Source organism: Scomber scombrus, chromosome 7 (assembly GCF_963691925.1).
Source record: "Scomber scombrus chromosome 7, fScoSco1.1, whole genome shotgun sequence".
Taxonomy (NCBI): Eukaryota; Metazoa; Chordata; class Actinopteri; order Scombriformes; family Scombridae; genus Scomber; species Scomber scombrus.
The window spans coordinates 18,328,454-18,389,401 of NC_084976.1; the positions used below are offsets into that span (position 1 = coordinate 18,328,454).

Sequence of the window (60,948 nt, forward strand, 5' to 3'; positions counted from 1 at the left end):
GGGCTGTGACTCATGATGGTCAGCTGATATCAGATGTATTATGCTGAATTCCACCTCCAGTATTAGGAGTAATGTTGCTGAATGTCTTTTTCTGTCTCTAGCAAATCAACTTTCCCAGTCGAGACTTATCATGGGGTGATGGATTTCTGCCAGGACTGGGACAGTAAGGCTCCAGAGTACACTCGTAAGTGGCCAACAATTCTTGAAATGAGAAGAACTTCATTAGCTTTGATTTATAAATCCAGTAGGGGAGAAGATGATGATTATTGGATAATTGACCCCAGGCTCCCCATCATTGCACTTACTGTTACTGCTTAACTGACATTGGTCTCCATCAGTGTCCTTGCTGTAATTGCCCTCCCCCTCTTCTGCACCATCTCTGTCTTCCTCCTCTTGGATCATAGTTGCTCCAGTTCTCATGCACCCACAGAGTCTAATTAGAAGCATTTGTTATGATAGCGATGCACAACCAAAGGTACATTCACTTTGCAGTAACCCACATTAGCATTTTTTTGGCAGGTGACTGTTGACTGCAACTTGACTGGCAGGATAGTTGTACTGACTGGCAGCCATATGTAAAGTCAGATGGGCTAGCTCACACGCAACCAAACCTCGCTGTACACAACCACAGATTCCTGCACAGGTGGAACCAGTGTGAGAGCCAAAACACACACACACAGACACACACACACACAAACACACACAGACACACACAGACACAGACACATACACATACACATACACACACACACACACACACACACACACACACACACACACACACAACACACACACACACACACACACACACACACACACACATACACCAGTCTGTTTCACACCAATGGGAGTTATGCAGGAGCCCATTAGCGTCAGGCATAAAATCAAACTCCTCAGAGTCAAGCTGTCAAGCAGCACAACTTAAATCAATGTAGAGTAGATAACATATAGCTTTTGCAAACCACTGCTGCACAATAGAGTGAATATTAAATACAGGTGAACAGCATACTTTATGCTCTGGGTTTCCACTGAGGAATTTAACATTGACAAGCTATTTAAGAGCTGCTGTGATGTTTTCTATATTTTCTTGGTAAAAAAATAAGCTAAACAGACTATAACAACTGGGAAATACAACACCATAAATGTTCTAAACTGCATGTGAGCTATGTCAGCAGCATAAATCGGACTTTGAATTGACGTCTCTTTCTCCGTGTGCCCACCTTTTTTCCTTTCAAGGCAAATGCACATTTTAGGATGAGGAGCAAATGGAATGTCCGCTGGGCGTACAACATTAGCTGGCACGTCCGTGGGATATTTTGCCTGTTGGATGGTCAATAAATCAACGTCAGACATGGAACTTGGCAGTGTAGATGGATAGACGGAAAGAAGTAAGAAACCATAGCAGCGTAGTGTTACATATTATCAGGGTAGTACAGTAACTGTGATTTGTGCATAAGTTAGGTAGTGACATTGAAGTGTTAGTAGACGAGCCTGTTTTCTATCTGTCACCAGGTGAGACGTCACTCCTTATGGATTTGGCAGGAGCTGCTCTGCATTGTAGTTTCCAGAGAAAACAGTCTCTCATGCAAACAGCAACTTGTGGCTAGTAGATTTGGATTTCCTTTCTTGCACACACATGTTGCATTGTGTGTGTGTGTGTGTGTGTGTGTGTGTGTGTGTGTGTGTGTGTGTGTGTGTGTGTGTGTGTGTGTGTGTGTGTGTGTGTGTGTGTGTGTGTGTGTGTGTGTGTGAGAAGGTGCATACCAGCCTGGAGGGCCAGTGCGAGCCACTAGGTTTCTTTTTACAAGGTGTGCTTCCTCCACCACTGTTTCCCAAATCACAGTCCTCTGCAACCAATCAAACAACACCACAGCGCACCTCCGTTATGTGTCCAGCTATGACATGCTGGTCTCTGGTATGCTTTGGCTTGGCCACCGTCTGGAGCTGGTCAAAAGAGGAAAGAGGAGGAGGGAAGGAGAGGAGAAAGGAGGGAAAGAGATGGGTGATAGGCTGAACCTCATGTATGCGGTAATCAAACGCAGGCTCTTTCTAAGTACCATTGGTGTAACTCCAGCTATTATTTTTCCTTTAAACGTTTTATTAATCTTCTGTCCCTGTAGACCTCCTTTTTGATTCCCGTGATTGGGCTTAATGGATTGAATGCACTCTTCTCCTGTTTTTTCTGTGTGATTAACTTGTTGATCGATAACAAAAGCACAATAGCAGTGGAGGATATATTTATCTTAGCAAAACAAATCATGGGTGAAATGGGCATATGTCTGTGTGTGGTTGCCTCTGTGTGTGTGAGAGCGTACAGTGAGTTGATCTTTAAAAAAAGGGATGAGTCATGCTGCGCTGACAGTTGATCACCCTGTAATGCCTGGTGCTCCTCCCTTCACACCCCCTCTATCTCACCTTCTCCTTCTATGCAGATATAATTCTTATGTCTGTGCCTACATGTGTACATACACTATAATGACCAAAGTGTGTGCACACACATTGATTTGTGCATTGTGCAATTTTATTTGCTTGCATGCTTACAACTTTTCAGCAAAGGTTTAGGCTGGTGTGTAAAAAACAAATCCTATGAAGACATGGTTTTGCGTAGTTGGGTGTGGGAGAACTTGACTGGCCTGCCCAGAGCCCTGGCCTCAACCCCATCCATTAGTTCCAAAGAACTGGAACACTAATTGTGATCCAGGCCCCAACGCCTGACAGCAAACTTCCAAACTCTTGGTTTGCCCATGGTTTTGAAATGAGATATTCAATAATGACATACTGTATGAGTATAACATTTCTTTCTTTGCTCTTGGCTATACTTCAATCTCTTCAACCACTACATTCCTGTATCCCTTGCAGATACAATGCACCTTAATACATCCTATCATATCATATCATATCATCAGTGTTGCGTCATTCTGGTGTTTGTGAACGGCGCTCTCTCACAGTTTAACTTCGTTCAAGAGAGTGCCAGATTTCCATAGAGCCTTCCAGGCGAAAACCCGGCTAAAACACACCGTAAACAGGCCTTAATATGTAGCGGAAAAAACCCAATCTGGCAACACCAGCCACCACAGAGTCGCACCGCCGCATATGCCATCAAAATGCAAAGCATGGAGGCAAAAACAAATGAAGGCAGCAGCACCGAGCAGCACTACCTCAGACTCTGCCTCCACCATTAATACGGCATCTTCTTACTTAAAACAATTTTGAAATCTGACGTATAGTTTCAGTGTTAAAACTGATAAAATAATTGCTGTCGATATGGGCTGTGGCAATCATTTTGAAAAATAATATCTTGCAGCAATATATTGAAAAAAAAAAGAACTATGAACTAGTTCATTTTTGGAGCTGTGAACTCAACTTTGAACTAGTTTATGTAGAAAGTGAACTTTCCCAACACTGCATATCATATCATATCATATCATGTCATGTCATGTCATTTCATATCATGTCCCATCATATCCCATCATTTACATATTCCTTAGATGTAGCCTTTTTTGTTTGTGTCTTGTTCAGTTCATCTTAAAAATGGTAGTATTGTGTTTGCAATTTAAATTTCCACAGTTTTGTATTGTATCTTGTGACGTTTGTATATAGTGTGTCATGGCGTAACTCTCATAATTGTTCATTCTCAGCCTGAAGGGGGTGCAAAGGAAACATTTCAACTGCAATTTCAACTGTGTTCTCTTTGAGTATGACAAAGATTTTAATTGAATTAACTGTAATCAAACTCATAAAAAGCATCACATGTAGATGCCAGGCCATTGGAAAACAGCATCAATGAAACACCTGCACATTTACTCTAATGCACTAAAAGTTGTAACTTCTTACACTTATTATAATAATAATAATAATAATAATAATAATAATAATAATAATAATAATATTAATAATAATAATAATAATAATAATAATAATACATTTTATTTAAGGCGCCTTTCAGGGTACTCAAGGTCAGCTTACAATACACATAAACAACGATTAGAAGAGCAAAAAGGACACAACAATATAAATGCAATAAAATCAGAAACAAAATCAGAAATCTGCAGTAGTGGATGACAAATTATAGTGAGTAGAGAAGTTTGAAAAGGTGGGTTTTTAGTCGGGATTTGACGATGGATAATGAGTTAATGTTCCTTATGTCGAGGGGGGGGGGAGTTGCAGAGGCGGGGGGCAGAGCGGCTGAAGGCTCTGGACCCCATGGTGGACAGACGGGCAGAGGGCACAGTGAGTCTGATGGAGGAGGCTGATCTGAGTGTCCGGGAGGGAGTGTTGATGTGGAGGAGGTCAGAGAGGGATGGGGGGCAAGGTTGTGGATGGCCTGAAAGTGTGGAGCAGGATTTTAAAGTGTATGCGAAATTTGACAGGAAGCCAGTGGAGTTGTTGGAGAACAGGAGTGATATGATTGATGGATGGAGATGGAGATTATAAATGAACACTACTATGTACTATGTATGTACTGTATATCTGACAGCACCAGCTCCTTGTGTGAGAATGTACTTGATCTCTGAAACTCTTTCTCTCTTTAACTTGTATCTATATTTTGGGCATTTTATGCACTAATTAGAGAGGGACAGTAGAGATAGACAGGAGATAAGGACAGAGAAGTGGGTGTGTGACATGCAACAAAGGTCCTCTGCTGGAATAGAACTGCGAACTTGAGGTTACGTGGCATGTGTCTTAACCGGTAGGCTACTGGGGTGCGCCTCTCTTTTTAATTTTACCTGCACACTGAACTTCTGTCTTCAAACTTTATCTTCCATCTTTCCTGCCTCCCTCTGTTCATCTAGAGGTCAGTGTTAGAGTCTGTAATCAGATTTATTATTACATTCTTAATCTCTACAAAGACTTCATTCAACTCACCTCTGGTACACTGTAAGACCATTGTCCCACACAGAGAGGAGGAGGAGGAGGAGGAAGATGCTAATGCCAGGGCAGTGATATCAGTTTGGGGATTCTCCCCACTGAGCTGACATCTGTAGATCTCTGGGATAAGTACATGAATAAACTTTTGGCTGGTTTTTGTGTGTAAGTAGGTGAATCATCTTCTGTAAAATAGTCTTTACTTCACCACTCCTTCAGTCTGTGACTCAACCTTTCCATGTCTCTCTACTCTTGATTTTCTTTTCCCTAATGGAAGATTCTCATTTTTGAGGGTTGTTTTTTGGCCCACTGAGCCACACAAGTGTCTTGTGTGGCTCAGTGGGCCAAGGTGCAGATCATCTACTCAGTGCTTTCCAGACTTCTTCCTCTTGACCTTTGCTGCATGCTTTCCTCAGTCTCTCATGTTTTTTTCCTTTGGCCTATTTACTTTGCATCTTGGCAGAAAAAAAACTGCTTTTTAAGATAATTCAAGGTAATATGTAAAAATGATTTGATTTATGGGACTATGCATGTGTCAGTGTGGTTTCAGTTGACTTTTCTCTACTTTTTTCTCACATGAACATGCAAACTGTAACAACATAAGAACAGCGTGTGTGTGTGTGTGTGTGTGTGTGTGTGTGCGTGCGTGCGTGCGTGCGTGCGTGCGTGCGTGCGTGGTATGCTCTTATGTGTGCTATTCTTGACCAGTGTTTTACAAGAGGCCTCAGAGGTTCCTGGGTGGTCTAATTGTGCCAGAGGAGATTGGTGCAGTGGGTGTGAATGTTAGATATGCGTATCTAACATGTGTGTGAGTGTAAATCAATATCCTGGACAGAGACTGTACAGTATGTGAGGGTGCTTAATGACACTCACCTGTCATCGCACTGTCACAGACTTTCATGTTTATGTTGCATTGTGAGGGAATGGGCCTCTTTTTTACCCATCATGCCGTTCCACTTTGCCGCCTGCAGGGCATTTTTTCCATGAGCCCTCCCACTTCTTTACTATCTAACCCAGAATACACTTGACCTGTATAGCGATAATTGCCTGAACCAGATCGCAAATCACCCATCTCACCTTTTGTGACATATGCACAAGTATGCAGACACTCCATTCTTCCCTGCACATAAGTCATCTATGAAACTGCAGCCTAACTCAGCCGTGGCCCTGGGGCACCTAAATGAACCTGCTCTCACACAAAAGTCAATAGCACCAACGTTGGCTTTTATTCATATACATACTGATTGCATGTGGTTGTCTTATTAGACATGTGAAAGGATATCAGATTTCCACGTACTTATGATGGATGAAGTGTTAAGTGTAGGCATATTCATTCATCGCTCAGGTGTTATTTTGTAGGTTTTCTACAGCATGTCCCTGTTTATTTCTTGACTTTCTGAGAGTATGTGAGTGAGGTAGGTTTGTCCCAATGCTGCAAAACTGTTCAGATGCCTTATGTTCCTTGTTACGTTTTCTGGAAAGGTAGCAACCTTCAGGAATAATGATGCAGTCAGGATGTGAGTGGCAGAGACGGTGTGCTCAGTTTGTTCTTGTTTTTTCAGACCTTCTCGTGTCTTTTAGAAGTTTTCACAGGTTTTTGCAGTTTGTCTGTTCACCTTTTGGGTAAGCCACAACAGTGTTTTATGAGCTGCGTGTACAGTGTGAGTGTTTGATGGTATGTGTGAAGGGTTCCCAGAATGTGTGTTTTTAGTTTGGTATTTGAATGTGTGTGTGTGTGTGTGTGTTTGTGTAGATGTGTTTTTACGGGGGTCCGGTGTAGGTCGGGTGTTTTGAAGGGGGGCCAGACAGCTGCCTTTTACTGCCCCAGGGGGTAATAAACAGAGAGGGAGGGGTAGTTATTTACCCCTTTTATTAGGGCAGGAGGCAGAGGAGGGCACTTTATTGGGGTCACACTGTAACTACACACAGCTGCAGGGCAAGAAGAGAAATGAAGAAGAGATACTCTGTAAAAAACAAAAAAAAAACAAAAACAGTTTTAGCATCACTAATTTCCTTTCTCAGGAATCCCTCCTATCTAGTTTTTTCTTGTTGTATAACTATGTACACGTGTGTGTGTGCATGCGTGTGTGTCCGTGTGTGAGAACCCCAGGTCATCGATCTTTCTCCCCAGCCCCTTTTCCATTTCCAGGTCCTTTTAACAGCCTTCTCCTTGTTAAGCACATCTGCTGTCAATCAACTGTACCCTGTAATCCAATTGGCATTTCCTGCCATCAGAGACACACCCACTGACCCTGACTCAATGACCATTTCATGATTGGTCAAGTACCTCACTGTCCATGCAAATAAAAGATCCCAAACCTTTGTTTGTCTCATCTCGTCCCTTGGTTACCATAACAACAGATGCTCATAAATGAGGTTTGATAGTCTGGGAAATATGCTAAGCTAAGCAAATTGTCTCCTGCTTGTAGTTTCATATTTATCGTTCAGACATGAGAATAGTATCAATCTTCTCATCCAACTCTTGTTGCCACAGTTAATAAGCACATTTCCCAAAATGTTGAATTATCCCTCTAAGTCAAGCAGCTTTTTTAACACTTTCCTGAGAAACATGAACCAAATTTAGCCTGTTGGTAAATGAAATGGAAATAAAACCTTTTCAGCAGAATCTCAAGATTTGTTTCAGTGCTCTCTCTCTCTCTCTCTCTCTCTCTCTCTCTCTCTCTCTCTCTCTCTCTCTCTCTCTCTCTCTCTCTCTCTCTCTCTCTCTCTTTCTCTCTCTCTCTCTCTCTCTCTCTCTCTCTCTCTCTCTCTCTTTCTCTCTCTCTCTTCACATCCCTGTGAATATCGCAGGATCAGCAGATCCATGTGATATAAGTGATACTACTGTGTAGACAGAAAAAAAAGTCAGATGGAAATATTTGCAGCCTTGAAACATGGCGAGCGAGGAAAAACGAGGGCATGTGGCACAGAGAGATGATTGACGGAGAAGGAAGGGAGGGATGGGAAGACAGAAAAACAGAGTGAGCGAGAGAGACTTCAAGGGAGGGGACAGACAAGTTATTCTAGTTGCAGACAGCTGACAGAAAGCCTAAAATAAGATCCAGCCATCTAATGGGCACATATTCTGCAGCTACACTCACAAACCGTAAAACATATGCGCTGTTAAATTCTTTTATGCTCCTAATGGTTTTGAGTACAGGACAGCCAAGAGTCGACATCAAGCTGAGTTAAGATCGTGCTTTATTGTTTTCCCATAGAAAGTTGTTGTTTCCTATGATCACATTTCATATAAAAGAGACATAAAGTAAAAACCTTAGCAGTACTGTATCGGGACTCTAGTGTAGTAATAAATATAAAATGTCATGAAATAGAAAAGGTTTAAGTTGTGGGGTAGGGCTAAAGAAACAGAAAGGAGGGACACATCAAAACTGACCTGAAACTGGAAGAGCTCATAGATTGGTTTACACATCTACAAATATAGTCTCACTCACACACACACACACACACACTCACACAAACACATACACACACACAGACACACACACACCTAACACACACACACAAACACACACACACACACACATACACACACACATTGCCAAATAAATGAGCTGCAAATCAAACATACAAAGCAACACAGTTTTTTTATGTTTAAAACTCTGGCTGGTCATGTTTGATGGGGCTGGAAAGATAGACAAAAAACTCAGGAGCTATAAGACCAAGGTGTAAATATGTGACAAGATACATTTACCACACTTATTACATAGTGGAGCTAACAGAGATATTGGAATAAAACTATAAGCTGCTCTCTCCTCAGCGCTGTCTTGACAACGGGAGACGTGACACAAGTGGTGATGCAGGAAAGGGGGGCCTGGAAGGACGTAAAAGTAAGAAGTGCTCTTGTTCATTGTCGTTCGTACACTCGGGTGCATATCACATCATCTGCTCCCATGGTCTGAAAAGAGAGGAGAAAGTGGAGGTTTAATGTGGGCACTCAAAAACACACTGGCACAGTAGTCCAGAGCATAATGTGAATTCATATTAAAAGTTTAATAGAAAAAGCTATTGTGTGTTGATTCTCTTTAAACCTCCAAATTGAGGTGTTTTTTTAAATGTGTCCTGCAGTTAATCTCACTGTGCCAGACTGTTTTGGACAAACATTATAAATGGAAAGTTGTTGAGGCAAACTGTTGCTCTGTTCAGCAATTGCGTGCAAAACACCCACACAGTTATACTTCTGCTGGCTTCTACAAAAGCAGCTGTGGGTTTGGTGCTTAAGAGCATATCAGGAGTGTTAGATTTGAATTTAACGCCAATCCTGAAACAACCATCACTGCACACATTCTCACTCTAGTTACAGTTTGTTTAAAAATTGAAAATAAATTTACTCCAGAGAAGACTATGGCGGATTTGTGTCATCTATGGTTAGACTGGTTTACTGGTAGACCAGGGTCAAATAATTATTTGAATACTTCTCAAAGTTATTTTAAGTCAACCTGAAGTGCCGGTTGGGTGGGTGTTCCCAATAAATACAGTTCAGTGTGTGGAAAGACTCATTATTACTCACGCAGGAGCCGATCAAACCTTTATTAGCCTTCACTACACATGTCACTCACATCATGATTATTTGTTAACCCCAGTTGCATTTTGACTTTTGATCATATGCTACTTGCACACTTGATTTCATGATTTCAAGCTGATGCCTGTTCTTGCATTTGTTATCTCGACAGAAACTCTTTCATTCTCTGCCAGGAGAATAATTAGATTGACCTTATGGTACTTTGAGCACAGTTATATAATTATAAAATCTAAAGGCGGCACATATTATAGCCTAAAAACTACTTGTAATTTTGTTGTATGAATGGGGTACAGTTAAGATATAACGGCTGCTACTCGCACAACAGTGGTGGAGGCCTCTTGTTGGTACAAGGGAGAAAAATGGCCAAAAATAGTCATAATAATGGTTTTGCATCCAAAAGTGCAGTTACAGTTTTTATTAATTCACTTCCAAAACCTAGCACCTATTTTACCCACAATGCATCTCAGCCACGAATAGTTCAGATTCAAGTGTGTTATACTAGTAGCAGCCAATGTAGCCTCAAACTATAGTCTCAAGCAGAGATGAGGGGCAGGCAACAGAGACCCAGTAACGTCACAACTCCACAACCCCAGATTTGTTTCATTTTCAAACTTGTAGCATTAAGTGATCACCTGATGCAACTGATCAAATTTCACGCTGTTCCCTCTGGAACTACATGAGGCTTTATACAGCTTTGCATATGCAGTAGTAATACAGGAGCGTTGTGGAAACAGACTTTATAAAAATTGGAGGAGTTCCTCTTTAATACAAATAGGAAATAAATGTCTCCCAACTGCTTTACTGCAGATATTATGTTACCAACAGTCAGATGTGAGGTTCGTAACATTTTCCAATAGTAACATGCTAACTTTTAAACTAAACCAAATTTCATCTGGCTTTTTGGATCTCTGTAGTGATTGTATTTAGGATCTGGAATTTCACAAGCATGCTGTGGGAAATAAAGTTGGTCATTTCATGGTGTTGAAGTTATATAGCTCTTACGAAGCTTAAAGCAAAAATCTAAAACATTTTATTACTCAAATTCAAAATATTTTGGTGCTCTGGTTAAAATGTTATTTCAACACATGTAGCCCCGAAAGACCACTCACCCAGCAACAATATTTCACAGCAGGAATAACATCCTCAGAAAATGAGGATGTTTTGAGGATGAAGATGAATTCACTTCAAACGCACTGTTTTGGAAAAATATGTAGTTTTATCCAGAGGTCATTTTAGAGTCTGTAGTTTACAGATCCTCCATTACTACAAGCAAGTTTAGTTTCACAAAAAAAAATGAAAAAAGCTTTTTTCCAGACCTTTCAACCACATCTCACAGTTTTTATTAGAGTTTGGTCAATTATTATATATACTATATTACTGTCACATGACTTAAGTGAGGTTTGTTAAAAAACTGGAAAACTGTTTCAAAGGTTGAAAATAGACATTTCAAAAACATTTCAAGCTATTTCAAGTCAAATACAGGATTAAAGTCAATTTAAATCACTGGTGTTTAAGTCAATATCAAGTTCAAGTCATGTGACTTGACTATTGGCTCCCCATAAGTACAACAAAATTACAGTTAACTTTGAGCTGTGTAATCTTATTGATTCTGAACCTAAACTCTGATTTCATTAATGGTTTGTGACGTTTACCAGGATCAGCTTGCCGTCATTGGTTATCTCTCGGGTCCAGGAGGTTTTAGGCCCCTCTCCTTTCTGCAGAGTCTGCTCACAGCTGATCTTGCTGTCTGTCTCCCAACGTGGAAAACTCTGAGCAGAGAGAGAGCCAAAGGGAGAAAAACCTTTAGAAACAGAAAATGCTGAGTCGATAGATGGATTGATTGATGTATGGATGAATCAATGCTATCCAAAAGGACAGAGAGATAATAATGGAGTGGCTGATGGATAGACGAAGCAGAAACAAGAGCAGTGGAGCAGTGCAATCGCTGAGAGATGATAACTTGTGATGCGCTCATCGTTAGTAGAGCAAAAGCGCTGGCCGGTTGCATGTGTTTGCTTTGGAGACGGCCAAATAGAGGCCATCTATGGGAAAATGGGGAGTGCAGCAGAGGGAATTAGGGAGGGATGCAGGGCAAGAAAGGGCAAGAGGGGGAACTAGTGGAAGACGGGAAGTTGAGAGGGGTCGTAAAGAGTGTGAAGCATGATAGGCCTTTAGAGACCAAGGGAGGGGTATAGATATGCTACCAGTCCAAATATGATGAAAAGCCAAATCAAACAGATTGATGTAATCTGGCAGGCTCCCTCCATACACCCACTTGTGTGTGAATATATGCAGAGAGTAGAAACAAGAGAGCATTTAAGAATATATTCATGTCCGTGTGTTGTGTACCGTGCAGGGACGTCCATCAACCGTGGTCTCATTGAACTCCTGCCCCACAGTGAAGGTGATGTTGGTGGTCCGCACTGTTGTTGAGGTTTTAATGGACAGTGTCTCTCCGTCCTGTGTGATCTCGACCAGCGGCTTGGAGGCTGCTTTCACAGCGATCTTACGCAGCATCACATTTACACCTAAAAAACACACATCCACACATATGAAACAGTGACAAAGACTTGAAAGAACAAGTGAGAAGAAATGTGACAGTTCAAATAAGGAACAATTCACACAATGTTGCTCCTACACAAACACTACTAGCTTCTTTGAATATTCCCATGTGAGCAGTACATACCCACAAGGGGTAAACTCATTTTTGTGTTACGTAGTATAAGTTTATAGAATACAGGAACAGGCCAACTAAACTTGTTTTGACCAAATTATGCAAACTCTCACATTTGTGTGTGTGTGTGTGTGTGTGTGTGTGTGTGTGTGTGTGTGTGTGTGTGTGTGTGTGTGTGTGTGTGTGTGTGTGTGTGTGTGTGTGTGTGTGTGTGTGTGTGCGTGTGTGTGCGTTTGAGTGGTGTGGTGTTGCTGCTTGTACACTGTGTTCTTGTGCACACTCAGGGTAAAAGGAGCAGCCTAGTGTTACACTACTCTGTCCAATAATGATGACAGAGGAAACAATGAGGTCATATGACAAAGCATGCCCAGCACATCTGCATTCCCCCTTACTCCTTTTTGCACCCACACACATTAACAGACTCAAACACTTAGACTTATACAATGGTTTATCGTTTATGCCATGTAATCGGCATTATTCTTCTCATGAACTTCTACCTGGGACACATACTGTAAATTATAGTTGGCTGACATTTTCAAGACATAGCACACTTCAGGGTGTTGCAGTAGTTTGACAGCTGGGACACGTAACACAAATGAACACAACCTCACACATCCCAATATAATGATCACATGTGTATGTTTATGTGTGTCCAGGAGGGAAAACAAGGGCAGCACAAGCAGCAGAATGAAAAGAGGGAAGTTGGTGCAGTTATGAATGTGTGGAGAGCAGGGACTCAGAGGATGCATCTTTTTATTTGCCAAATCCACCCATGCTTATAAACTCACATGATTTGATTACAATTCAAATATTGTCGTAGTATAAACAGAGTAATGTGACATAGTTTATATAAATATGGGGTGTTTTCCTTATAGGAAAATGCAAAAATTTTTAAAATGGTGACATCTCCTTTTTTTAATCTTTTTTATAGTCAGTTTATGATAAATTCAGCCAACCTTTATTTAAAAGAAAAACATAAAGGATGAAAATCGGTTATGATAGAAAATAGGAAAAGGCTTGTAAGAAAAAGGGAATGAGGGGAAAATGATGATGCAGCGTGTGAAAAGAGAGGAAACGCGGGGCAGACTGGTGTGGAAAGAGGGAGGAGGGGGGGAGTCAGACAGACGAGGAGCAGTGGTCTGTGTGTGGTGTGTGAAGATCTCTGTCCAAGTGTGAGGGGAAGTTTGTGTACGTCGTCGTGTGTGTGTGTGTGTGTGTGTGTGTGTGTGTGTGTGTGTGTGTGTGTTTGTGTGTGTCTGCCGTAGAGTTGGGTTTCACACTTCTCACCTCTCACACATTCCCACCTGTCACCAAGGGTAAATATATACACACTCAGAAATGCACAGTCATTCAGGATACACCAGGATGTCCAGGCTGCACACTGTACGTACTGTATGTAACACACACACACACACACACACACACACACACACACACACACACACACACACACACACACACACACACACACACACACACAATGTATGTGCATTGTCAGAGTCTCATTGTGAGTCAGCGAATGTGAGAATATCACTTTGCAGAAAACGTCTTTATCCATTAGCAGCAAGAGCTTTCATTCCTGTTTCTTTAATTTGAAAGATTGTTTTACTAACAGCTTTATCATAATTGAAACTCTAGTAACTGACTGCACATAGTTCCTGTGTCAACGTCTTTTTTATTATCAAATATGTGGTGCAGGTTTCACAGATATGAAGAAAGTGGTGGAAATGACATTTCCTCAAGTACTGTACTTAGGTGCAATTTTGAGTTACTTTACTTGAGTATTTTAATCTTATACTACTTTATACTTCTAATCCACATTCTAGATGGAAATGTTGTGTTTTCTACTGCACTACATTTATGTGACAGTTTCTGTTATTAGTTAAAGTGATCAATTACAACATTCATATGCTGCTACCATTTTGACTTATATTGGGACATTGCAATTATATATGTATATATGCACATATATATATACACACATGGAGATTTGCTTCTCTGTTTTGGGAAATTGCCATTTTCTAAAATTTTAGACATTTCTAGAAAAAAATAATTAATTGATTTAGGCTGAATTAATTCAGCCTAAAATACTAAATGTTCATATAATTTAGATTAGGTTACCATTTACCATTATGTATGTATAAATGTATACTATATAAAGAATATTTCAACTTCAAAGGTGGGTAAACTGATCGTATAGGTTTTAAACTGTACATAGATATAAATATAACTTTGCTGGGAAAAAAATGTCTCCTTCCTAAAAGGCAACACACTGACCCGCAGACACTGACTGACCTCTGTGTCTCTTCAGTGTTGGCTCAGACTCAGGAGTCAAATGCTGGCCTCTGGGCCATTTGGGAGCCACGGAGGGGGCTGAAGCTTCTCAAGTAACTGCCAGTTGTTGGAGGTTAGAAATTACCTGAGCAGACATTTACAAACCTGTGACCAAAATGCTTAAATTCACACACATCTGAGCACATGAGGGGAGAAACACAGATACACAGACGGTCAGGGTCAGAGGTCAAGGAGCAGAGGGCAGAGGAAGCATTTGGGACGAGGGGAAACGAGGGAAGAGAAGAGGAGTGAGGAAGGGAAGAGAGGATGGAGGGAAGCAGGAGGGTGGTGGGTGCTGACAGGCTGCATCCAGCTGCGCTTTGCCCCCTGATGGAACCAGAGTTCAGGGGTCATTCCTCTCTGTCAGTCATGTCACTACAGAGCGACATAGGAGCACATGCGGTGATACATGTCTGCATCTGTCCCGTTGTTCGTGTGTGTAAGGTAGAGGGAGAGAGAGTTGGCTCAGGTACAGCAGTGTCACTTAGTGGTATTTAACCTGCATTCTTCTAACAGTTCGCCTCCATGAATTCTTGTCATACACCTTTCTCTTTGGCACTCCTGCACACATTTCACAAGCGCCTCATGAAAAAAACACACAAGCATTTACAGGTGCACATGCATGCAAAAATATGCACAAAAACAACCCTGTCCTCGCATTATGGCCCGCCGTGCCATCTAATTTTGTTTCCTTTGTTAAAGCCCCCCCCACCCCTGCCTTACACTACAATGCACACACACATTCACTCACACAGTTTACTTGATATATCCAGACATCACACAAACAGTAAGTAACAGAAAAGAGATGGGAACAGATAGACAGGTTTTGTGAGACATTAAACACTAATTGGTACCTTAGTCAGTAAGGGAAACATTAATTCCAGCTCCACTTGACAGTAAGGGTGTGTGTGTGAGTGTATTTGTGTGTACTTGTGTGTATGTGTTTGCATGAGAAGATAAAGGGCGTCGTTGTTTGCTACAGTCATATCTCTCCATATGCGCTTATGTGATGACATGAATTCCAGGTGTGTACTGGCGGGGCATCTAATGGGAATTGCCTACTAACGACAGACGGCTCTGAATGCGTACGTGTACGTGCACAAGCACACGCACCCACTAACCCACCCTAACGCCTGTCCAGACTGCACCAGTGCCATGACGCAAAGGCAGACAAAACAGCGTGAATCTCAGCAGCAGGTGTTTGTCCCGACTGCTGACTGTCACTTCAGATAATGATGCAACTGTCCTGCACTGTTTAGTGTCATAACGGTCCTATTCAACACACGCACACACAGAGACACAGACAAGCATAAACACACGATCAGAGGCTGTGACACAGACAGATGTGCCGCCGTTTGTCTCTATTGTGTTAGCAGGGCAGGCCAAAGGGGAGGGGGGGACAGAAAGAGGGATAAGGCTGGCTGGGGGCCAAGCACTGAGTTTTGGGTTTTGCAGAATGACAAAGACCCCCCACCCATGCTGCTCAGAGAGGGTGATCCTCGCTGGTGCAAGATTTGACCTATAATGTGCTGAGAAAGCTACAGTTAGAGCTGACACGTCTGATCTGTGTCATCACCCTGAGAAATAAAAGGCTCATAAGAAACCACTCTTGCGCAAAGAATTAGTCCAGCTGCCACATTAGTCCACGGTGAGTTTATTAATATTTTTCCCATCACTTACCCAACGCCTTCAAGAGCTCCTCAAAGTTTTCAGAACTCTTCATCTCCCAGGTGCCGCCGAATTCAGGAATTTTGCGCTCCATGTTAGGTTGCAGGTAGTTTGTGGTTTAATGTAGGTGAACTGTCAGGTCCAAGTCTGGACCGTGTGCTGCTGTCCGTGCGCGTATGTGCGTCAAAAATGCTCCAATTGTGCTGAGAGCCGTACTCTTAACTGGGTGTGTGCGCCTGCTGATGGTTTGATTTTGACCGCCCAGTTAATTCTGCCTAGGGATGAGTGACCGACTGTCAGAGCTCGTATCTCATCTATGTGCCGGTGCACGTTATAAGCGGCTGCGCTTCAAATGAATGGCACGGAAAGCAAAGATACTTGTCTAGGGATGCACACGCCCCTTTCTATGCCGACACGCCTCGCAGGCCACCAGATTACATGCAAAGTTCCACAGTGCCTCAACCTAACCACTCCCCTGTAGGCAACGTGCACTTCAGAGCTGCCCTGCCTCTTATCCACGCGCTACCTTGCTCCAGCCAAAGTGACCGCGCCCTGATGGTCCTGCGAGCTCTGGAGAAGTATCTGCACGACTAATATAATGTTATGCAAAATATTTAGGCATTCTTTGCCTCGTGATACACCGAGTAATGTCATAGTGGAATGAATGGCACAAATGCGGTACATTATTAGTGCAAAACAGGGAGGATGTCAGCCGGGCCAGTGTGTTGACAGAATGTGTCGTCTTGGCAGGGCTGTGCGAAGGAAGAACCAGGCAACTGCCAGACTGGCAGACTGAATGGGTGGCGCGCGCGCGTGTGTGTGACAGAGAAGGAGGGGGCAAGTTCACCCCCAGCCTCCTGAGCGCCGTGGCGCTGTGTCATAAAAATAAAAGCGGTGGTAATGGGATACAGCTTCTGGCCTCGACCGGTGGGCTATCCATTTAACGGGGCCTGCGTCAGAGGAAAAAACTCCCTGAACCAGTGAGGGGGAGACTGAGAGAGAGAAGGAGATTAAAATAAGAGGTGAGGTAGGCACAGGTCGGCATTCGCCCCCCGCTGCTAGGACGGAAGAAAGGCGAGAGAGGAGGAGGAGAGGAAGCATTTGGAACAGTGCGTCAGACGGGCCAGTGGGGCAGAGTCAGGGGCCCCCGGGGTCGGATGTAGTCCTATGAAGAAACACACACACACACACACACACACACACACACACACACACACACACACACACACACACACACACACACACGCACGCACTGATGATGGATGGCAACGGGACAAAGCCGACGTTAACTATTGACTCTTGATGGATGATCCCATCCGCTACACTGCACGGCGAATTAGAGCAAGGTAACCCGGGCGATTTGGAGGAAAAGGGGGTGCATCAAGGTCTTACAACAAACCATAGGCTACATACACACCCCACTAATACACTGGCTCCGTGTCAGACTTATAACAAAGAAACACTGACTAAACAAAGGTGAATAACAGCCTCAGATTGATATTTGGTAACGCGTTATGCGCTTTTACGCACAGACCTGCGTCAAAATCCAGCGCTTTGGACCAGGCCCTGCAGCTCTGTTTGATGTGAACAAAGCTTTCTCACATTGTTTCCTCCTTCAGCACACACACACACACACACACACACACACACACACACACACACACACCCACCACGTTGGCCACACACCATGCGACAATCAGAGCATGTCCGCACAAATTCCTCCTGGTCCAAACAACAGAGGTGAGCCATCAGACAGTCAAATCAGAGCCATGATTTCCACTCCCATCCACTTTCCTCTTCTCTCTTTCCTGCACAATTCACTCTTTTCAGCTGTTAACTTTTGAAGGGATTGCTCTGACAATGTTGAAATAAAGAAACAACCTGTCAGAGTAAAGTAGAAAAGTAGAATATAAGAGTGCAATGGGTCCACATCCACGTAGACTATATATTAAAACACTAAAATGCAGCATTATTGTGTCTTTCTGCTGCTGTCATGGTGGTCTGTCGAACATGGTCTGTTCAGAAAGAGAGAATTGATCATGCCCCCTCTTCAAAAGTGACTGATGCAAACACAAAGGTTACAATAGAGAACTGTCTAGTGTTTGGAAAATTCATCTTCGGCCTCACCACAGGCCATTAGCATATTACCATGACTTAACAACAAATGCATCAAAGGCCACTGAATCAAACAGGCAGCCGTGCAGTACAGCGCAGTGACAGCCTCACCCATCTTGTGTGCGTGCTGTTCAGCGGGGGCTTGATAAAGAGCTCTGTAATGTGTGTGATGCTGCATGTCAGCACGTAATGACAAAGCACCGCTCAGCATTCAAATGCACTCAACCGTGCTCTGGTCCTCTCAACCTTTCTCTCTTCCCTCTATTCCCCCTCTCCTCTCTGCCTCTCCTTTACCTCAAAACTTTCCCTCTGCCCCCCCCCCCCCCCCCCCCCCCCCATCTCCTTTTCTTCCTCCTCCTCCTCCTGTCAAGCTTTTGTTCTCTTGTGCTGCCCTGACACATTCCTCAAGCACGTTGAAGAGAGGGAGAAGGGGAAGAGGATCGAAAGGAGAAGAAATAAAGAGGGGAAAGAGTGAGAAAGTTTGGGGCTAGAGTGCAGGTCATTTTTTATCTCATTGTTGTGGAGAAAAGGATAGGGAGAGTGAGTCAGCAAAGAGAGACAGAGACAGAGAGGGCAGGAGATCAAAGGCAAACAGAGAGTGACAGAGATGGAGAGGTTGAGAAACAGAGAAAGAAAGAAGGCGACAGATATGTAAAGAGAGACTCCTCTGTCCTTGGAGGCGTAAGAAGTATTAGTTTGCTCCACCGGTGCCAACTTTATTTCACTCATCTTTGCTTCCTTATGTTTCCCTTCCAACTATTATTCTCCCATATGCTATTTTGTCCTTTTGTTCTCTCGTCTTCATCTTTCTGCGCTCTCTCTCTCTCTCTCTCTCACACACATCAAGAACATTGTCTGTAACTGATATCACCAATTGCCAACTCAAAGATTCACAACCTTTAGCATGTGCAAGCAGAAACAAGTGTATTGTGACTTGTTTATGCTAATATTTGAAGTCTTATAAGTTCAGCTCAAAGCAAGAAGCACAAGTGAAATAAACAGCTATAATTGAGGAGGAGAGGAGGATACTGACAATTTTCAGTTTTCCCTTTTAGAAATCCTGATATTTGAATAATTTATTGTATATTTTATGTTGCTGAAGCTATATTTGGATAATCTATTAATGGTCATAAAAGTCATAAAAATGCCAAACATTTGCACTTTGTAGTTTTTCCAGTGAGGGAGTTGCAGCTTTACTCGTAAATTAAAGTCCCCCTCCACTCAAAAATATGTTTTCTTTCGTTTTCCTACATTTGGATGTTTGACCTACACTGTGCAGAATGATGTATATGCAGAGTTTGACACAAGAAGGCTGTTTTGACATTAATCTGCTGAAAGTGGAAAAGTTTCTCTGTGTGCTCACAGTACATTTGATTTTGAAGGGTGGTCCTATGAGCAGAATTTGTGGTGTCACAACGAATGTGGAAGGTAATCCTGGTGTGATGTGGAAACCTGAAACCTCCAGTGCAAAAACTGTGAATGGACTTTACAGTGAAGGAGGCATCTTGTTTCCAGTAGTTAAACTTCTGAAATTAAAAAAAACTTTTGCATATTTATAAATTCTGAGAGCATCTTCAGGTGTTTTAATTGTTGGTTGGACAAAACCTACCACTTTAATTTTAAGATATCAACTTGGACAGGAAAATTGAGATGGATGTTTCATTGACTAAATAATCAGTTTTGGAAAAATCAACAGATTTATTTACAAAATAATTGCAGTCCTTTTTATATCCATCTTTTTAATGTAATTTTTGCTCAACAGAAATCTCCAACTATTATGATACAGGTGAGTGTATCAGTAGCAAGATAAGGACCATTATCAGCTATACTGTAATTTCTCTCTCTGTTGCTCTTTGGGTTTGTGTGGCCTATTGAAATCAGGCTAGCGCGTATATCAACACTCACCGGGGTGAACTGCTCCATATCTCCACTCTCACTTCCTCCTGTATTGCTTATTGTTTCCTATTTCCTCTCCTCATTCAAATGACACAGATTTGAACCATATCTGTGGAACATCCAGAGGCTGTTTACCATGCCAGAGAGCCCTTCCTTATCTGGGTGTGGAATGAGAAACAGCTCGAACCATGTACACTTCATTCAACATTTACAGTGTATTAGTGTCCTACTACCAATGTGGTCTGTTATTATCACATTCAGTTTGCAATCTGATTTTTTCAAAAGAAGCATCTTGTCTTCACAGGTTGGAGCCTGTTCATGTAAACACAGTGTAATCAGCCCGCAGTAAAGTCACACTTCAGTGACATTCTCCACTTTATCATCCAGATGACCTCCAGTAAAAATCGCTCACCCCAGTAACCCTGGTAATCCCAGATGTGAACTTGACCCTGGCCTTCCATGCCACTAACTCCTGGAAGTCATTATCACTGGCCTTTAGCCTCACAGGAAGCCACTGGGCAATATGCAGTCAGACAAAAGTACCAGGAATTACTTAATCTTTCTCTTATGATTTACCCCTGTCAGCAGGGGGTCAAGAACTCCACGAGGGGTCGTAAGATGATTCTGAGGGGCTGCAAGATGACTAACTGGACAGGAAAGAGGAAAAACCATTTCAGTGACACAAAGTGGTGTCCTTTTCTTTAATCTAGGCTCTGTTCTTGTGTAAATTGGACAGTTTCACCTCTAAAAGTTACAGTCAATTCAGTGGTGAATTGCTCACAGCTTTAAAAGACTAAAACCATGTGGGATGAGGTGGTTGCAAGAGGAAGTTTAATTTTAATGAGTCACAAGTGTGTGACGTTCCCAACAGTTGCACAACAAACAACCACAGTGACAGACACACACTCACAGCTAAACGTGTGTGTGTGACACTGTAGGCTGCTGACACAGTGACCCTCCAAACCATGTGGGTTTGATTAGAGTAAAGGAGGTGGTAGCATTTAACTACACGAGTGATAAGAAAAGCTGAACCGAGAGAGAGAACGGAGACTGAAATTGGAGAGAATGATGTGTGTAAGGAAACCTTGCCAGTATCATCTCTTTTTTTCATTTTGTAAGTCAAAAACTGGGAGCAGAAGTTCAAGGCAAGACGAGGCCAGCCTTGCGTGAAAACTGTAAATATGGGACGCCTCTGTTTTGTCTGGATAAATGTGTGTGTGCGTGCTCATGCAAGCCCCCGTTTGCACATGGGTGTTGAAATCTTCCTTTACCACAGTTATTGTGCTTCTCTGATAAAATCCCTTCTTACAGGAAACAAAAAGAGAGCATCAGAGACAAATAGTGACTGAATTGTTAGACCACACACATCACATCACATTACTTAGAATTTCATGTTTTTGGATGAAAAATATATCTGTGTGTGTGTGTGTGTGTGTGTGTGTGTGTGTGTGTGTGTGTGTGTGTGTGTGTGTGTGTGTGTGTGTGTGTGTGTGTGTGTGTGTGTGTGTGTGTGTGTGTGTGTGTGTGTGAGTGCATGTACATGACTCAAGCTGAGTCTCCTTGTGTACATGAGACTAAACCTCCAGATGCCTGGGCAGTTGCGCCCAGACGCCTGTATTACTCACACTCTATTCCTTTTGTCCTTAACCCCCCACCCTCCTCCTCCTAGACTCCTAAAATCCTTTTTCCCTCCCCCTCAAGTCTTTGTGGTTTTAATTATCGCGCTCATTTATTATGAGTCGGTCTGGACAGAGGGTGAGTGAGAGCTGAGAGAGGTTAGATTAGGATGGACAAGAGCTAAAGATGTTCTGAATCAAAAGAAATCAACATTTGTCAAAGTAATTTTTTTGGTCCTGTTCATGTGTCCTGCTACTCTGAGTGTCCCCCGTTTTTGCAGTTTGTCCACCGTTTCAGTGGGACAAACAGTTTAATGATCCAACGGTCCCCTGTGAGGTGCTACGTCACAACAGCACTGTAATCGTATATGGCTGAATGATGCTGAATTGCTTTACACTCCACAGGAAAACAACAGAAAGTGGGAAGGATCAGGAAGAAGAGCAGATGTCAAATATGTAAAGAAAGTGCTGTGAAGGAGATGGGAGGTGGTGTGAAGCACGGAGAGATTGTTGGAAAGCTGAGAAGAAAAACAAGTCTTGGTTCCCATACTTTAACAGCTTTTTCACCTTATTTTAAGTCCATGTGTTTTGTTTTGTCTGAAGAAAAAAAGTTCAATAAAAGTGCAACCCTGTTTTTTTTTTATCAGCCCCTCCTTCTTCTTGCATCCTCCTGCTCTGCCCCTCCACCCTTCCACTGCCTCTCACTCCGCACTCATTCTTTTATTCTCCCATTTGCCTTTCCTCTTTACCCCGAGTCAACGATTGTTGTCCACTTTTGCTTTTTCCTCAGCCGTGTGTGTATGCATGCAGTGTGTGTGTGTGTGTGTGTGTGTGTGTGTGTGTGTGTGTGTGTGTGTGTGTGTGTGTGTGTGTGTGTGTGTGTGTGTGTGTGTGTGTGTGTGTGTGTGTGTGTGCACATGTGACTTTGTATACTGTATGTGCGTGTGTGTCCCTATGATGTCATGGATTAGGTATGGCCATAGTTAACTTCACTTTTCTTGAAGACTCCACTGGAGGTCATCCTCTGGTCACTGTTACTGTACTGTATGTGACCTGCATGTGTCCCTAAAGTCTCCAAATTTACCAGGCGTAAGGGATGTGTATTTATGTGTTTTATTGTTTTTTTCTCCAATTGTCATGAATAGCACTCGGCTGACATGTTTTTCCATGGTGCCTCTGGGCAGAAAACAGAAAAACAGCATTAAGTTCAAGTGCATCCTGTGATCTCTTCTCAATCTTATGACATTGCCTCAGGCATGTTAGGGAAGGATGGACCAAGACAACTGAGAGTACAATCAAGCTAATCAGAAAGTAGAAATAACTTGTGTTACTCTGCCTCTGCAGCAGAATCACGAGGCATAAGATGGTAGAAGTTGAATACTTGAAGAACAGAAAGTAGAGGTTAAAGTTATACACTGTGGCAGGAAGGAAAGTGGTGGAAGTTTTACAAGATTAGGGCTGCAATTCTTTCCAAAAGAATCATCTGTAAGCACTACCACCAGCTCAGGCACATGTGCTGTTACAGTATGTGATGCTTTGAGCTTCACTGTTCACCAAAAACAGTTAAACAGCATGACAGGATTGTGCTGCACCTGCACTCCTTATCCTGCAGCAAAACTGACAGCTTGTTGGTGCCCTTAAATACTTGAGTTTCAGCTTTCATCTTCTTGAGTAAGACTAACTTTTTGTTTAAGTTGTGTTTAGACATAATTTCACTGGTATATGCACAGTTTTAGAAGCAGTCAGGCAGCTTCATTGTCTCGGAAAAGTACTTCAGTATCTTTCTGGATGCTTTATTGAGTGTTAAAAAGTAATCATAAATTGTTGTTTTTAATGTTCATAGAACAAATACAAAATATACACACTTTAAACAAAAAGATGCTGCAGTTACTTTTGACTGGGGTTGTGAAACTGAAGCTGAGTAATAAAGGACTCTCCTGCCATCTGGTGCTGACAAGCAGGCAGTGTTTTGTGTACTGACTCAGCCATGGAAGTTTTTGGCTTGACATTCAGGAGATGTCTGGGCATGTGCAGTGACACTGGCCCACTGTAACTAATCAAACTATTGTAGTTAGTGTTTATTTCTGTTTGGTGTGCGCAACTTCGCATGACTGCAAAAACAGACCCACTCACAATTCCCGTCGGCACAGGCGCAGCTAGAAGATATGCAGGTTTGTCCAGAAAACTGTTGCAAAACTGTGTGTGTGAATCTGTCTTCGTGAGAGCTGATTTTTACTGGGAGACCTGCAGAGTGATGTAATCCATACAGGCTTTTAGTTGTTCAAGGGGATTGGGAAAAGGTAAACATGAGGTTAAGAGAATATGTTAAGAGTTGAAGCTGGATTACCAACCAGGCAAAGTTTGCACTGGGACTTCATACATTTTATTGGGCCCAAAGGCTTCACTTTCCCTGTGTGGCTCAATTTGTAGTAATCTGATAATTGAACATTTGTTTGTGAATACTGCATACACTAAAACACACCATAAACTAAAATGAGTCTGAACCTAAGTTTCAAGTTCAAGTTAATTTTAGGTAATTACCAATGACTAATACATACACAAAGGACTGAGAACAGGAGAAACAGCAGGGTCAGAAGAGGCCCACATCACATTTATGCCCTGGGGCCCTCAGTGAGTAAATCCAGCCTTGTAAGAGGTTAATTGTTAAAGAATTAAAGGTCAGGGTTAAGAGTTAGGGAAGTATTGAATCTCTCTGGAGGATAGAAAGTGTTATGATAGTGTTAGATTTACATTATTGCTACATGGCAGGTTAGGGAGAGGAAGACAGGGAGAGTGATGGAAAACATGTTTAAATGTAACTGATTCCTGTGCTCAAATATGGAGGATTTCTACTTTGGTGGATCCTCTAAGACAGAGAGAAAATGACCCAAAGCATACTGTAAAGCAAAAGAGAAGATTTGAAATCTGTTCAGTATACATTCTCTACTGCTTTTTATATCAGTGAGTGCGCTCACATGCACACAACTATCCTGGTTATGATCAGTTTTTTGGAGGATCCACGCAAACACAATATCCTGGTCTCAGAAACCTGGATAAGCCTTGTAGGAATCTGTTTGTAGAGAAATTAGTGGCTTAGATGTTAAAGAATTAAGACACAACTGCACACAGACGATCAGAAACCTGGATACTATTAGTCATGTAAACAGGGATATAAACAACCAGATAACCCAATATGATTAGAAGCAGGATGTTTGTGTGCATGAAAGTACATTCATTCAATAGTGAATATGTTCGAGCTTTTCACTGTTATTTAGGTAAAATTAGTATTTTCAATATGTCCTCTTGGGTGCTAAGACATTGTGATGGATACTTTTCACATTTTTCTGACATAATGTAAACAAACAATGGCTTGATTAAATGGATACATTATTCAGTGAATTGCAGAGTCATCATAAAATTAAAATAATTGTTAGGTGCAGCTAATTTAAATACAGTTTTATTAGATAGGAAAAAAATGCCTATATATAATTCTAGACACTCAGGTTGTTAGGAGCAACATGAACCACTGAATTTGTTTTTCCCACTTGCATTGTTGAACTGGACCCCAACCATTTCTACAAAAAGTGTGACTTTTTATTCATAATTTTGGATTTGGATTGATACCAGAAAACATTAACCAGAGGATCCTTGTTGCGTCTGTTGCAGTTTTTGTGCTTTCTGTTGCAGTGATAGTGTGTAAACGATACATTTTGTTGAAGTAAGATAAACCGACACAGATTCGTAACATTGTGTTGCTCTGTGTTTGGATAACTAACTCAGGATTAACAAACATGAATCACTGCCTCCCAGCGCTATTCATGGTCTGGAAACTTGGACGCACTAACAAAGACGTAGTTTTGGAGGAGTCGGTTGAGTTTGTATTTAAACATCCCATTCCTCAGAATATTTATAATACAGATATCAAGCCAACATAAATCTTTGAATGTTGTTTTTGGATGAGTACACCAATGTGGTGTTACTTTCATGACAGTTCAAAGACTGGGGATTTTCTCTTAATTACTTCACAGAAACGTGTTTCATTTGTCTAAAACTGATTTTTATCTGTAACTTGTTGTCCCAGTAATAGGTAAAGCCTTATGACTCATAAATACCCAGAAGCATAGGTACACAATAGAAAAAAAAACCCCATAGCATAAATTATTTGTAAATTCCCAGATGCTTACCCCCTTTATTCCATAACTGCACATCTGGTTCCGTTGTACCTACATGAATATATTGTAGGTGTGGTGTGAACAGATAGACACTAGGTGGTGCTATAGCACCTGCCCTTTGCCCTCTGGACCAAGCAAGTGCCCTTTTGAAAGTTCGTTTTTTTTTTTTTAACAGTGTACTGTATGTGGCCCATGTTGACATGATCATCTATAAATGATCATGTCAACATGATCCCTCCCTCCTCCTCCTCTGCACACACCTCTCTTCCTTTGTCAACGTGAACGCGCAGAGCGGACACAAACGGAGGCGCGTTGCAGTGCACAGCTGCAGCCCACACACACCTCCTCCCCTGCCCCACCAGCCAGGTAACACATAAATGAATCGAGTCGAGTGTATTGTTTGCCCCCTAAACTTCAGTTGCCAAGCTATAGCGACGCTAGCCCAAATCAATACTAGATATGACGTGATGACCACCACACAACTAATTTCGGTAGAGTTTGCCGTTGGTACAGCAAGTGAATCTATCAGTATACTTTTGCTAAATGACAAACAGGCAATTCCCAGTTGCCTGCAGAAAAATAGCCTTCTGCCTTGTTGTAATGTCACCAAGCAGTCTTATTCATACCTTTGGTCTCTTTATATTTACTAATTGCAGCACAATGCCTAGAAAGGAGAGGGTAAGAAAGGAAAAAGAAAGGGAGCTACAGCAGTCTGCCCAGGGAAGCAGCTCTCTGTTCTCCTGGATAAAATCATCCACCAGCAGCAAGGAGGAAGAGGAAGATGAAGATGAAAGGTCAGAGTCAAGACCAGAGTCATGTTAACTGTTTAGGGCCTTTTAAAGCTCAGATTTTAAAGTTGAACTGTTCTTCTAATTCTATTGAAATATCTTAAAAGCTGTCCACATTTTATTTTAACTACACAAAGTGGTTTGGCGGTACTAAATAAGGCATGAAGCTATATTAGCTAATTATATTATTTTGTACCAACCATAAGTTATTTCTATGTTACAAGATTTGCAGTAATTTTGTATTTACCTTAATAGGCTATTATTAAAACTATTATTATTCTATTCTAGGCAGCTACAGCAGGGAAGCAGCTCTGTGCTGTCCTGCAATAGCCCATCTACTAGCATTGAAGATGAGGGAGATAAATCTCACACTGCTATAATAAGGCAGCCGGCAGTTCCACATGCCGCACAGCATACCTGCCCCCCAAAATGTCTGTGCACGCCATTGTCTGTACCGTTACACTGTTAGTACAAAAATCACACTGTAAATTGGGAATAAATACACTGTATGTTGTGGGCTGTAATCTGAGGCGCTACCCAATAATCTGTATGACATCATGTGGAAATTACTGCAGATTCATTCAAACTCTGTGTAAATATCTGACGTTTGTTTAGTAAATCATACCATAAATGGACTAAATGCAATTAAGTCACTTTTTTATTCATTCAATTTTAATGTAAATTGTTCAAAAGTGTCCAAAATAAAATGCCATGCACTAATCCCTGCACTCTCTCTCAGAGATGAGTGCACAACCATTAAAAGCAAAATCACAGATACACAGGCACGAGCATATTACTGTAGGAAATACAAAAATATTTTAAAAAATGTTTAAAGACTAAAAAAAGTGGTTGAAACGGTGCAGATGTTTAAGATTAAATACTGTTTAAAGCAACAACAAAAAAAGAAATCCTGAAATGGCTTCGTTGAAATTTCTATGAGGGAAGAAAAAAAGCAAAATGTCCACTGATAAAACTTCAATGTCTCATCTAGTTACTCGAATTTTAAAAAGGTTAATAGCCATAAAAAATAAGAAGAAGAACAGACAACAACCAGAGCCATGTCATTTTTAAGCTGGGAGCATGGCCTCGTTCTTCTGGGTCTTGGCAGCCTCTGGCGTTGTTATTTGGCTTCAAACTATTTGAGTTTCCCTCAAAATGGACGGGCAGACACTGGTTTTCAAGCACCTCACAGGCCAAGATCAGATGTTTAGTTTCCTTAGTGATTTTCTTGATCCCACATGTCCCCGGCTCACTCCTCACTGTGATGAAACTGAAGGGCTGCTTGCTGATGCACAGGTTCTCCTTGTACACCTTCCCACCTTTATTGGTGCAGACTGCCTTTACCTTTTCCAGTTCATCTGGATGGAGGAAGGACTGTGTGGGTCTGTCACAACCCCCGTTGTTCTTGATGTAGTTCTCCCATTCATTATTATCGTCAGAGTTAGGAGTACCAGAGCGGATGTGGCGCTTGACAAAGGTGTTAAAGCCATTATTCCATTTTGAGCGCTGACAGGGAGCTTCGTTCTTAGCATTTGTCTGATGACCCAGTAGGAGAAAGGCAACAAGAATGAGAAGAACCCTGAGACCAGCCATTACCCAGCAGTCCTGGAGAGAAACAAATACCACAAAGTCAAACAGCATGAACAAAAACTACATTTTACAGCCTTTTACTTTCTATCACGTTAAATCTTTTCTTTTTCCATTTGCCTGTTTTACCTGCCAACACCTAGTAAACAGTGTATGTCCGAGCAGAGTGAGACAAAACCACAGCTGTCCGTCTGTCTCATTCTGCAAACCTGAAACCAAGAGAGGGTGTTCAAAACAGCTGCTTGCTTGTTAAAATAACTTCCCTACCTTTTTTTCTGTCACCACTTGAGGTTTCTGTGCATTCAAATAGACCTAACGCTCCAGCTGTGAAGTCTTTCTTTTCTCCTTAGTTTCAGACCACCATTTCACTTCCTGCTTGAGGGGGAGTGGCCTAATAAAGTCAGAGCAGCTGGGGACTCATTGCTCTATCTACAGGACTGTGCTTTAGCATTCATGGTGAGAAGTGATCCAGTTACTGCTATAAATAGCTGTTCAAGATCCAGTCAGCTATTTTATGTAGCGCATATATGTCTTTTTTGCATCTTTTAAAATATATATTTTAATATAACATTAAAAACATTTGCCCTTGTTTTGATCATTAGGGCTTGGAAAATTACTTGGGATATGCATACATATTACACCACATGAAAGGAAAGACTCTCACATAAGATTTTATATTTGTTTAAATACATAGCGTGTTTTGCTCAGTGAATTGATTTTTCTCAGTGAATTGATTTTAATATTAAGAAAAAAATAGCAAGTGGTGTTTTTTAAGCTTATTATTTTTAAAATTTCATTATATTATCTGTGAGATTGTTTATTCAAACCTATTTTCTTCAGTATTATCTCACATGACATGAGGTTTATTCATTGATATCTTTATTACCTGTTGAGTGATAATGTGTTACGTGGAATGGACACAATGCAGCAGGCTGCAGACTGAGCAAGGCTGGAGAATAGACTGAAACGAAGTGTGCAGGTCAAAGAACAACTGAACACCACAAAGCAGAACAAAGGATCCAACAAAGGCTGAACTGAAAACAGGACTAAAATACTAACTGAACTAGTGAGGAGATGAGGTGCAGGTTGGGAGATGGGCACAGAAACTCAAGTAAGGGGAATGAGGGGGAAAAAAAGCAGAACGGGAAAGAGGCAACTGCAATAAATACATTTCAGAGAGGGAGGACATGATGGAGGAAATGCAAAGATTATGGACGCAAGATAAGATAAGATAAGTCTTTATTGTCATTGCACAATCATACCAAGTACAATAGTACTACTACTGTCCCCTCCGGTGCAAACAAGCAAGTTCAATCAATCACATATAAATTAAAATAAATACAAAAGTAGCAGAGCATAAAAGTAAACATACTGGAGAGAATTGTAAGTAAATAGGACAGAAGATACAACATCAACCTCCTGCAGGCAACAAGACTGATGGTTAATAATTGGGACAGTTAAGGAGCTGACTGACTTCAGAAGAAGGGAACTACATGGAGGCCAGCTGTCTTTAAACATCACTGAAGAAGAAACAGATGAGGCTGGGAAAAGGGCAGGGCTAACAAAGCTGAGTGCATGGCAGGTGTGGAGGGAGAACAGGCTGAGACACAGGAGGAAAATGAAAAACACAAAAACACAATGAACACAGTCTGATTAATAAAACCAACTAAAATGATATCACGCCTTTAAAGTCTTTAATGATACATCTCAAAACAGCCAACTGCAACTCAGCCCAGTCTTAAAAAGCAGAGAGTCTCTGGTGGAAGGGAGGAGTGTTAGGATTATAATTAGGATTATACTGTAATTCAGATGTTTTAATTCATACAATGTGTGTGTGTGTTCCTGTTTTACATAACTGTTTTAATACTTTCTGTCTCAACGGTTTGTTGAGACTGTCAGAAAGAGAGTTCAACTCTATGTGTGATGGAGGAGTCATTCAAAGGACTTCTGTTTGCCTACTGATTAAGGGAATATGTTTGCCAACTGTTGAGAGACCCTTGTGATGCTGTCTATGGAAATATCTGTCAGTTATGGGAGGCGACTGAGGCAGGCCAGGTAGAAGAACAGCATAAAACCTATCTGACAGCACTCGACAGATGAGCCTTTTCTATTGTAACTCTGTCTGTTGCATTGGTAAACGCTCCGCTTGTACAAGCGAAATAAATTCAACTTAAACTTTGATATTTCGAATCCAGTTTTCTTTATTAAAGGTAATCATTCATTTCTTATAACAAGGAGAACAACCACTAAGGATAACAGAGCCAGACTGTGACAAGACACCAACATAATGAAATAATAAAACTCTGTGGTCAGTCTCCATTGTCATAATGAAAGTATTTACTACTTTAATTCTGGGCCTGGCGAGCAGTTGTACACACACACTGAATGCTGCACATACAAAAAGATTAACACCGGAAGCCTTCTCTTATGCACTCCCCAAGTTATTTATGGCTGGTCTGTCTGGCTCGACTAAGCATGACAGGTGTTACTTTTGAACTTTTGTACTTAAAAATTTCTCAAACTCATGTTGGTGGTGATGAATTCAAAAGTGTACTGCTGCCTGTAGAGCTCAGGGTGGAGCCACTGAGGCGGCATCATGTGTACAATGTTATCAGTGGGCTTGTTCCTGAATATAAGTGTTCACATATAACAATGGTCCATGTTTAATATGATATATCAGCAGAGCCAGTGTGATTTTATGTGTAATGCCTCAAGGCATTACACATAAAATCACACCTCTAAAGAGCTGCTGTTGGTTGAAACTAAATTAATGTTTAGTTTAATGAGTGTTTGTTTAAATCCTGTTCAGTCATTCCTGCCACACTGACATCCTTTCTCTATGGATATTACAGAAAATACTTGAGGACATGATGCAGATTATTATAGGAAACAATGCAGAGCTTTTCAGTTGTAAAACACCTGAACTGGTTCATTCATTTCAGTGCACACCCAAAATGTGCAATGTAAATTATACAGAGATGGAAAAATTAAGATTAAAATAAATACTCCATAAAATTCAGTTAGGACATACCGATAATTCCTCCACCTCAGTACAGAAGAGAGAGGCTCATGCACAGACCATCAGTAACCTGGATAAAGAGAATTATGCAGAGATATTAATAACCAGATCCATAACATATCCCGAACATGATGAACAAGATAAAACAGTATGTAAAGCTACTACTTGACAGATGATGTTACTGGCAATTCTGTAGGTGAGACTTAATGGCTTGGGTGTAATAGCCGTCACCACAGTGACGCAGTCTTTCCTTTTACCAACTTAATTTTATGAGGCTGTGTGTCGTCTACAATGGCCATGAAATAAAGACAGCAAATTCAAGGTAAGCTACATATTCTCTGTTACAGCAAGGACAGATGTAAACAATATTAATAACATCGTTGAATAACTACCTTTCAACATTCAGAGTCATATGCCTCATTCATTGAAATATATTGCATATTGTATCTGCGTTCACACCAAAAGCGTCTAATGCTAAAAAATCGCTTGAATCGCTTTTATCGCGCCGCTTGATCATAAATTTCAATTTTTGGATCATCGCTTCATTGGCTTCATTGGCTTCAATCGCACTTGCGTCACGGGTGTGACGTCGCAAGAAACTCACCGCTGATTGGATGTCGCGGCGCGATGTTGCCTGAAAAGTTCAATTTTTCCAACTTTATTCACGCCGCTTCAGATGCTCCATTCGCACCGCCTGATATGAAATTGCGTGTTATCGCACCATTTACATTGATTTTCTATGTAGACTTGCTGCTCAATTTGCGTCAGAGGCTTTTGGTGTGTCATTCCGGTTACATACTGTATATTCCAACTTGTTTTTTAAGATAATGACACTAAATTGGAAGCATGAAATGTCACCCAGAGAACATGCATTGATTACGTAAACACAATAAAATCGTTCTAAAGTAACATCAAAGTATTGTTACTCTGTTCTAGTTCACACATACAGTGTGAACTAGAACATAACATAATATAAATATAATAAACATCCTTAACAGCAGTCATTTAGTTTGTAGAGAAATGAGCACAAATTTTATAATGTTTTAAAGATTTATGTTTAAACTTTTCTAGAAATGTGCACAGGCATCCATCCATGACAAGCTGCCTCTAGAATTGACTGATTATCTAACATGTGGCAGTATAATTATGCATAAACACTTAGGCAGATAAAACATGTGCTTACTTTATTACTTCATGCACACCGTTAAATCAGAGGGAGTGAAATTTCTAATTAAAATGATAAACTTTGGCTATACAACTGTTTACTCTGCTCTAGTATCTTTTCTCTTCACCTCCCCGTTTCACTGCAGGATTAACAACCACAACCTTTAAAATAATAATGTCTCACTTAGGGCACCAAAATGTCCAGAAGCAGTGATACAGATATTGTAACAAAGAAATAAAAAAGAAATCTAAAGCAGCTGAGGTTGTCATTCAAGTGTTTTAATGTGGTGCCCATATTCAAATGTACATTTCAAACAAAGATGGCGCAGAAACATTGAGTCTTCTACTCCTTCAACAAATCAATCACATGTACATAAATATAGCTCCTCCATTTATGACATCATGTGTTGGTTTCTGTAGAGATCCTTTGTGTTTGGACAGGATCATCACATACAGATACTTATATATACTCGTGTGCTTCGAATCCCTTTAGACCAGTGAAATTTAATTCATCTGATAGCACCTCCTCTGTATTTACATGCCAAATTGACCACTTTGTTTCAATGCTCAGGTCCTGGGGCAACAGAAAATAATAATATATTGGATATGAAATCACAAATAAAGTCATAAGTCATAAGTCTATTACATTTGATACAGTGCAGTGGGCTTGTGCTTCAAGGCAGGATGAACAAGATGAAATTACGTGAAAAAAACAGTATAATATATTGTACAAAGTATTTACATGAATCATTCATGCATCCCAGGCATTGCAAGAGCAAACGTACAACTCAGAGCCAGCAAACTGACATATTTACACCAAGTGCTTCACGTGCAAACTGAAGGAATGGCAGGTACTGACACTGCCAACGTCACTGAATTTGGATGGAAAACATGTGGTTAGAGCAGCAGATGATTTTGCCCTGTGTCCAGGTTACTTCCGTCCCTCGGTTTCATACATTTTCATAAAGTCCCTCGATTTTCCTGCTTCCTTTTGTAACTGATGAGTGAAAAGATGTTTGCTTTCTGTCCCATAAGGAGACATGTATCAGTGATAACATCATTAATGAGAGGGGAGAAGATAGTGTTTGTGAGCTGCTGAACCAGGCCTGAAGTGGACTGTGCTGTCGGCTAGTTTTCAGTTTGAGGAGACGGGGATGGTTCTTCTTTCTTTTCTGCTTCAGAGGTCGAGTTGAGAGCCATGTCTTGTTTTTTCTCTGTTGCTTTCTCCAGGTCCTTCGTCCTGCAACATTAAAAGGAAAAATCATTCCTACTGAGTCACCTGTTGCAAAGATGCTTCTCAGTGTTAGTGTAGTTTTATATATTATCCAGCAGAGGTCCCTATTTGTTAAAGAAAACATGGAAGGATGCGTATGAGTTTGACCTCCAGTACACTCAAAATAAATACAGTGTAGCCATAAATTATGTTAATTCAAGTTAAGTCCAGCATAAGATAATTTAAACATTAAAAGTGAAGTTATAGATGTGTAACAGTAAAATAAAACATGATGATATAGAGAACAAAAATGAGTGGTAATAGAAGTTAAGTGGATAAATGAGTACAATCTGTCAGGTTAAAGTAAACTACTATAGGAGAGAGACGACGTGTTAACACTCAACTGGATCACTTTATGCTTGCACCACATCTGCAGTGTGCTTTCAATAAGACTTTTTTCACAAAGATATTTGATAGGAAAGATCAGTTGTAATGCCATTTAGCTCATTTCAGTCTTAGCGTCTTGGTATTGTGTATGCATGTTCACTGTGTCAATGTTATGACTTCCTGGGACACTTGAATATAACAGATCCATTGTAAAAGTTGTTAGTAACACCTTTGCTTTTCCTACTGTTTCAAAATGGCTGCTGCCAAAACATCTCTGAACCCAGAAGCATTTCTAAAGTCGAGCATCTGATCTTCAGCAGCCACATTTCCAGTGAAGCCTCAAGTTGTTTTTCTGATGTTTTTCACGTTTTAAAAGTACATTGAATAAATGTTTGCAGCTCATTCAGTCATGGTAACTGATGCTTTGTGGCTATGTGCTTTACCCAGTTTAAGTATTATCTGTATCTCCTGAATTGTGTATTATATATTAGCAGCACAAAAACCAAAAACTCTCTCCTTTTCTTCTCTCTTTCTCTCTCTCTCTTGCTTACAAACAAGACAAAACAGCTTTATTGTATTCTGTAGGCTACTTTTTAAAGCAATTGTTCAACATTTTGGAAAATACACTTATTTGCTTTATTGTCGATAGTTTTATAGGAGGATCGGTATAATTCTCATTATTTACCATTAAATATAAAGCTACAACCAGCGGCCCACCAGCACCTCCAAAGCTCACTAATTAACATGTTGTTTGTCATTTATTAAATCTATACAAAAATCTTGTTATGTGCCAAGTTGGGAGAATCTCCGCTGGATGCTTGACAGCCTCATTGTGATGACAGGACTGCACAATTCTCTCTTAAATATTATTTTCAGTCAGTTGACAATAGATATAGACATGTATGTAAATTGACAAGTTAATTACAGACTTCAGTGATGTGACCTGCTCTGGTAAAAAAAAAAAAAAAAGCAGCCATGACAAAAGCTGGAAGGTGAAGCAGCTACGTTCAGTGGACATTGAAGGAGTATAGGGGTGGTGGGAGGATATTCTTTATTCTTTATCTGCTGTATATCATCAATATACAGCAGATACAACTCCTTTAGGATTAAAGAATGAATTAAGAAATGTAATGTTTAAAATCATTTCTGAAGCACAGGTAACACCATGGGAATTTCATAAGGCATCCCTGTCAGTGTAAATACAGGTAATACTGTTTTGCTTGTCTGTGAAATGCCTCACTAGGGACATTTTTGGCTTTTTAACTTGTGGTGTTGCAATAATTTTGGTTGTACTAATGCATATGACAGAAATTTGACAAGAGGGTAGTTTTTTTATGCAATTTTGGAAGGTCAACCTCATTTCCTATAATAAGTCTATTATAATAAACTGTGTAATCACGACAAAAAATGTCCCCATTGAAACCATTAAAACTACAATTTCCATTACAGCATAAAGTCATGCACTATATTATATTAGGCTTTCAACTTACAGCCCTGGCTTCAAAATGTATTATTCTCCACCAAATTTCCACCACACCATTTTCTCATATTTGCCCCTTTAAGCAATACATGCTATTTTCCTGGTTTCCACTAGGGGCACTTCAGCAGGCCAATGTAACAAATGTATGCAACCAAAATTATATGGATATGGATGTCAGAAAGTGTTGTGTGTGTGTATATATGTGCGTGCGCGTGTGTGTGTGTGTTCAACTACTGCAGGTCACAATTTCCTCCCCCCTCCCATTTCTCTCCCTCAACGGGCATTTAAAGGGTTAAAATCTGAAAATGAAGGAATTGTGGTGATGATCAGGACTGATGTTGGTTAAATATTAAACTCAGTGAAAGTGGAAAATAATCTTAATTTATAATATTTTATGGCAGTTTTTCAGACACTGCCTTTTTTTGTTCTTAAACACGCTGCAACTGTTTTTAAATTGAGGAACAAGGGTTAAGCACTAATACTCTACCAGAGGTGTTATGGTCTAGCCTAAGAGGATAAGTCACTGTGAATAGTTGGTTAAAGAAAAGTAATGTGTTTAGCAATTTAAGTCTGAGAAGTTGAAGTTAAGGGTTCGAGGTCAAAGGTTATCAATTTGAACATGTTTTGAACCTTGGCATGGGAGCAGGCCGGTTACTGGGTAGGACGTCCCAGCTAGAGGTAGAGCTGTCACAAGATCAAAAGACAGAATCACAGGACTGAATGAGAATCACAAATTGAACATTTCAAAGAGACAAAACTTCATCTCTTCTCTGCTTTCATTCGGATGGATGGATTGCAGATGACATTTTAAAGTTATTGAGTGAATTGACATTATGAAAGACAGTGGTTCCCAAAGTAAGGTCTGGGGTCCCGCTGAAGGCTGTCTGACACAGATCCTAGAGACCCCAAGAAAAATGTTATCTCATTTGAAGATTTAACTGAGAGTGAAAATTAAAGGAATGACTGTTGTGATATGATTTTTCATGGTGCCCTCTGGTAAATTTTAACCTTTTAAAATGTAGATCTAAACAAAATATCCAACACTTAAAATCCTCCAATTCTTTTTGTCTTTGAGACACAAGCCTCTCAGATGTGAACACAGACACTTTGGGAACCCCTGATCGAAGCTTGGAGAGGTAAAATCAGCATTTGAGTAGGTTTGATTATAGTTTTCTCAAGCAACTGGAGGAACACACAAAGAAAACCTGTTGTTTCTTTTCATTAATGAGTGGTAATTATGAGAGAAAATCAATAATATTGGGAAAGTATTGGGAAACCATGTTATTGCTGCAACGGTCAGAGGATCAGATTATCCCCAGTGCTGATCTTTATGGTGAAATCCTAAAGAGGATTACATATTTACATTTCTGTTAGGGCCCAACTGACACTGTAGTTTTGAGGTCAATAGTTCAGACATTTTTTAGTATAAGCACACAATACAGCAGCTCATGTTGTGGTCACATGGTCTAATGGCTCAGGTGTATTGCATCAGGACTTGTCTTTCATTTTTTTATACTGCTCTAGCAGCTTCAACACAGGTTTTTTTAGTGAGCAGTGATTTGTTTAGTTTACACATCTCACGTGTATAGTAGTGAATCACTATAAAGTCTACTTTGAACTTTGAACTTATTAATGAATTGTAACCAAGTTTACATCAAGATATGGACTGAAGCAGATTTTTTTAAAACCAAAAGTAAAAGGTCAGCGCTCTCTGGTGAACAAACTTTCTAAATGAGCTCAGACATATCATTGCTTAATAGTTGACAAATAAGCAGATCCCAGAATATCTGTGGAAATCCAAAAGAGGCTGAAAATATTATCTGTACTGATGTATCGGTTGGGCTCTATTTTTTTAAAATTGTGTTGTATTCCCATGTTTCTTCCACCATTTAGTTTATCACGGCATTGATCCATGATCAGCACTGAAGAATATCTGTCAAGCACAAGAGGAAGTCACAAACAACACTGTCAGTGCAAGTTGTGTGTCCTTGTCAGTGATGAGATCAGATATGCCACCTGTTTACCACGACTGATTCATGGCGGAGGAGTGTAAAAAATCTGCCAAGAGATAGAAGATAGAGAATGAGACGAGATTCTTCCACAATGACAGTTTCTGCAGATCGCCCAGTTAAACCAGAACAGCCAACAGACAGGTGGCCAGTCTGCTGCAGCCATTATCAGAGTAGAGACAGAGTGACAAACAGGCCACTGAAATGACTGAGAAACACAGTAAAGCTTCTTACCGTATTGTCTTCACGATGAAGCGAATGATTACTGCCAGACCTACACAGCCACACATCACTCCTATCACTATGGCAGTGACTTCACCTAAGGGAGGAAAAAAGACTTGTTAAATTATATAAAAAGTAATAATTTGATCATCTGTTACGCCACCAAATAATGACTTTATCTATTTAGAAACAAACACTCTCAGAGAACAACGTGAGGAGAGCTATGAGACGAGTGGACAGCAGGAAGGCAGCCAGCCCTGATGGGATCCCTGGGTGGGTGCTAAAATCTTGTGCTGACCAGCTAGTCCTGGTGTCACCTCTATTTTTAACGTGCTTTTGTTTCGTCTCTACATGCTTCAAAACATCCAGAGTTATCCCTGTACCCATGAAGACCAACCCAGCCTGCTTGAATGACTACTGCCCTCAAAGACTTAGGGGGGGTTGACTTCAGGAGGGAGAAGCAGGGGATTGACAACTCACCACTCTGGATCAACAAGACCCTGGTGGGGAAAGTGACTAGCTAAGCATACCTTTGATTTTTTTTTTTTTTTTTTTTTAAAGCTGAGGCAATTGAAGATCTCCACAGCGCTACAGAGATCCTTTTACACTGCCACAGTAGCATCTCTGCTCTCTGAAGGCTTCACTACCTGGTAGAGGTCTCAGGAGAGGAAAGCCCTTCACAGCACGATCCAGTGCACGGCCAAATTCATCACCAGAACAGCACACATATCCTGCATCTATTATTGCACTGTGCATCTTTCTGCAGCTCAGCACCTTTGATACCTCAAAACTTGCATTTGCTATTTTCCCACTGTCACCTACACACTGCAAAAATATTTATAACTTGCTATATTTCTTAGTTATTTTATTTTTACCTTATTTTTATTATGCACATATAGACTTTTTGACGTTCCATTATTGTCCCCTGCGGATAGCTTTATATACTTTTATACTGCTATATGGCTTTGCTATTTGCACAGTTGTCAGAGTTTTGCATTTTCATTTCACTGCTGTTATATACGTGACAAATTCATCTCTTGAATCTTGAACTTGCCAGAACTTACCAGAACTGAGTTCCTTCCCTGATTCTACAACAGAAAAATTATTGAATGAATCGTTAGAAAAATCATACACACAAACACACACATTATAATACAATGATTCATGTGTTTATCTCATCAAAATCTGCTGTTCAGCTGTTTGAAAATGTTGTCTAGTCAGTCTTGCTGCCTTTGACAACAATGCTGATATAACAGGCCTTCCAGTTCAGTCACTCACTACAATGAGAACTTTACACAAATTCTTTCTCCTTTGTCTTTGTCTACCACTCTGTCTCCCTCTTTCACTTCTGTGTGTCTCTTTTTCCTCTCCCTTTTTCTCGGTTAGACTCGCGTGATAACAATGGAGTCAGTGTTTAGCTTTTGCAAATCCTTTTCTCTAATCAGCTCGCAAACAAACACTGGTCCCCGTGCTTGTCTACCCTTTCCCCTCTACCTCTGTCTTTCTCCCTCGCCCTGTAAGGCTCTTTCCCACAGACGAAGTCACCGGTAATCCTTAATATTCCCACATTTCTCTCCACATTCCACTTTTCACTCCCTGCATGGTTTGTACTAATTGCCAGCTTTGGTCTGCATGGCCACCCACTGGCTTGTTATTGTGGTTTGCATTACAAGCGGTTTGCTGGCCTTACAATCTACCAATGTAGAAGTGCTGTTAGGGTACAAATTTGTCTGTGACATTATGCACTTCCCAGATTTCTTCAATCTGACAGGTTAACTCAAGATTATAAAGATATATCGATTCTATTTTACACAAATCAGTTAATACATGAAAAATCGTAAAAGGAGTGCATGTCTAAATACTATGTCTGTCCTACCTGCACTGAAGGAGGCGAAGATGACCCTGTGGTTGAGAGACTGAGTTGCACGGTAGTTGTCCTGCAGAAGCATTCTGTCCGCCTCTTCAGCTTTAGTGGAGTAAAGTACCGTTTCCATCTTCAGTAGCTGGAGTGGAGAGATGAATCACAGATGGATGCAATACGGTTACAGTGCTGAGGCGCTAGATTTAAAAACAGAAAGTGAGTAAAACAGAAAGTAAATTGATTCGGTGACCACATGCCTACAAGTCACGTTAACCAGCTTTCACTTATTATGTCAGTCATCATGAAATTACCTTAATGTAAGCTGACTCTGCATTCGAGGACAGAGGGGTCATATGCTGTACAGATTGTAAAATCCTTCGAGGCAAATTTGCAATGTGATATTGGGCTATCTGAATAAAATTGACTTGACACTAATGTGAAAGAATTAGACATTTCTTACAACATCTAATGAAGGGCTGCAACAGTGTATTGTAGGTAAGGTTTAAAGTATTAATTTAAATAATGGTTGTTAATCATTTAAGTCCGATCATTAATAGACTGAAGGTCATTTCAACAAATCATTTCCTTTGCCAACTTAATCTAGTAAATTTACTCTGTTAACATGATGTAAACAACAAGCAGGAAGAGTTTGATGTGACTTATGAGATTTTCTACTGTAACAGGAATTTCTGTAAGATGAAATCTACCACTTCCAGTCAGACATTGATGGACAGCGTTGCACATTAATGTATTTCAAGCTCTGCTGGAGTTCGGTAATAATTGACTTTAAAGCCCCTGAACTATAATAAGTTTAATAAGGTGAAAGCTTCAAAGTTGTAGCAACAAAACAACAGCTCTTTCTTCCACTAGATATGTGAAACTATTACATTTAGAGCATGCTTGGTAAAATGTTGTTTTGGTGGTTTGGAAGATGATATTTGGAAATTGTTAGCTGAAATATTTTATGAATGGCTGCATGAAACTGCTGTGTAGGTTTCTACAGTGCAGAATGAAGCATTACTGCTTTGTTTTAGATCAGCTGTTTGTGTAGAGAGCAAAAATATGCACATCACCAGTCCTTGCTAATACCAGGTAAAGTATCTTTAAACTGAAGTTTCATTTTTTACCGACACAACATTTGTATTATCTTGACATTTCTAACTTCTGAATGAAGTAAATTCCCCATTCTTAAGTAGAGTTGAGGGGTGTAGGATCTGTGTTGCAGTGTTTCAGCCTCACCTGTGCCTTGGAGATTTGAACCCTTTCATGTAACAGTGTCCAGATCACGCTCTGGTAGCAGGGTGGCGTTGTTAGGGAGCCATTATAGCGATAGTAGCGTCCCAGATCCTTAGGTAGTAGGGACTGGACATCAAAGGCTGGGATGGACACTTTCTGGTCTGCCAGTGGATGGAAGGTGTGAAAAAAATTCATAAATATGATCTTGAAATCATAACTATTGCCAAATATCATCCAAATCTAAACCTAAAGTGGTTGTTGCAGCACACTGTAGAACATCTCTCAATCATTGTTCCATCAGTATTATAAAATCCAGTTTACTGCTTTTTATGTTTTGCTCCAGAAAGAAATATTTAATGAACTGTGACTGGAGAGAAGATAAATATATATTGAATTCAATTAATCAAAAACTGGTGATAGAAACTGAAAATTAGTAAGTGGTGAAAGAAAATCTTCTCACTATATACTTTAAACTTTCATAGAAAAAACTCAATTATAAATTAAATGGGCCAAACAACAACATGTGTTTTTCTCACACACTCACCTGCATGTCTGATGCGGCTCATGTAGCTGATGATGTTATTAAACGCTGGGTTGGTCTCCTCACCGGTCTAGAAAGACAAAACTTCACCTTGAATGCTCATTACATTGATCAAAATACAAGGAATATTATTTTAATTTTGTGTACTGCTTCTGTATAACAGTATTGCTTTATTACCACAATGAGAATCCCTAAAACAGCCAGGCCGTTCCTCTGTGTCATTGCTGCGGACATGTTGGGGTAGAGTTCAGAGTTGTAGTGCACCACATGTAGCTGGAGAGAGAGGAAGAGCACGGATAGTTTTGACCATTTACATCGATAACTTGATAATTGAGTTATACTCCTGACAGCCAGCCATGGGTTAAAATAAGAGAGTAAAGGGAGAGACATGGAAGAGGGGGAGGCCGTCCGCTAACTCAGTTAACCTTCTGAGAGAATGTCCGAGGAAAAATAAACAGCGAGGAGGGAAGACGGATGTGAATGAGAGCGAGCTTAATTGTCTCATTATGTAATAAGACCACTCATGCATGTCAGGTCCCTTTTTTTAAACTAATATTTCTCTTGTTTTTTGTTTGTATTTTTTGCTCATCATTTCTTTAACTCTGCATGACCTCAGTCTCTTTGATGTACTTGAATTCCCCCCACTTCAACCCTCCACCTGCCCCGCCCTCCAGAGAAACTATAATGTTGGCATACCTGACCCGTGACAGATGGACAGGAACTGAGGTGCTGCGACAACTCACCTTCTCTCCTTACTCTGTTCTTTCTCCTCTCTTTCTCCATACTGTCCCTCACTCCCTCCAAAGGTTATTAAGTTGCTTATTTTTACTCTTTTAGAGTTTTAGTGTTTTTTTATTGTTGTTTTATTTCCTATTAACAACAGCCTCCCAAAGTCTTTTCTCTTGTCTCAGTGTTTAGGGCGCCTATTTCTGCACAGTATTTCTTCACAGCTAAAATTAAATTCCTTGTTATTGTGGTTATTACAAAGGCTCAATTACGTCTCACTTATCTCAGAAAGTTGGACAGTTTGTCATGTTAATGGAAGACTGGCATCCTGATGCCCTTTTAGTTTCTCTGTTTTGTTCAGGGATTAGTGGGAATCTGAACTATATGATCATCATGTTTCAAGGAAATTATAAATGTTAATTCAGAAGATTTTTTGGCTAAATTTACAATTTTTCTTTTAACACTTTTTGTCCTTCAATGTAAATAATATCAGATTTATTGATCTTGGTCCTAACGACTGCAAAACATTCCCGTATCACCCTTTTTGTCCTTAACTGTCCTTTCGTCTATGTCATGACTCAACTCAGCTGTGAGATTGATTTCTACAGTTGGCTTTAATTGAACATACCTCTGCATCGGCACTCTGTCCGTTGATGGTGTGTTCACTGCCCCCGTGGCTTGGACCGCCGCTGCCCCAGTGAAGGTGCATTTGTACAGCTGTAAACAGCCAGGGCAGCCCACCTAATCCCATCCAATCTGGCAGGTCAATCACCGCTGATGGAGAGAAGAATGAAACAAAAACATTGGATTTGTTTTCTCTAAATCAACCTGACATGAAAAAGATAACTGAACAATAAATAATAAGTGGATATATGATGAGAAAGCGCAACTCAACACTTGTTTTAAGAACCGCCAATAAAAGGTTTCCATAAATTTGCTGCCAGGTTACATTTAGGGTGCTTCAGTATGAACAGACAAACCATAAACCTGCTAGGATACCTAAAGGAGGGTCATATTTGGTGCTTAAAATCATTTGGCTGTCATAGTTACCTGTGTGTCCATTATTGTACAGTGAGAAGGGCTTGTTTCCATGTTGACCATAGCCCAGTGGGGTCACAGGGATCAAACTGGGGTCATATTTAGTCTGGGTGGTTACCACGTCAACTGGGGACTGGGAAGTACCACCGCAGTCAGGGAAATACTGCGACCACTCGGACTGACCCACCAGGCCTTTGGCAGAGGAAAAACAGATACAGTGATGTCACCCAGTCACAGAGCACAGTGGCTCCCAGAGATCCAGTCAAAAGCCTCCTTTGATCAGTCTCTAATTAAGGGGGACACTTGTTCCTTGATGTTCTGTTTTCACTGCGTCGTGGATGAGAATTTAAAGGACGGGTTCACAATTTTTCAAGTCTGTCTTAAAACAACAGTCAGGAGACCAAATAAACATTCAAACATGTTTTTTTTTGCTATAATTATTCCTCCAGTTCATACTGACCATTAAAAAATAGCTTCATAATGCACCTATAATTAATGTAAGTGATGGGGAACAAAATCTACAAGTTTGTACAAAAATGTATTAAAAAGTTTATCTGAAGCTAATATGAAGCTTCAGTGATCCAAATGAGTCAGATCAATATATATTTTTCAATGTTAGTCTTTTTAGTGCCAACGTTAGTCTTTTTATTCCTTTACTTCCACCCCAGCTCAACAGGGAAACACACTGATGTCAAAAAGAATGTAAATAGCAGATATATATATAAATGGCAGATATCTTCTTGATATGAGTAACTCAGACTGCTGAAGCCTCATATAAGCTTCACATAAACTTTTAAATGCATTTTTACTCAAAATGACTGTGTGGACACACTGTGGATTTTGGCCCTCATCACTTACATTGAAAGCACATTAAGGAGATCTCTTAATAGTCAGTATGAACAGGAGGAATGATTACAGCAAGGAAAATATCTTTCTGTGTTTATAATTGCACTTGACTGTTGTTTTTCAACTGGCTTGAAGAATTGTGAACATGTCTTTTAACAAATCATATGTATGAAGTTTGAGGGTTCCAAAAAATATTCAATTAAAGTTTTTTCACCATTAGGTTTAAAAGGGATTAGCAGCACTGTCTTTGCTATCAAACAAACACAGATTAAACCAACATTTTCACTAAATAGAGATTCCATTTTCTTTTAGTATCATTGTAGTTAAATTACAATAACAGAAAAGCCTCATGAAGTACAGAGCTGAAAGATGTCAATACTGACCACAAATTAAATTGCTGCAATATTAGGTCACAATAAATGTAAAATTAATGCCACGAAAATAATTTTGTTTCTTTAAATTGAAAAATCTATTTGAAGTTGCAGTAAGTATTTTTTACACAAAAAGCCTGACATTGAGATGAGATGATATAATATATAATGTTATATATAAAATATGATACAATTAAAATATAAATCTATTTTACTGATATGAAATGTCTCTTTCTTCATGTCAGTGGGATGATTTTATAATTGCATACATATTAAACGTCTTGTTTCGATTCAATGCAGCTGCCCTCCAAACCGATGGGATTATTGTATCCCATCAACAGATTTTAACATTGTAAATCTAAATGTAATATCCAGAAACGTGATAAAATTATTTTCCGTCATGGCTGGCAAAAATCTAGAAATATTTTTATGTTTATGTTGTTTATTATATAATTAACAGTACTATCTGGTCCTCAAATACTAAATAATAATATCAAATATAACATTTTCTAAAATTGGAGAAGAATTTAAGTTTACATAAAAAATCGTTCCAATTTTTTTAATTATACGTTTACAGGAAGAAAACAATGCACCGTTTTCTGTACATTTTATATGAATCTTTATGCATGTTGGATGTTTACAGCTGCATTATTGTAAATATGTGCTGCATAAAGAGGAGGATCTCCTACATACGCCTGGTACTATGCTTGCTATATACTTTTGGAAATTACCTTTGTTTGATTTTGATTTGATTGATTCAGGGGAACTCAATTAAAAACTGGACAGAGAAATATTGAAAAGTAGGTGAAAGCGGGGAAAGTGATTGAGACTGTGGTCCACTGGGTAAAAAAAAAAAGAAGGAGACTGGTCAGCCCAATTGCATAATAAAAGAAAGTTAGAATAAAGAGTCTGAAAGAGAAAGAGGGTGACATGTGAGTGAAAGAATCTGAATTTCAATTGCAAAGAGAGGAATGCTTTAGAAAACAGGCACACCGCTGCCACATTGTACACAGAAAAACACAAAATTATCCAACCATGTGTTCGCGTGAAGTTTTTGATCAAGCATGTTTTTATCTGAAGAGAGGTAGAAATATTTAAGAGAGAATTTACCCCACAATGCATAGTGTTTTCTTCCATATTTGTAAACCCTGGGTCCTAATTTGGGTGTGATAGAATCTTGTTCACAGTAAACAGCTTCTTTCACACACATACAGTGAATACAGTAGGCTCACTCCACCGCTCTGTCACCTCTCCTCATACACACAAAGTGAGGAGGGGGCTTTACATTAATGATGTACACATACCACCTCGTCTCTCTCAGTGCCCACAACCCCCACCTTGCAATTCTAATCTGTTCTCTGCCCCCTACCCCTTGCTACAGCAGAGCCCCGCACCACGACTCAACTTCAAAAGTGAGTCCCGCGGTCCTGCCATTGGTCACCATGGAGGTCTCCTTGGCAACCGGAGGCCGAAAATTCTGACCCTGTGCGCCGCTTTACCTCTCCTAGCATGCTATCCCTTCTTCTGAGTTCAGACAGGAACAAAGCCGCAGATGCACACACACACACACACACACACATATGCAGACCGACTCACTGAAAACATGAGAAGGAGAATGATGGGTGATGTGATACTAACTTCACACCTCACCTCACCTCACAATAAACCGGGCAATTCTGTTCTTCCATGTGATAAAATGTAGTGCGTTTCTAAAACTGAATTTCCACTTCAACTAACAACTCTGCAAAAGACACATCATGCAATGCTATGCCTCCCACACTCAATAAATGTATGGATTTGCTAAGACTTGACATACCTTTGCAAAACTTGCAATATGTTAACCTCACTTAACATATTGGCAACTACTTTTTCAGTACCATGTGTTACTTCCCCTGTATCTATAATATAATGCCTAAATGGACTTTCTATAGATACCAGTTTGCTCCTGGCACAGCCTCCACAGCTTGCAGTGTATTCTGTATGTATGTACTGTACATCGCTCTCCTGAATACATGCAGAGAGTGGCAAGAGAGTGTGTGCCCCATTCATTACCACAATGTCATTGTCCACAGCATAGGCAGCCAGTGTGGGTCCACCACACAATAAACACATAGGTTATTGTGCGCTGCAACAATACAGGGCATGATTTGGTATGCTTTTGCTTCATCCCGTCCCATCTCCCTCTCCCTCTCTCTCTCTCTCTTTCTCTGTCTCTCTCGCTCTCTCTCGTTCTCTGACCAACAGCCTCTCTCCTCTCTTGCTCGCCTCATCCCTGTGCTTCTGTCAGTCTTTTTCTTGCACTCTTCCTCTCTATCTCCATCCACCCCTTCATCATCTCTGTGTGACTGCTGCGCTCATGCCAGCTTGTTGAACTGTAACTAATACAGACAGAGAGAGAAACAGAGGGAAACAGAGGGAGAAGGAGTGGGAGGAAATACACAAATCCTGTCCAAGTTAGAAAAGCTTTTATGACAGTCCTGATTTAGAGATACAGGTTTAACATGTGCATTGAAAATGGGTAAAAGCATAAAAAAAAGATTCAGATAGTTCCACTTATTTTCAGGAAAACTTGTGCACGCATTTGTCAATTGCAGCTGCTTGTATCTTGACAAGGACCAAAAAAATCAAATTGATCACTCCGCTTTAATAATATTTCCACTTAACTGTAAGATTTTGCTACTGATCCATAGAGCTCACAATAGATTGGCCCCAGATTATACTGTATATCTCACAGGCTTCCAGTTGCCTTCTGTATGTAGAATGCCTTTTTCTACACTCAAACTTCGGGTCACTTTGAATTGCTTTTGTCTGCTCTACAAATAAACTTGAACTTGAACTTACCAGTGTAGGTCCAGGTAATTTCCTCTGAAAAACAGTAGAATAGAAAAATCCATTTAACTCTTGTTCTTATTGTTTGAGTTCACAGTGATTCTGAATTACATTTTCAACAAAAAAGTGTCTGATGTATCTCATTTAACTCTTTTTCATCATTTCTAATCTGAAACCACTGCAGCTCCTGAACAAATAATTAGTTATGTTCAATTACATTACGACTGCGTTCCTCAAATACTACTCAAATCCGATTGTTATTTCTGGATTTTACTAGTGTTCCACTAATGCACCTCACAAAATCTGCAACTCTAATCAAGGCAAAAAGAAAATCTCACATGATGCTGATTGTTATGTTAATTACGACCTTACCAGCAGCAGGGACAGATGTCCATTGGAAACACAGCAGCATTAAAAAGATAAAAAGATCCAAAGAGTCCATGTTAGCCCTCCTTACCCATACACAGAAATGAATAAAAGCGGACGGAGAGATGAGGAGCAAGTATGAGAGAGAGACAGAGAGAGAGAGAGAGAGAGAGAGAGAGAGAGAGAGAGAGAGAGAGAGAGAGAGAGAGAGAGAGAGAGAGAGAGAGAGAGAGAGAGAGAGCAATGGAGAGAGAGAGGGACGGGGGGAGACTGACTGGGTCCAGCGATTCCACCTGCCACAGCTCTGTTTAACACCCAGAGTGCGGATGTTAACATGCAGGCTCTACGTTCAAGGCACCAGAGCAAGTCTCAGCAACACAGATGGAGAGAAAGAAAGTATGAAAGAAAAGAAAAAGAGTGAGCAGAGAGAGAGAGCGAGAGAGAGGAAGGGGGGGGGGAGAGAGAGAGAGAGAGAAAGAGAGAGAGAGAGAGAGAGAGAGAGAGAGAGAGAGAGAGAGAGAGAGAGAGAGAGAGAGAGAGAGAGAGAGAGAGAGAGAGAGAGAGAGAGAGAGAGAAATTAGTCAAGACTGCAAAAAGGAACCACTGAGTGAGAATTAATTCAGTGTTAGTTGCTGGATAAGGAGGGTGATACAACAGATTGTGAGAGGGAGGGAATGAGGTTAGTGCACAGAAACAACTGAGCGCAAAATACAGAGAAAGTGAATAAAAACTTGAAAAACACGAAAAGAGGAAGCATATGACACAAAGATGTACAGATAATAGAGGGAGAAATTAAAATGTGTCTATATTAAGGATCTAATTTGCTAAACTTGCTTAAAATGCCTCATAATTTGTCTGCTGGGTGAGCCAAGACTGCTTCAGTTTGACAATGAACTTGGAAAAACAGACGAGAGTGAAGAGATGAAGAAGAATCACACAGGCGTGAACAGCGGTTTCAAACCAACCTTTCTTTTCCAGTTACCCCTAAAGACAATGTAATATCATCTTTGGACCCCTTGTCACAGGTTTCATTTCAATTATTTGTGAGCAGTTCAGTTGAAGAATGATTTTACTTTTGCAGATTGTTTGATTTGAATTATTTTCAGGGGCAAAAAGAGTTGAAACTATGTATTATTTCACAAGAGAGAACCAAAGGGTAGAGAAACATCTCCAATTAGGCAAAATATACAACATTTTATGTAGCAGAATTTTATTTTTTTATTTACTTTATTGTCCATTATATTTAGTAATGATCTCACCACTAATTGTGTGCTTCAGGCTGAGCTGAGGACATATCTAGGCTAGTCTCTCCATTAACAAACCCTATCTTTATGTTCAGGGCCCATAAAAAAGCAATATATTAATATACTATATATGTTGTATGATTTACTATTTATAAAAATGTTAAGATGTTTGCAACATACTCTGTAAGTTGTCTACATGATTGTGCAAACTTTCATGCAAGGATCATACTTGCTTTATTTTGTTTATGATATATAATTTTGTTTATTAGTATAATATCCTGTAATCTTTTACATGAAAATGATGTTATATGAGAAACATAGGCTAATTAAGTACAAATATGTGATACATAGTGCATAACAGTATAATCTTACATTAAACTGCTGGAATCAAATACTGAATAATTATGTTAAATTAGGTGTATTATACTGTAAATGCTGCTATGAGGTGCATTTTACAACATACTGTATGAGACTCTCTGTGCATGTTCCAGCAACTTGCAGCTGAATCAGGTGCTTCTCATGTCTGAACAGAAAAGGTCAGATTAAAGAAGACTGCATGCTACAGTAGCCTCAGGGGGTGGTGGGCAGGAGTTCACCAGGGAGGGGGCAAGGGCCAGGACATCCAGTTGAGAGATAAAACATTTACCGATGTGTCCTGACAGAGCTGGAAAGCTCACATGGGTGGGTTTGGGAGCCGGTTCTTAAAGGGATCATATGATCTGCAAAAAGACGAGCACCCACCCTAAGGCTAGGGTGCAGCCCCACTGTGACAAACAGGCCCAATCCACCTGACCCCAGCAGCCCCTCTGATCCCACTGATCAGTTTTTAGTTTGATTTTTTAAAATATTATTATTATTATTATTATTATTATTATTATTATTGTTGTTGTTATTATTATTGTTATTTTGTTTTGTTTTTCTTTCTCTCCACTGTTATTATTTACTCCCCTTGTTTTCCCCTTTCTTAATTGATTTTTTGATTTGATAACCTTATTTCTTAATCTTCCCTCTCACCTCTGTTTTTTCTTGTTGTTTTAGATGCACACACAGACTCATGCATACACACACACACACACACACACACACACACACACACACACACACACACACACACACACACACACACACACACACACACACACACACACACAAACGAACAAACGACCCTGGTAATTGGCTGGCATTATTATAATATTTTTTGTTATTAGTATGGTGATTTTTATACTAACTGATTTGTTTTTGTTTGTTTGTTTATATTTTAGGGTGTTGTTGGGTATTGTCTAGTTCTTGTGTTATTTTCTCACTTTATGTCTCAACCCCTGTTCTGTGTATAATTAAATAAATAAATAAAGACTGGACCACACTGATGGATTTGCAGCCTTTAACAGTGCAAACAGACCAATCAGAGTCAACGAGAAACCTAATATTTACTGTGAGTGGTATTTTATTCATGGGTTTTTATGTTTTTACTGTCTTTTTCTTAGCTTTAACAAACACTGGCGAATCGTGTTTAAAGTTTGTTTTATGTTTCACAGTTACAGTAAGCCTCAATTAAAGTTTACATAAACTAAACACACTGTACAAAGAACTGAAGTGAACGACATTTTCGGTTTTTAACACTAGAGGGAGCCCTCTCCACGTGACAGAGTTTGGATTTACTCCTTAAACGGAAAATCCACCTTAAAACAAATGTAACACTGTGTCGTTCCTGTTTATAACATTTAAACACTCATCACAGTCCAGGAACTGCTTTGTAGGAGGTGAACAAGACAGTGAGAATGTGAGGTGGTGATTTACAGCTACATCGAAATAAAACTCATTTGAATGCACGTGAGTCCAGTCACTCTTTCATAGTCAACTCCAAACTATCATATAATGACGTCACCAGTTAAAGTTTATATGACATATACATTGGACCACCCCCATCCCCACCTATGCTAATCTCAAATCAATCACGTGTACATCACAAACTATTTGTTTCTTGGTGTAGATTTAGAAGGTCGAGTCAGTCTTCTGATGTAGATTACATCACATTTCTGGAGTCAAGGATAAACTTGAAACATATAAATAAAACCGCAACGATTACATCACTCACCGCACCGAGAATGGCAAATCTAGAAGAGGCATTAGCCTATTTATATTGGGCTCTAAATGACAGACAGACATAGATAGATAGATAGATAGATAGATAGATAGATAGATAGATAGATAGATAGATAGATAGATAGATAGATAGATAGATAGATATATTCACATTTGAACCAAACTATTGTTACAAACTGTCTGGATGGTCAGGATTAATCAAATCAAAAAATATAAAAAAGAAAATATGGTGTTTTCTTATAAGTATGTGTATTACAGCCTGTGTGTATCTGGATGTCTTTTTGTCAGCAACCTTACTGTAAACTAATAGATGTAGGCCTATTAAACCTCGTCTCGTGTTAAACTATTTATTTCTCTATGCTAATAACAGCCTTATATGTTGTTGAGAAGAAATTTGTTCCGTTGGTGGCAAATATTTTCAACATGAATACACATCTCCTGCGCTAATGCCTGTGCTTTTTTTGTTCTCCACCTCTTGTGTATGTCGTCCCGCTCCATCTTTTCACACTGTGTGCCGGACTGCTGAAACGTGAAGCGCTTCAGCCAAATTATGCAACAGCGATAACCTCAGCCGGCTCCTCATTGGTCGCTAGACGTTCCATTCCTGGGGGCGTGATTATAGAATCTGCTTACGCCACTGGCTAGGCTTCGCAGGGGGCGTGTCATTCGTTTTCATTCACAATCTAGCAGCGGAGCATCTCTCCGCCATGTGAAGATCGCTTCTGTTTATACAGTGAAACACATTTCTCCGCTTCGTAAATGTGAGCGGGGAGAGACACAGCAGCCTTGGCGGAAGACGGAGTTTGACTGTTTTTTTAAATAAATCTCAATGTTTTCACTTGTTTGTGTAGATGTATTGTTAAATTAGCCTTTATATTGACGTAATGTTGTCCCGAGAGGCTGCAGCAGTGGTAGGCTACCGCATGAAGCCGAGCTCAGTTTACTTCTTGACATTTGACAAGTAACGGTTATGAAAGTGCTTTTTCCACCAATGCCACTTTAGAATCAATCAGTATCAAAGACTAAGGCTGGTATAGGTTGAACATTTTGACAAACTAAGTGATTGCTTAGCACTAGGCTGTTTCAAACATAATCACATTTAAATTGAGAATAAATACTTAAGTTAGCCAGCAATGGTGCATTTAGTTCTGCCATGAATCAGGCCTCGGTTAACTGTGCACTCTATTTGGGGTTTGGACCCCTTAAACTGGTTTATGGGGTGACTGACGATTATAGGGCTCTGGTTAGAGTTCACAGAGTCATCAGCTTGGTTTTAACTCTTACTTGTAAAGTAATAGTGGTAGCCTACAAGTTATACAAATGGTTCAGCTTATTGGTGCATGTATGCTTTCTGAAATAAAGTGAAACAACTCCATGCTGTGAGGCACTATAGGCAACTATGCACATCAACAGTAGAAAGCAGGTTTATTTGGTTGCTTTGTCAACATATTCAATAACATGACAGTAAGAGGGGGAATTCTGTAACTAGTTAGCAAGGTGAAGGAGAAGACAGATAGACCAGTGCAGTGCAGACACGAAGGCAACAGTGTGTTATTGTTCCCCAGCTGTCCTGGTTTCCAGGTGAAACATGAGATGCCTCTGCAATGAAATTGGGTAGACAGTTTACAGTTTAGCTCTCTCTTTAGGCTTCTGTCTTCAAGCAGGCAGATCAGATTTCTGTTGTGGTGTCTCGCTCTCACCACACCTGCTCGCACATTTGGCCTTACCGGAACGTTTGCATGCTTTCACTACCTGAGAGCTTCGTGCTGCCGCAATGTGCTAGACTTTACAACATATTTCCTTGTGAAAGTCATCAAGGGAACATTAGTTATAGGATATTTGATATTTGGGTTTTCTGAGCCTTGCCCTGACATGAACTATCGGCCTACATATGCTACATGAGGACACAAGCTCCAGCACTGTATATACAATTAATTTGAACGTTAATGTAACATCAAAGGTAAAAGAACTGATGGTATTCCTGTTGTGCATCTTTCCACTTCAACTCTGAAGAAAATTTCATTTCTCACATTAGGGACAACTTCGAAGCACTGCACTTTGACCCACTTCAACGACAAAGGCACCATCCATAAGCTTTAGCTTAACATGGTCACTCAAGTTGAATTCTCAAGCATGTCAATACAAGTGACTATAATGAGAGGAGGGGTGGAGAGGAAAAAAGACGCAGAAAACAGGTGGGGGATGGGATGTAGGGGGAAGGGAGATGGAGAGATGGAAATGATGGGGGTGGTCTTCAGCACCCATGAACTCAGAGTAGGTTCATTGGGTTCATGTGCTGCAAAGGAATGCTGTGGGGGGTGGGAAGCTTTTTCTATCGACCTGGTCCCTGTTACATACAGCCTTCACAAACATAACCCTTTGCCTTGGTTTACTGTTACCAAAGGTTAACCATTATTGTGTTTTGACAATAAGAGTGGGTGGTTTGCTCACCTGGTGGCGTTGAGGTTGTTAGGTGACTTTACATGGTTACAATGTTCAAAGACAGGTATTGTCAATCAAACGAGGGCATAGCGTGTCCTCTGTTTATGTGTTGAGGAGAAGGGTCGATGGGTTCATGTGTATGTTGTATGTATAGAGGGGGATGGGCTTCCCCCTCATCCCTGCACATAGCATGCAAGGTACTTAGAGGCATCAACCACTCCTCATGCTTAAACCTGGTATTTCACATCTAAAAATACCAGTAAAACCAGCATAATGACGACTTGCAATTACAGTTTTAAGATTAAAGTAAATACCAATACATATGATGAATATGGGACAGATGATGTGTTTATGCGTGTGATCTATAGCCTATATGTTGATATACTATACTGCCAGTTGCAAGAGAGGGTCAGTGGGTTCACTCTGTAGTAACCTAAAGGAGAGGAGGGGGAAGCTGCTACATGGTCATAAATTACGGACTAGGAGAAAAGACTTGGAATTATCTTCTAATCCATGTCACTCACCCTACATTTTGATGTATTGGTGATCTTTATTTAACAATACAGTGTCACGACATAAAATTAGATAAATATATCACTTTTTAAATGAAATAAATCCTACATTTTTTTTTACATTTTGTCACCTTTCAACTATGTCTTTGACCATGTTTACTAGTTTGCAGCGTAAACAATGATTACAAGTTAAGGATGGTTTCTGATACAAATGTTTGGGTTGTAGAACCTGTTTTTCTATTGAACTTACAAGACAACTGAGAAAAATATATCAAATTTCAACATTTTTATTAACACTTTTAGAGAGACACATCTATAACTATATAACAATGAAATCTTTAGAGGGACAGCCATATTAGACAAGATATAACGAGCTGAAAGAAAAAAATATGTTGGAATAAAAGGGTTGGACTGTCCCTGGAAATGTTTGCATATCATGATAGTCAAATTTTATAGATTATGCACAATTCAATCATCAATTATAAGGCAAAGGTCTTTTAATGACTAACTTTGCCCTTGAAGAGCCTCGATAGAGAGGCTGAGAGAGGGTGGATGCAACGGAGGAGTATATGGTGCTCAAAGTTGAATTGTGTCATTGAATCAAATAAGGGGTTATTGATGTTGCCTGGAGACTGACTCTGTACTCTGGTCAAATTCACATAAGAGTGGTCTCTATCACTATAATGTACCACGGTGATAATGACACGGTCTGTGTGGTAAGGTGTGGTTGTCCTGTGCTGGTCAGTTATCAACTTAATGTTAGTTCTTTGCGAGCCGGCCAATCGACATATAATGAGGGTCTTTTTCCTCTGGACATAACTGATATCAAGCAGTTTGAACAAGACAGATGAGGAGTGATTTGTGCCTGGATTGATCTGATTTATTTCCCTCAAAATAAAAGACTTCTCTCCTCTGATTAAATATGAGGAAAGCCTCTGTTGACAGGTCAGTGTTAACAAAATGACCACTGAAGTAATCCATGCCTGTGCTGTTTTTAGTTGTGCGTACATTTATTTCATCAAGTTCATCAGTGTGACCGGTAAGTGGGGTTGCGTAAGGTTTCGTGTTTTTCGGGGCGTTCACAGTGTGCGCGTGAGATTTTATGTTTTGGATGTGTGTGTGGATATAGGGGGTGGGGGTGGGGCGGACACACACACACACACACACACACACACACACACACACACACACACACACACACACACACACACACACATCGTATAAATCAGATGCACTGCACATATTATATATAGCATATGTGTGCATCTCACGGGCCGCCGCCGTCGTGCATGTGCCTGTGTTTACACCCGCTCGCAGTAGTAGAGCAGCCTGACCCGACCCGACACCATACACATAGGCGACACATGAGTGGGCAGGACCGTGAGTGCCGGGGCCGCCGTCCAATCAGCTGCGAGTAAAGCAATCACTGGCTGGAAGGGTCAACCAATGGTGTGCGCCGCCGCCGGTACAACAGCCAATAGGATGCGCGCAAATCGTGGGCACGTGGCTCTGTGCACATGTTGACGCTCGTAAACTGGCGAGAGAAAGAGCCAGAAAAGACACAAACCGATGAACGACCGGGCGGTGTGTGTGAGCGGGAGTGTGAGTGTGTGTGTGTGAGTGTGAGGGAGAGCTGAGGCTGAGGCTGGGCGCCCCGGTGCTGCTCCAGCCGAGGAGTGCATACTGACGGACCCTTTGTATCAAAGTCGCAGACAGATTCGTGAACGATACTTTTGTGGCAGCTTCTGGTGTGTTTTTCAACTCTGACGGTGAGTATTTTCTTTTAACGGTTTCTTTTTTTGTTGTTTGTTTTGTGGGCTAAACGTTTCCCGAAGTTGGCAAGCTAGCCTAAAGGAATTTTCTGTCCCGCTATATCCTGTATGAGCCTCCGGGCCAATTTGTGAAAACAAAAGCTAATTTATATCTTATGTGGGTCTCATGTGAGCTGATTATTCACATGTAATGATGTGCTTTCATATCGCCAGACCAACTCACTGATTAACCATGTTTCCGTTTACATTTGTTGTCATGTCATTAAGATTAATTCCTGATATTTTAAGTGCTTTGCTGTGAATGTATAGTATTATATATTGAGCGTGCATTATCGCCGTGTAATGTGTTGCTGTGGGCGTCGTGGTAGCGCACATAGGGCAGCCAACACCTGAGACGCAGCTTCATGGTCCTACCTGTGCAGACTGTGCCAACACATGCACCGCTACCGCCCCCTCTCCATCCCCATCCACCAAGAGCTATGAACCGCATAGGAAAAAAATAGGAATAAGGACCAAATAGGATTATAGTGTTTCTCCATAATTTGAGTTAACCCAGAAGCCTTTGAGATTGGTAACATTTAGGTTTTTAAGAGGAAATAACAAGGCTGAAAGGAAGCCAGACACGAATGGCGAGGCATTTTGCTTGTTGTAAAAGCTGAGCCGGTTTGTTGAAATATTATTTATTCCTGAAACTGAAGACTCAATTCTTGCTTTTTTTTTTGCGTATGTGTGGACACTGCAAAAAAAATGCACCACTCTACTATTGTCTGTGTTGACTATTTTGTAATACAATTTTTTTTTTTTTTTAAATCTTGGTTGATGTTGATACAAGTTGAGTGACCCTTCTTATTCCCCCCTCTGTGGTGGTTGGATCAGAGAGCAGCAGGCACTCAGAGATTACACAGGGGAGAGAGAGAGAGAAAGCGAAAGAGATGAAAGAAAGGCACATGGCCCGAGATACAAAATGTAAAATGTGAGTAAGAGAGGAAGAGGAGGAGGGCTGGTCTGTGGGAGAGGAAGGGAAGAGGAGCACTGGGCTTGTGTGCAGAACGAACAGGATGAGCTGAAGGGAGAGCATAGAGAGATGAGAGGCATACAGAAATGCAGCCGGAGAGGAAATAGAGAGGTGTGTGTGTGTGTGTGTGTGTGTGTGTGTGTGTGTGTGTGTGTGTGTGTGTGTGTGTGTGTGTGTGTGTGTGTGTGTGTGTGTGTGTGTGTGTGTGTGTGTGTGTGTGTGTGTCAAGGGGGGTAGAGGGTGGGGGAGGGGAGGGGGGGGCAAGCCAGAGACAGAGAGGAGGGGCTACAGAGAGCACCGGAGGCAGTGAAAGAGAGCGAGCGAGAGAGACAGCCTATTCTGATTCCACTACTCTACAAGCTCCCATCCCCCTCACATTTTACTCCTCTCCAGTCTCCAATCTCCTCAATGGGAGCCAGACATGCACTACCATTGTGTGCCTACTGCCTACCCCCAGTCCCACTCTGCACCATGTTAAACTAGGGCACTGGTATACCCACCATTTTGAGTAATTGGGGTTATTATTTTTGGGAGACAGATAGGAAAAATTGGCAAATGGGAAAGCAGTTTGTTTTTTTTTTGCGATCAATGTGTCTCTATTTGGCCTGTCTCTCACTCAAGTAACAACTTAGATCAGATTTTGAATGTTTAGCTGAGCTTTTGTTTTTATGGCTTTTAAATTGATTTGAGTGTCAAGTTCTATCTATTTCTCTTCTAATGCTGAATTTCTACTATTCCCCCTCACAGTGATGCAGTCCCAGGGTAGCACTTCCTCCCAGCCCTCCTTTGACTCTATGAGCTCCAGCGACAGCCTCTTGTTCAGCGAGTCAGAGCAGGCAGAAGATGACACAGACGTCTTCCTGACAGACAGCTCCTCCTCTGTCAGCATCGTCGGAGCGGGCGGGGTCGCGGCCAATGGGGACGGGGGATCGGAGAGCCCCGGGTCCCAGTGGGCATGCGATGGCTTCACCGACAAAGAGGAAGAAGAGTACAGGTCGGGGAGCGGCAGTAAGGCGGCTCACATTGGCCTGGATGAGACGGATCCAGCAGGCCAGATCCCAAAGTCCCAGGGAGACCTGCTGTTTGCTCAAAAGGTAAGGGGAGTTTTGGACAGTCAGCCCAGAAAAAGAATGATGAGAAAACAGATGACAGAGCAATTCTTAAGATCAGTGAGCAAAGGAAAACCCAGCCGCTGATTCAGACAACAAGGCCTAACTCAAACCGTGTACTGATCTACCTTCTCTCCTTCTTCCTTTGTCAGTGTGCTGAGCTACAGGGTTTTGTACGGCCCTTGCTGGAGCTGCTGAATGGACTGAAGAAGGGCCGATTCGACCGGGGTAAGCATCCTTACATCACTGTCTCCAGACGAGCGTGTGTGCAGACTGTTAGCTGAAGTTGTAGATGCTGAACACTGGTTCATATGATCTGAGTGGCCCCAATCCTTTGAAACAGAGAGTTCCTTTGTGCTGCAGTCTGTATTGATGCAGCCTATTGATGGAACCCAAAGTGCAGTGTGTGTGAAGCGACAGTCTTGCGGCTGACTCATCAGCTCACGAGAGTTTGCCGATATCACAAGTGAAAGTTGTGTGTGCACATGTGTGTTTGAGAGAGTGTGTATGTCTACATGTGCGTGCATCTACCATGACTATAAATGCTGACTGGAGGATTATGTTTTTGATTGGCAGGTTTGAGTAGTTTCCAGCAGAGCGTTGCCATGGATCGAATCCAGAGGATCGTGGGTATTTTACAGAGACCTAACAGCGGGTAAGATGTCATCCAAGTTGTCCTTCTGTTATCCTCATCTTGCTCTCACATTATCAGACACTGTCTCATAGTTAGAAGTGAGTGTGTAAATCATTTTTAACTTGTCCCTATCAAGAAGACAGGACGGGTGAGATAGTTTTCCATTTCAAGCCTCATCTCCTGTTTCATGTTTTATTGAACAGGCCATGGGCTAGGTAGAGTTACAGCGTGCAGATAAACGCCAAACTAGGGAGACATTTATCTATATATAATGTGTGTATGTGTGTGTGTGTTGGACCACCACCATCATCCAGATGTTTTCCTATGCTGTAACATAACAGTATAGCCATGTGCTCCTCACTTTAATTTTCCCCTATTTGCCTTTCGTATATTTTGTAGGGAGAAGTACCTGAACACTCTCCTCCAGGTGGAGATGATGCTGAAGCTTTGGTTTCCTCATATCACAAATCAATCCATCTCTGCAGCCTCCAGCGTCACTGCGTCCCCTGCTCGCTCCCTCCAAGAAACTACCAGCTCCACCCCGCCGCACAAGCACAGGGATCAGTTACACATTCCTGTCAAGGTGAGAATACACATATTCCTGTGTGCGTAAGTGCTTACTTGTGCACACACAAACAACCGCCCCCGTCCATCAGCATCACCGGCCCCGCAAAGTGAGTTCTTTTATTCACTGTCAAATTATTCTCCTGTTCATTTTCCAGAAGCGCAGACTCAGCTGGACAGGTACGGACTCCTCTACACCTTCCCCTGTGCTTCTCAAGTGCCCTCGCATCAGTGCAGAAGAGCGGAGGGTGAAGCAAGTTGATGATGAAAGGGACCACCCTCCTCCTCTTCCTCCTCCTCCTCCTCCATCACTGACATCTGATGCAAAAGAAAATGTGCCAGATGTAGCCGGTGACAGTCAGCAAAAAGAGGACACAAAGGGAAAGGACATTGATAGCGAGGAACCTGGCGAGCTATCAAAACCATACAAAGCAGGTCAAAGCTCTGAGCCCAGCCTGACATGGGTGCACGTCGCCCCCATCCTGTCCCCACGAAAGGCCTGCTTCTCACATGAGAGCACAACAGCGGCAGGTACAGGCGAAAACCAGCTCACCGCTGTTGCTGTCCTCCCACCTAGCAGGAGGGGCAGCTCAGCAACACAAGACAGCTCCATCTCTTCTACCACACCCTACAAGCATCACAAAAATCAAAAGAAGCCAATCCGGTGCCAAAGCCAGCCTGTTGCCGAACAACAGAGTGAGAGTGAGACAATCGAAACCTGCCAGGGTCAAAGCCAGTCTCCTCATGTCACACTTAAGCCTTTGCCCAGGGTGTGCCCCACTCCTCTAGAGACCTGAAGAAGCAAAGGCCGACAGCCTCGCTTTGTTACACCACCAAGCTAAAAGCTGCAGTGAGAGCAAGAAGGGGCTGATGATTATAAATGCATTAAAGAAAAGAAGGGAAGGAAAGAAATATAGGTGCTTGGAGGTGGAAGACACGCAATCACTCATCAAACACACTCAAATATAACAGTTATTTCAAACAGGACATAATGTATTTGTATGAACCAATGCATAGATGTTGATAATCACAATTCTGTAATAACCTAAACTAATGTACAGAGGAGGTTGTGGCTGAGGGCAGATAGGAAAAGACACCTGAAGCTCAAACTATTTACAGGTTATTGAGTAATATTAGGAGAGATTTGTAAGAGTAATAGGAGAAAGTTATAGTTTCTCCTCAGCATGAAGGCAATCATTGTATTCAGAGATGTTTATTGAAACATCTAACATGAGGGTTGAACAGACAAACTCACGTCAATATTCAGAATGAAAGCAATGATACAGTAACTCTAGTTAGGATTCTAGTCCAGTAGACACCTTTGAGCTTACGTTCACTTGTAGATAGAATTGAAGCATCTGGTTTGAAGAGGAGAAGTTACAAAAGTAATTCAAAATTTTGTAGCTGGTGATGTGTACAGAATGCAGCATTATACTGTACGTGTGGTGTGTTAGAGTCATCGGAGACTATCGAAAAAATGATGTCATCAACTCACGAATGTAATCCAAGAACTGTTTGGGCACTTGGCTTGCAGATCTATGGCAAAAGCATCGAGAGGAGGGACATCACAGCAATCAGAGATCACATAACTTTTCTCGTGTTGTTGTGGATCAGACAAATCTGATCAGAAAACTGAAAACGAATCATGAAAAAAATCCAAGAAAGACTTTTAAAGACCAGCCTGAGGAAAAACAAGGACCACTCAAAAGACACGTGACTCAAGTCCCACAGTTAATTTATTCATGTGTTGATCTGACACTGCATTTATTTATTGTTTGTATTTATTTATTGGGCAGCTGGGTATTGCCTGCTGTGCGCTTGCATAGTTTGGCCTACAATTTTTTTTGAGCCGATTGGGAAGATGCTATTGACAGTGTGTTAGTGGTTTTTAATTGCTGTCATGAAGAAGAAAAAACAAACTGAAGGAAGTGAAATCATATGTTTGGACTACTGTGCCTTTTAACCAAATAGGATGTGTTCAGGAAAGCA

The 60,948-nt window shown here is 40.9% G+C and overlaps 4 protein-coding genes across 4 annotated transcripts; 1 reads left to right on the forward strand and 3 right to left on the reverse strand.

The window, feature by feature from the left end:
• Window positions 1-8,714: 8,714 nt before the first annotated feature.
• Window positions 8,715-16,186, reverse strand: crabp2a (cellular retinoic acid binding protein 2, a). The gene is made up of 4 exons (XM_062422760.1): window positions 16,095-16,186; window positions 11,756-11,934; window positions 11,059-11,175; window positions 8,715-8,782 (listed from the first exon to the last, which is right to left on the reverse strand). The coding sequence occupies exons 1-4, from the start codon at window positions 16,174-16,176 to the stop codon at window positions 8,732-8,734; spliced, it is 429 nt and encodes a 142-aa protein (XP_062278744.1). The 5' UTR covers window positions 16,177-16,186; the 3' UTR covers window positions 8,715-8,731.
• An 11,142-nt stretch (window positions 16,187-27,328) lies between these two features.
• LOC133983754 (angiogenin) lies at window positions 27,329-28,614 on the reverse strand. The gene is made up of 2 exons (XM_062422932.1): window positions 28,524-28,614; window positions 27,329-28,274 (listed from the first exon to the last, which is right to left on the reverse strand). The coding sequence occupies exon 2, from the start codon at window positions 28,260-28,262 to the stop codon at window positions 27,681-27,683; it is 582 nt and encodes a 193-aa protein (XP_062278916.1). The 5' UTR covers window positions 28,263-28,274; window positions 28,524-28,614; the 3' UTR covers window positions 27,329-27,680.
• Window positions 28,615-33,567: 4,953 nt separating this feature from the next.
• ca14 (carbonic anhydrase XIV) lies at window positions 33,568-47,646 on the reverse strand. Its single transcript, XM_062423107.1, has 13 exons — window positions 47,571-47,646; window positions 47,211-47,234; window positions 43,165-43,344; window positions 42,743-42,888; window positions 41,566-41,661; window positions 41,392-41,458; window positions 40,851-41,008; window positions 39,627-39,753; window positions 38,815-38,838; window positions 37,763-37,847; window positions 37,536-37,577; window positions 36,150-36,203; window positions 33,568-33,679 (listed from the first exon to the last, which is right to left on the reverse strand). The coding sequence occupies exons 1-13, from the start codon at window positions 47,638-47,640 to the stop codon at window positions 33,568-33,570; spliced, it is 1,185 nt and encodes a 394-aa protein (XP_062279091.1). The 5' UTR covers window positions 47,641-47,646.
• Window positions 47,647-55,499: 7,853 nt separating this feature from the next.
• LOC133983850 (uncharacterized) lies at window positions 55,500-59,766 on the forward strand. The gene is made up of 6 exons (XM_062423061.1): window positions 55,500-55,634; window positions 57,400-57,746; window positions 57,914-57,989; window positions 58,338-58,416; window positions 58,795-58,978; window positions 59,118-59,766. Exons 2-6 carry the CDS (start codon window positions 57,402-57,404, stop codon window positions 59,754-59,756), a joined length of 1,323 nt encoding a protein of 440 aa, XP_062279045.1. The 5' UTR covers window positions 55,500-55,634; window positions 57,400-57,401; the 3' UTR covers window positions 59,757-59,766.
• Window positions 59,767-60,948: the final 1,182 nt, after the last annotated feature.

What these genes read in the sequence shown, in the direction of transcription:
- crabp2a (XM_062422760.1), bottom strand. Translation starts at nt 16,176, where the DNA reads ATGGAGCGCAAAATTCCTGAATTCGGCGGCACCTGGGAGATGAAGAGT. An exon ending in GGAGCTCTTGAAGGCGTTGG is followed by an intron (nt 11,935 to 16,094) that starts GTAAGTGATGGG and finishes TGTGTTTTTTAG; the next exon opens with GTGTAAATGTGATGCTGCGT. An exon ending in ATGACGGCAAGCTGATCCTG is followed by an intron (nt 8,783 to 11,058) that starts GTAAACGTCACA and finishes CTCTCTTTTCAG; the next exon opens with ACCATGGGAGCAGATGATGT.
- LOC133983754 (XM_062422932.1), bottom strand. Translation starts at nt 28,262, where the DNA reads ATGGCTGGTCTCAGGGTTCTTCTCATTCTTGTTGCCTTTCTCCTACTG.
- ca14 (XM_062423107.1), bottom strand. Translation starts at nt 47,640, where the DNA reads ATGGACTCTTTGGATCTTTTTATCTTTTTAATGCTGCTGTGTTTCCAA. An exon ending in GACATCTGTCCCTGCTGCTG is followed by an intron (nt 47,235 to 47,570) that starts GTAAGGTCGTAA and finishes ACTGTTTTTCAG; the next exon opens with AGGAAATTACCTGGACCTAC. An exon ending in GTACAATAATGGACACACAG is followed by an intron (nt 42,889 to 43,164) that starts GTAACTATGACA and finishes TCTCTCCATCAG; the next exon opens with CGGTGATTGACCTGCCAGAT.
- LOC133983850 (XM_062423061.1), top strand. Translation starts at nt 57,402, where the DNA reads ATGCAGTCCCAGGGTAGCACTTCCTCCCAGCCCTCCTTTGACTCTATG. An exon ending in ACCTGCTGTTTGCTCAAAAG is followed by an intron (nt 57,747 to 57,913) that starts GTAAGGGGAGTT and finishes TTCCTTTGTCAG; the next exon opens with TGTGCTGAGCTACAGGGTTT. An exon ending in AGTTACACATTCCTGTCAAG is followed by an intron (nt 58,979 to 59,117) that starts GTGAGAATACAC and finishes TTCATTTTCCAG; the next exon opens with AAGCGCAGACTCAGCTGGAC.